The sequence below is a fragment of the Microtus oregoni genome, unplaced genomic scaffold (genome assembly GCF_018167655.1).
Source record: "Microtus oregoni isolate MIOR12 unplaced genomic scaffold, Mior012 000015F_ref0000493, whole genome shotgun sequence".
In the NCBI taxonomy this organism is placed as follows: domain Eukaryota; kingdom Metazoa; phylum Chordata; class Mammalia; order Rodentia; family Cricetidae; genus Microtus; species Microtus oregoni.
Genome location: NW_024543074.1, coordinates 15,611,682 through 15,682,935, shown reverse-complemented (window position 1 = coordinate 15,682,935; position 71,254 = coordinate 15,611,682). Strand labels below are relative to the sequence as shown.

Sequence of the window (71,254 nt, the reverse complement as noted above, 5' to 3'; positions counted from 1 at the left end):
TGAGGAGCACCCACAAGAGTGTACAGGTGTGGAAATTACCCTGACAAGACTCAGGAAGGCACACAGAGACTATTCCAGGGGAGGCTGTGATTCACACCCAAACCAAACTCATGAAGTCACAGGAAAGAACCAGATCCCTCAGTCTTTGTCTATCTGTATTTCTGTCTCTGTCTCTCTGTCTCTGTCTTTCTCCATCTCTCTCTCTCTCTCTCTCTCTCTCTCTCTCACTCTCCTTGTATGTGTGCATATGTGTTTGGTTAGTGACACCAGACTTCACACATACTAGATAAATCTACCTCTGAGCTCCATCCCTACCCTGAGCAGAAAGTTTTTGACAAGTTCTGTTGGGCCTCATGAGGCCCAGTGTAACTTCCTAAGCCTAACTTGAGTTTGGAGAGGAGTGACTCAGACAGCCTGATCTAGGCCCGCCTCTGCCCAGTCACCTCTGACGTGACAGGATATTATTGGCCCTTATTTCTCCCTCCACCTCACCCCATCCCAAGACTTCTATCTACTACCTCGGCCCTTTATAAGTTCCTGCCCTGATGCAATAAAGTGAGATCCTGCTTTGACAGTCTCCCAGCTCAGTGTGTGTTTTTCCTAAGTGGCCGGCGGGGGTGGAGGGTATGAGGGAGTTCAGGTCTGGGTCATTTGACCCTCACCATCCTGCTCATCCCCAGGGAGAGATCAGTGGGACTGGTTCTGTCTCAGCCCTGTCTTCTGGAGAACCCAGCAATGTTCCTTGCTGATTCCTTTGGACAATGATGAAGCTGAAAACTTGGGGAACTGAAATACTTACAAAGTAGTAAACCAAATCTGGCAAGTGTAGACATTAAACTGAAGTGTGTGTGAAGACAAAGATAAAATTACTTGAGAGATGGCGCTGCAAAGTACAGTGGTTGAATGCATGCTTAATATGAAATATACAAACACAAAGAGAGACACATGCATGTGCACATACACACACATGCATGCATGTGCACAAAAATACACACATTCACATAACACATCCACATACCCGTGCACGTACACACGCAGGCAAAAAGACACACAGAAAAGGGGAAGATAGGGTGAGGGAGAAGAGACTAACAAGAAGGGGAAAGAAACACATGGGTCTCTCATATATGAATGTAGATTGGCATGTATGATATGAAGGAAGAAGGAAGTTAATTAGGAGACTAGTGGGGGAAGAGACAGATGTGAGGGAGGGTAATGGGCAAGGAACAAATCTATCCATGTATGACGACTACAGAAGATTTCCTTTATTTTGAGCATTAACTAGCCAAAAAGCATTAATGATAAAAAAAATCTGAAATGAAAACCAGCCAGACCTGGAGACACATGGTGGGAGAGGATGGTGGAAGGAGCAGGAGTTCCATGCCCTTGCTAGGAACACAGCCAGTCCAAGGACAGCCAGGGCTACCTGAGACCCTGTCGGACCACAAGAGAAACCAATGGGCACAGTTTATTGTTGTGTGATATTTGGTTTGTGTTCTAACAAATGAAACTTGCTTGGAGTCAGAGGGCAGAGCTAGCCACTAGTTAACCACAGAGGTCGGGAGGTCTATACAGAGAGGAGTGCTGTGTGATAATGCTTTTGTACACTGTAAAGATTTGTCATTCATATTGGTGTTAATAGAACACTGATTGGCCAGTAGTCAGGAAGGAAGTATAGGCAAGGAAACCAGACGAAGAGAATTCGGAAAAGAGAAAAGGCAGAGACATAGTCACCACCCAGATGCAGTGGAGTCAAGATGAGAATACTTCACTGAGAAAAGGTACCAAGCCTAAACAAGATAAGACTTAAGGGTTAACCCTTAAATTAAGGGTTAATTTAAATTTTAAGAGCTAGCTATTAATAATTCTGAGCTAATAGGCCAAACCAGTTAAAATCAATATAATCCTCTGTGTGTTTAATTTGGCAGCTGGATCCACCCAATTCCTTAGCTTTTTGAGAGTCTAGCTTCATGGTGGAGGTACTGGTGGGAGCTACACTTATTGCCACAACTCCATGGAGTTCCTAGGTCCAAGCCAACACAAAGAAGCATGCTGCCACCTGCTCATAAACACCATTTAAGCCGGGCCGTGGTGGCGCACGCCTTTAATCCCTGCACTCGGGAGGCAGAGGCAGCCGGATCTCTGGGAGTTCGAGGCCAGCCTGGTCTACAAGAGCTAGTTCCGGGACAGGCACCAAACCAAAGCTACAGAGAAACCCTGTCTCGAAAACCCCCCCAAAAAAACCAAAACCAAACAAACAAACAAACAAAAAACACCATTTAAGTGTTTGGTGGTAGTGCCTCTTAAAAGATATTTTATTATAAGTGCTGCTGCATTAATCCAACTTATATATTTTAAAAATGCCGTTCCCCTCATTGTTTTGCAAGGAATTTGGTGTTTTCTAAGTCAGCTTCTTCAGTCTCAAGGCAGCTTGTAAAGTGATGAATATTGCCCAACAGGAAGTAGACTTTGCTTCCTGAGGTTAGTAGGGCGGAGGCAGAGGAGAACAGAGAACTGCACTTTCGTTTTCTAAGAAACAAAACCTTAGAAAGGTGGGGAAATTGAAAGGAAGCCAACCTCAGCCTTTTGCCTGGAATTGCATTACCTCACAGAGGCAAAATGGAGCTGTGTCCTTCTCAAGCCTTAGGTCTGCATCCGTCACTGTCTGACTCTTGAACTAATCAGGGCTTCTGGAGTCTTCTACTCTTTCAAAACCCCAACAATATGGATTTTTTTGAACTCCCCAGGCAAGTTGTTTGTTCAAATTCCCTTGGAGATGGGAAACAGATTAAAATGCAATTACGAAGAATTCAGCAAGTGAGGAGTTGGTGATTCTTTCCGCTCTGCCACAGCAGTGGCCTGGAGCACACTCCCTCAGTTTCTCACACAGGCAGCCCCCTACCTGTCCTGACAGTGAGAGTCTAGGCTGCACTTGAACCAGCAGGGAGTTGAGGCAGGACTGGGGCTTGGGTTGAGCTCCAGAGACCAAACAATGCACACCACAGAGTCCCTAGTGGTCTGGGCATTTTGCCCCTGTGTATTCAAACCTGAGGTCTCTGAGCACTGGAAATGACAGAGCTTAAAGGGGATGGGTAAGCCCAGTCTTTGTAAAATATGTATACACCACCCTCAAAACAAACAAACAAACAAACAAACAAACAAAATAAAGCAAAACCCCAAAAATAAAGAAACGGACATTGCTTGTGTTTTCCTGAGATTACTCATTGAAGTAAAGAGCTAAAAAAAAAAAAAAAAAAAAAAAAGCAGTAGGAGGCTATAAACACCTTAGAGTCACTGGCGTCTTTTCTTGCAGTGCTAAGGGGGATGCCCTCTGCCTGCACTGGTGCAGCAGCTGTTGCAGTTTAAAAAGTGGCATGCGAGAGAAGGTCGCCCTGTGACTGAGCTCACATGGGGGTTTTTACTGGAGCAAAGGTAAGGGGGAGGGGAGAAAGGGGGAGACTGGCAGAGGTAAAACTCAGATACAGATTGCCTTACTTTACAGTCTTCACTTTTCAGTTAAACTAGTGTTTGTACTTAGTCAATTGTCTTCCTTGGTACTTGCAGGTAGTGTTTACTGAAGCGCTGTGCTCTCCCCTTTGATGCTGCCAGTTTCACATAGCAGGGATAATGTGCAACCCAGAGGTCATGTGTATCTATCTCCTAAATGTTAACTCAGCTCATATCCCTTGTTAATCAAAGATGGATGGGGGTTTGGGGGTGGGGGGTGTTAGGCTCTCAGTTTGCAGAGAGATGCTTCGGCCTTGTATATAGAGCTATGGGATGTAAAGCACAGTAATCCACTGTTAACAGTTAATCCTTAAGCTGCTTAGAGAGCTGCTGACAGTCTGCTCTCAGTCTCCTAGGCTTTATATTTCTTATTTATACATTCTTATTTCTGGAATCTCAACTGCTTTTGTCTCCTACCTGGGGCACAAGCCCCTCTCCCCCTGGCCAGTTCACCCTGAGCACCTCTACTTGTATTGCAGGTGAGGGGCCTTCTGGGATTCTGTTTCTCTGCCAGGTCAAATATTAAAGTCAGGAAAACTATGGAGCACAGCAGGGAGGGTGGTGGAGTGAGATCTCAGACACAGCAGACCTCAGCAACAGAGTCAGCCTGTCGAAGGCTTTTATTAGGGGAGAGGAATCACAATACAGAGCAAGACAGACAGACAGGAAAGACCCTGAGCAGAGCAGAGGGGGCCTCAGGAAGCTGAGGTTCTGTCTCTCCTTGATGTCTGGGGGCTCTTAAGGTCTTCCACCCCCATTTTATGACTGTCCAGATTGAACGAAGACAGTGCAGCTGATAGATCCATAAGTCTGGGAAAAACACATTCTGGTCTGGCTTTGGTCTTGTTGGATTGGTCCATAGGTGGTGGTGGGGTCCTACTGTCAGGAGGAAAAGCCCATCAGACCTTTTTTGAAGCTGCCAGGCTTTTGTCTTAGGTCAGGAGGATGAGGAAGAAGTCACCATCTTGTAATTTCACAAACTTAATGATCTAGTCATGACCTCTCTACTTGTACCTTCTCCATGTGTAGGAAAAGCCCTTCCATCCTCTCTTTCCTCTTGAGCTCCTTTTTGGTCTCTGACCACTTCTTCCAGGAATCCTTGCCTGTGCTGTTTGCTCTTTCATTTTTTCCTCCCCATTTCTCATTTATCTCTTTCCCTTTAGCTGCTTTCCCTTTAGCCACACTGATTAGACAGTACACAGCCCTGTAGTCTGAGGGGAAAGAGAGGTGGGTGCTGGTGTGTCAGGTTTTGCAATAGGAAAGCCTTGGGTGAGGCCAGGGCAGCACCAGCCAACCAGAGACTGAAGACACCAGGGTCTGCTTCCATTGTCTCCCCAGCTCAGCTTGCTTCACCAGCCTCCTGTCTCCTGATTGGAAGTGCTCTTCCAACAAACGCACGATCAATACATGAATATTCTATCTGTGTGCTCACTTCGGTTTGAGTATCTTCATTGTTGCTTTTTATTGGAAGTAGATAGCATTGCAGGTGTTGTATGGAGAGTAAGAGTCCTTTCCACATTGCAGGTACCTCAGAAGTTTATTTTTCAATTTACATCAGACCTAGGAATCTAACCACAAGAAATAACCCTTGGTTTCTTTAAAAACACACACACACACACAACAGTCAGATTTAAGTAGATTTAAAATGTTATGTACCCATCAGTTGAAGGTCTTTCTTATAGTCAACTTAAAATGGATTTTTTTTAAAGAAATAGAATATCAGGGCTTCAGATAAATTTGTGATCAAAATCAATTTAGACAAATACCTTAAAAAGACCAAAGACATTTACTTATCTTGATATTATGTGTATGAGTGTTTGCTGCATGTATGCAGATGACCACACCCAGGCCTCAGGATCTCTCAGACAGAGAGTGCAATGGATCCCCTGGAACTGCAGTTACAGATGGTTGTGAGCTACCACATGGGTGCTGGGACTAGAACTCAGTTTCTCTGAAAGAGAAGCCAGTGCTTTTCACTGCTGAGACATCACTCCAGACCCTACAATGGACTCTTTAAAAAAATCAGAAGCACATACATGTATCTATTTGTGTAGATGTGGGATGGGTGACCATGCACCACAGCTCCATGTGGAGGTCAGAGGACAAGTTACAGGAGTCAGTCTTCTCTTTCAGCACTGATCCCTGGGATCAGGGCTCAGGTCCTCAGGCGACATAGCAGAAACCTTCGCCCACTGGGCCACCTCACCGTCCCCCACACTTCATTCATTTGTTGATGGCTTTCTAATTTGCCTGACATCCTGACCCTTCAGTCAAACATGTCAGCACAGCTACTCCACTGCACTTTCCCAGTCCACCTCTCCTCCCCACACCATGACAGCCTCCTCTACGCAGTTTCCTGTTTCCTGGTTTCCTAGATTAGCCAGCTCTATCCTGTCTCTCAGAGGCTGTCATTAAATAGATAGCTGCTTTCACTAAATTCTTTCTTAATGAACCTCCCATATGTTCCCACACCCTTGACAGTACATCAATTTCCAGGGTCAACCGTGTTGTCTCTTGACATACTCTCATGAATTCACCCTTGATCTTGCCTCCTTTTCCAGGTGTCTCTAATAGACCTCAGACCCATGGCAGTTTGTGGGTGGTGACAGAGTGGTAAGGCGCCCTCTAGACCAGTTACTTGAACAGGCTGTCTCAAGGGCAGTGTTCAGGCTGTGATGCTAGCATGTCCTCTTACTTTCTTGGTCTTCAAAGCTCTGAGCCACAATTCTGAAAACCACAACCCCAAGTAATCAAAACACCTAAAACATCAGGTTCGAAATGTTATTCTGGAAAAATAATAAGAATTATTAAAAAGGCATTGGTTATGTTTTCAAATGATTATTTATTTTAGAAACATAAAAAAATGGCAGAACATTTTGATGGCATCCAAATTTTGATAAGTATAATTTCCCAGATATAACAATGAAGATTCATCAAAGAAAGATGCATACAGAATTGTATTTAGAAAGACATAGATATAAGAAAATATTGGATTACAAATAAGTTAGATTTTAAAAATAAACTGCATTGATTAAGAAATACATGAAAACAGAAACATGACTTAGAATGACTGGCATCTCTGAGCGCCCAGCCCATAGCCCTGTCATACAAAGTCTCATCATGGTCAACCTGCCTTTTGATGAGCACCATCAAAAGTCACAACAGGTACGAGTGCATATATAATCACCCTGAGGGGCCAAATGTTGAGAAATTGCATCCTTCACAAATGAAGATGTACAACGAGGACATTACTTCCTTTATGAAGGATACACCAACATTTCAAATGCACAGTACTCGCATATAAAGTCAATGCTGTAAACACCTTCATAGGTGTTAGTGTACAGCACAGACAATACTACAATTCAAATATAAAACATATGTACTTCGAACCGTAAAAGAACAATATCAGTTTCTTAAAACCGTATCATCAAGACTTCAAAAGGGAACAATGTTTTAGAGAGAAACTGAGGCACATGCTATAGTCCCATAGAGAATACTAGCATGTCCTAATTCCTCACACTTGTTGGCCTTTTGAAGCCTTACATAAACAGATACACTGTTTTCTTAAGACGCAATGTACAATTGTATTTCTTTTCTACATATCTTTGAGCTTTCCGGAAACCTCCCGTAGTTACTATTTACTGCTGTGAGCAGTGTCCACTTACTTTCTGCAAACCCTGCGCCTTGCCTCTGTGATTTGGGACATGTGGAAAGTCCTTCCTGGGTTGTCACATACAAATCACAGATTTAACAGCAATGGCACACACAGCTGAGCAGCAACACTGTGACCAAATGTTGCCTTACACTGCCTTCTTCATCATTGCCTTCACTAACTTCTCTAGGGAGAGTGTCTTCCATCATTAGAGTCCCCATGCATTTCCTCAGCGAGAGGGATGGCTATGCAGATTGGGACAATTTTTGGCCTTTTAATTATTTTCCTGTGTATTTCTTTTGAGGCATGGTCTTTCTTCACACCCTGGCAGTCCTGGAACTCTCCTGTAGACTAAGATGACCAGCCTTATTCGAAGAACGGGAATGAACAGCATGAGTCACATCCCCGGCTTAGGGACACATTCTTAAAGCACTGTTTTGCCATTGTCTTCTTCAACGGCCAATCCCTTTCCCAGAATTTCATTATTATTTTTGTTAAGTTATATAAAGACATATTTTCCATTTTTTAACAGAATGAAAGAATATTATCACCTACAAAACGTGAACTATTATGGCAGCAAAGTCCATTTCCTATGACAGGTAGTCTCAAACATGAGTTAGGACAATCCTCGAAAAGTAAAGTATCTAATTCTATGTTTAAAATTTCAGAGGCAAACTGATCACTACAGTTTAACCTTGGTACACCGTCCCTAAGACTTCAGCAAGAGCCTTCTCTAAGTCCCTTACTGTCTTGGTTGTCAGATAATACTCTCTGGGGTATCTTGTTCTCGAGCTTGAATCATATAGAGACACTGCCCTATGACCCAAGTACGTTATCTTTATCGCAACACCTATTTTCCCAGTGAAGCCGCCAAGATTTACCAGCTTCTGCTTTAAAGTCAGTGCAGTTTGTTTACAATCATTCTTTAACTTAGTGCCCAGGTCCCTCAGAACGGAGCTGTCGCCTTCCAGCTCCTCCTCTCCCCGGACAAAGCTGTGCAGGGTCAGGAGACTGCCCTGGGAAATATGAAGCACATCCAAGATGACTTCCTGCTTCTTCTGTAAGCCCAGACTTAAAGCCAAGCTCTCAGAGATGATCAGCGTTCCTTGACGAAGTGAGCCCAGCTCTGTCTGAAGGAACTGCTTATATTGTTCATGTTCTGAGCACAGCTCCATGCGGAGGCCTTCTGGAGAGCATGGCACCTCTCTAGCCAGCACTAGAAAAATAAATAAACATACCAAATTATAAAACAAAAATGTCATGAATGTCCTGTATGAGCTATCACCAAGCAGCTGGTAAGTCCCACACTTTGCATCACAACCCAGAAGGTGAACACACAAGATACCAAACGATTATTCAAGAACAGAAGGGAGGCAGTGCAAGGGGGACTTAGAAACTCAGACTCTGCAAAGAGAGAGATTTGGAAGCAGCTGAACACTCACAATCCTGCCTTTTCCATTACATGGTGCATCAGGAGCCTGCTCTGGTACTCAATGAACGAGAAGAGTCAGGGGAGCAAAGGACAGACCTAGTGCTGAAGACAGGAAAGTCAGGCATCAGAAACACCAAAGAGGTGATGAGACAGGAGGAAAGCAAGGAGACACAGGACGGCTCCACAGAGCAAAGGAGGGAGCAGAGCACATTCCCAGAGTTCCACGGATGGGGAGAGGATGGATACCTCAGAGGAGAACATAAGGTAGGCTAGACTTCCCTGTGAGCACAGACTGGCAATCACGGCCTTAGGGTAAATCCAAGTCCTTGAAAACCAGTTTCCAGTACAGGAGTTTGAAGAGACACTGTCACCTTCCACCTGTCAGGTTGACATTGGAGAGGAAGTCCATTTTGTCTGTCCTTCTATGTCAGAATGTTACATGTAGCCAGATGCTGTCTAGAGAGAGAGAGAGAGAGAGAGAGAGAGAGAGAGAGAGAGAGAGAGAGTGTGTGTGTTCTGGTGCTGGCAGGGTGGTATGGGGTGGTTAATGTTTGAGACAAAGTTATTCTAGTGACCTGAAAGGGACCTGACAGCAAATATCAATCCCAGTGCAGGAAGCCTGGAGACAGATTTCAGCACAGAAACCTATTGAGGCAAGGAGGCCTGAACACAGTCACAGCAACCAACCTAGGAACCCACAGTGACACTACCTGGAAGGCGGGCATTATGTTGCTGGGCTTCTGGAATGTCAATAGCAAAGCAGCTACAGAGACATGGTGGTGGGCTGCTTGATTGAAGGGTCTGTTTGTATTTTTGCTTGAAGAAACCTGAGAAGACAGAAAAGGTAATTTTAAATTTCTCACAGGTCATACTATTCACTAACTAGTGCAATGTGTTTTAACAGTCCAGGTTGAACTGTGTTTTCCGAAGAGAAAATGGGGTTAGATATTGAGGTTAGATTTTTGAGGTCAAATGCAATTCGCAAAATTAAGCTTTGATGATAGTGAAGTTCTCAGCAGTACACTTACAGAAAACATAACTGCAAAAAGCACACTAATAGTTCCTGAATGTGTTAACAACTAAGTGGGTCTGTTTTACTTTGTTCTAAGTGAAATTTAGACAACATCCCATAGACCATGCTGGTGCAAACCCACTACGTGGACCTTGGGCCGCAAGTGCGCCACCACGCCCAGTTTATGAGTTTACAAACCAGAGCGATTGAAGCCAGGGCTTCTGGATGCTAGGCCAGCACTCTGTCACCTCAGAAATGTCCCCAGGTTTGCTTTCTTTTTAAAGCTGGTAAATCCAGAAGGAATGAAGGCTGGGAGAGGAGTGGGTTTGTGCAGAGGTGGGAAAGCTTGCACTGTGAGACTGCAGAAGTTTCCGGTGCTCATGTCAGCTGGACATCCCTAGTCTAAGGGAGTTAAAATGCAAGCACTTTTTCCTTCTGAGAAAAATTCAGGGTTCTATTTTGTATACAAATGTGAGAAAGAGGAAGTTTTAAGATAAAGGCACAAATGGCAATAAAGAGGCAAAAAACAAAAAAGCAAAGGAGCAGATTAGATAGTGGGGTTTCTGAACTGAACACAGGTTACCATAGGACCCGGGGTAATGGAGACAATCTATGGTGGGCGAGCGCATCACAATGTCCAAACAAAGGGACATTCTCATCACATTGCTTGGTTTTCTAATGCATTTGTCACTGTCAGTGATGGATGAGGGACACAGAAAGTTGACTCTGAGAAATGGAATCAGTGCAGTGGGAGCCTGGGGTGGGCTCCAGAAGCCTTCGCAGTAGGAGGGATTTAGACAGACAAGCTGGCTATAGGCTGAAAGAGGCAAGGAGAACTCGATAGGCAACTCTGGGTGGATGCGCAGAAATTCAGAAAGCAGATAGGATAGCGTCCCTGAGAGGCTCTGCTGATCAGCTTTCTGATGGAAACGGGCGTGACAGTGAGGCTAGGACTGGAGAAACTTTCAGGATTCTGTTGCAAGAAGTTGGGCTGTGTCTTGCCCATGGCCTGAGTCTTGGCAGGGATCTCGGCTTAACCTACTGTTGGAGGTGGCAAGACCCTTGAAGGGAATTATGGGGCCTGGCCCCCTCTCCTCTTCCTGCTTCAGTCCTGGCCACTGGAGAAGCAGGCTGTGTCACACTTGGTCATTGTGAAGGAAATAGCTCATAGCCTTACTGAAAGCAGCTAACATACTTTCCATAGGGCATCTAAGTGGACAGAAAAACAGGAGATTGTGAGCTCTGGATAGTATCTAGTAGAGATCAGTAAGTGAGGAGTTTGGTGTTGCCAGGGCCAAGAGAGCAATCTTTCAACCCCCTGAGCCAATTAGAAAGTGATTGCTAATCCCTCTTCCCCAACCTGGTGTGGCTTCCATCTGGAGCTTGACCCATTCCTCTGAGGTAAATCTCTTCACACAGCTGTCTTCCACGCGCCAGGATTCGGGCTCTTCAGCGAACACAGCACAGCAGAATCTTTCCACTCTGAGTGCACACACATATGAGCACACGGCTCCCTGTCTGAGGACTGGGATGAATTTGCATGTGTACTTTATCTTCTCCTGCTTCTCTTTACAGAAGTGACCCACAGGCAGCTCTCGTATGCATGCCTCTATTTCACTCTCTAGATCCTCAAGATCTGCTTTCTCTGCTTCAAAACCAATTATTTGTTCTTTTTCCAATTCTAAACCAATGAACAGATATCCCCCATCGGTGTTTGCAAATGCAGAAACAGTTTTAGGGAGAATCTCCAGAATTTTTTCTTTAGGGGACATTTTAACTTCTGCATGTTTGGATTTAGTGAAACAGAATGTCTCCTCCAGGGTCAACTTTTCTCTGTTAAAAAACGTGGCAAGGCATTTATCAGAGTCACATGATGCAGGCAAGCTCTCTTTTGAACATGATCTCCCTTCAGAGTCCTTCTTGGCTTTGAGGAACTGCACGGCATCAGGACCTTTCAGTTCATCTGAAGTTGACAAATTTCTCACATAGAAATTGGTTTTCAAGGTGAGGACTCGCTGACCAGAGATATCCAGGACCCACGGTTTTACAAAAATTAAAAATTCCCCTTTGTTCTGCATGTAGTCTCGGTATTTATGAGGAAATAGAACAATTTTAAGAAAAGAATCTTCCAAATCCAGTCCTACTCCATCTCTGCTGAAGCTGTAATCTGAATTCTTAATGCGAGCCTTGACCACACCCCCTCCAGAATTCAGCAGAGTGCACACAGCCTGTGAGATACTGTGGGCCTCTCTTGCTTTCAGCTCTTTATTTTTCATTTTCCTCCTAATCTCCTCTCCCTGTGTGATTTCTCCTACAGACAGAACCAGTTCGGCATAGTCCGTCTCCTGGTCAACGCTGATGCCCATTTTCCGAGCTCTTGCTCTCTTTCCCGGATGAAATCCTTTCCTGTCAAACAGAGGGAGCCATTAGAGCAGGAGCCAACCAGTGAGAGCCGGCTCTGCTTTACAGAGCACAGCACAGCCGCCTGAGCTGCTCTGGGTGAAGGTCGGACCCCATGTTTTGTTTATGGGTTGTTTGACAAATTTTGAACAGACTACAATAACTTGTGAAGTTGTTAAATTTTCGCATTGGTTGTCGTGATTACATATGATCCTCTTCTAGTCGTTTTAAACTAATAAACTTCTTTGTGTATATTCATCATTTGTGGTCCTGTGTTATTAGGGACATTTAGAAATTTTAGTCTATTTATTTTACTACTTTCTGTGTATGTGTTTTTTGCCTGCATGTATGTATGTGCCCCACAGGTGTGCCTGGTGCCCATGGAGGTCAGAAAAGTGTGTTGGATTCCTCAGGATTGAAGTTGGTGGTTGTGAGCCCCCATATATCTGCCCCGTGTCCTCTGTAAGAACAAGTGCTCTTAAGCACCGAGCCAGCTCTCCAGACCCTAGAGGACATGTAACCTAGGTGAATGCTGCACACTGAGTATATTCTCCTGTCTGACCTTTTTTGATGTCCCCTATAGCCCCTTAAATAATTTCACCTCTTCTTTCTTGTCTTATACACACTCATGATTTTATGGGTGTGTAATCTATAAACTCTAGGAAGCACAACCGAGAGGAAATGTCTGAGATTTGTCTCTCTCGGACTGGCTTGATTCACTGAGTGTGAGTATGTCCCATGGTCTCCACTCCCCACAGTGGTTGGGATGACACTCAGGGCTTTGCATTTGTGAGGTGAGCATTCTCCATGGGGACACACCACAGCGTTCCTTTAATGCAGGGGTTCCCCACTCTCCAGCTCCCTCCTGGTGTGATTTCTAGGCTCTGGGGTCTTGATTTTCTCTTTTCATTTTTTCGGGACTTTTGTTTCTAATCCTGTGAAGTCTTCTTTGTGCCGTTGCTTAGGAGTGCTCTGCTCTGTCCTAGGACTCTGAGCTTCTGACTTTCCTTCTGGGCTGCTTCCTAGTTTCTTCCCACCATGACAAACCAGTTAATACACATACCTTGAGTTTTTCAAACGTCCTGATCTGGCAGGCAGTCTTCTCTGGAGAACATTTCCCGAGAGTTGACCAGAGGACTCTGTGAGTGTCTGTGGATTCACATCTTTCACCGACATTAGGCTCTTTGCTGGCATTGTTTCTTTCAATAACTTCTCAACCGCTTTTTGACACTTTCTGCTTTCTGGGGACAAAAACTGTGTCAGTCTTCGTGATAGCAATCCACATAATACTGGGCTCTGGGTTTTTTGTTTGTTTATTTGTCTGTTTTCAGTGCCTCATGTAGGTTATTTGATCACATTGTGAACCCCGAAATTGCATTACTTACTGGAAAAACCTGTTTCTCGTTGTGACATGACTCAGCCCTAGCACACACTTTTAATCCAAGAGTTTTCTGCTTGAATCTTGTAAACAGAAATAAGTAAAATCAACCATAGTTCAAGAGGTGGAGCAAGCAACCCGTTGATAAGGGGAAAAAAATCCATAGATAGTAAGAGGGAGTCCAGAGGATGAAGGAAGAGAGAGACGCACAGGAAGTAGCAGGGAGGGACATTCATTTGGAGGAGTTTTAATTGACAGTGTAGAAAACTCCTTTTTTGAGATGCTGCTAGAGGAGGAAGCAGTTGGGTGCTTCCTCTGCCTCTCTAAGCTGGTAGACTTTCACCCCAGCATCTGACTCCCAAGTCTGTATCGGTAAAATTGAATGATTAGTTTAAAACAGCAGTGCTTTTGATGCTCCCTGGGTTATTGGTTTCATTGTTTTTTTTTCTTCAGTTTACAGGTTTGTTTTCTTGTCTGTTCAGTCTACTATTGGGCATTTCCAAATATTTTCAAAAATTCAATTAGTGTAGTCTTGAAAACTGTTTGGTTCCGTCATGATTCATTTAATTAGTAGATTTATATTTTAAAGTGACATACTGGTCTCCGTCTTTCCTTAGAGTAGTTCTCAGAATCCCGGCCAGGGCAACTCCACTGTACAATGGAGCTTCTCTTCCCTGCTCTACGTGACAGACGACAGGGGCACACAATTACACAATATCCTTCCACACCAGAACAGTACTCCTGATGTCAGCAGATTCCAACAGGGCTAGACACATGGCTTAGTGGTTTGGAGCACTGACTGATCTTCTAGAGGACCAATGTTCAATTCCCACTATGCACAGATGATGTGGGATTCCCCTCTGTATGCTGTGAAGATGTTTTTTTATTACCATTGGTTAATAATAAAAAAAAAAACTGCTTTGGGTCTATGGCAGGGCAGGAGGGAGCAAGGCTGGAATTCCAAGCAGAGAGAGAGGAGAAAAGAAGGCAAAGTCAGGGAGATGCCATGTAGCTATCAAAGGAGACAGATGTCAGAGCTTTATCTGGTAAGCCACAGCTTTGTGCCAATACACAGAATAATAGAAATGGGTTACTTTAAGATGTAAGAGTTAGTTAATAAGAAGCCCAAGCAAACAGGCCAAGCAGCGTTTAAATTAATATAGTTTCTGTGTGATTATTTTGGGTTGGAGCGGCTGGGAAATGAACTGAGCAGCCTCAGCCTACACATGTGGTACCTAATACATGTGGTGCAAACAAATGCATACAGGCAAAACACCAATACATACAAAAATAGTTTAAAAGTTGTTTTAAACACAACTTTCCCTTGATGATTATATACTTGAATTGCTACTACACTCAACCTTGGCCTGAAGAGCTTCCCTCTACAGTGGTCAGTGGTTAATACAGAGACTCAACACTGCTCAAATGTTGGGAAGAATTGGCTACTGAGTTCCCTTCCTTAAATGGAACAAACATATGGCCCGCCCTGTCAAGCTCGGGGACCAGTGTGGAAGATGACACACGAAGAATGTCGGGGCTGAGAGCTGGAGGCTGGAGAAACGGGTCGTGTTGAAGAGAACTTGCTGTTCTTCTAGAGGACTCAGATTTGCTTCACTGCCCTGAGTGGCAGCGCACAACCATCTGCAGCCCCAGGACCAGGGATAAGGATCCTCTCCTGACCTCTGTGTACACACACACACACACACACACATACACACACACACACATACACGAACATAACGATAAATAAATCCATTAAGATATTGTAAAAGCAAGAGGGTGAGGTGGAATATGAAGAAATGCTGTCTTCAGGACATGACGAGGACTCTGTACTCATGAACTCCCCATACTGTCAGTACAGGCACCAGACCAAGCCAACAAAGTCACACCGTGTCCAACAGGCAGCACTCACTGGACTCAGGGGGTCACAGATGATTAATTAATTAATAAGAGAGAGAACATAAGGCAGGAAAGTGTTAGGAATGGAGTAGGGGAGGAAGGATGCATATGATCAGGATACATTGTTACACACATGAAATTATCCAAGAATAAAGAAAAGATGTTCTATTAAAAACAACAAAATAAAAAACCACAGCAGTTACTCTCCTGGGTATATAACCTAAAGAATCTACGTCTCTAAGTCATGCAGTTAAACACACACACACACACACACATACACACACACGTGCATCATCTTCCTCTGCACAGCAGCCGACCTGCTGAATCAATGACGCAGGTGCGTGCATGGGGAACATAAGGCTGGCGATGCACAATCCAGCCAGCCACATCCTTACTCTGTACTGAGGGTTTATTCAGCCATAGCGATGAATACAATGCATCGTTGCAGGAAAATGGATGGAGCTGAGGAGTGTGATAAGTGAAGTGATACAGAAAGACAGACATCACGTGTTTACTCCCACATGCAGAATAAAGCCTCTAAAAGATATTAAAGTACTAGGGAGGAAAGAGGAGCAGGAGGGGAGGGGGAGAAGGGAGAGTAAAGAGGGGTTCCCATGACCAAAGGACATCTCATGGGTGACAGTGTCAGAGTGAAGCCCCCTTATTCAGTAAAACGAATACCAATCAATAAGAAAGAGGCTCCCGTGAAGGAAAAACATCACCACCCCCAACAAATCAATTTTCTCATCCTAACTTTCAGCCTGAGGTGTTTTGAACTGCAGCTGCTTTGCTGTACTGACGCTAGGGGGCACTCTCACACAAAATGACAGCGAAGACAGCCTTGGACAAGAGGAGCTGCAGAGCTGTGGGAGGATAAGGTGGGGCACTTCAGTGTCTTGGCCAATGGCCTGTCCCTGTTGTGAGCTAACCCCACTGAGCTCATCTGACTTCAGGGAACCGAGCTTGCAGGAGTCACTTGTGCTGTTCTTGCCAGCTCGGTGTGGATGCTCAGGATTCTTTTATGGGCTGTATGTTTTTAGCTCTCTGAACATGTTTAAGTGGGGGCTGGAGAGATTGCTCAGTGGTTAAGAGTACTGACTGTTGCTCCTAAAGGACCAGGGTTCAATTCCCAGCACCCACATGGCAGCTCACTACTGTCTGTAACTCCAATTTTAGGAAATCTCACATACATACATGTAGGCAAAGCCCCAATGTACATAATAATAAAATAAATCTTTAAAAAAACATGTTTAAGAATGCTGCATGTATAATAAGTTTAAATTTTTTTAATAGTTTTTTTCCCGTTGGGTATGTCTGTGAATCACTAATGTCCCTGGTATCTTTGGCAGTCAGAAGATGACATAAGGACATCTGACTTGGAGTTACAAATGGTTGTGAGCTGCCCTGTGGGTGCTAGGAACAGGTCTTCTAGAAGAGCAGCCAGTGCTCTGGATTGCTGAGCCATCCATCCTTGTCAGTCTTTCTCCATCCTTCCTTTCTTCTTTACTAACATAAATGCCGTGTATTCAGAGTGCAGAATACCCATATGAAATATGTACATATTATGAGATGGTTAAACTAAGTTAATTAACTTATAAATTATTTGATACAAATAGGACGAAACTGTCATTTTTGTTTGAACAACACTAACCACCTACTTCTAGAGTAGGTCTGGTGGTGCATCCTATAATCCCAGTACCCAGGAGGCTGAGGCAGAAACTGCACAACTTCAAAGTCAAGCTTGGAATGCAGAGTGAGTTCAACGTCAGCCTGAGTAACTTTAGCGAAACTCCTTCTCCAAATAAAAAGTGATCAGACCACTGGAGATAGAGCTCAAAAGCAGAGCATTTGCCCAGCATGTCCTCGGCCCTGCCTTCAGCCCTCTGTACCACAATACGATGTCTAGTTTTGGTAGCTTTCCAGGTAGAACACACTACCGTTTGCTGTAGGCGCCCTGTTCTGCAATGCTCCTCTTACATAACACACAATTGCTAGCCTTTCAGCATGCGAGCCCATTCCCTGCTCATTGCCACCCTAACTTCTCCTGTCATCTCAGTTTCTTTAGATTCTTTATGTAAGTGAATTCATACAGGATTCCCCCTTCTGTGCCTGGCTTATTATACAGAACATATTCAGGTTCTTCCATGTGTTCACAAGGGACTATATTTCCCTCCTTTTTAAGGCTCCATACCAGTCCGCTGTATGTGTACTACATATTCTGTGCTTCTCATCCATCCATGATTTCATATTTTGACTTTTTCAAAAATGCAGCAACAGCCAGGGACAGGCAACCCTCTGCCGTAACGATCTTACTTCCCTGGACAAGCCTAGTGGTGTCCCTCACTAGCTGAGCTGCCACTGTGTTCTCCAAGTTATCCGCTCTAAGTCATACGCTTACCCACGCTGTCCTGGGATCTCTTGACTCCACATCTCTGACAACATTTCTCTTTCATCTTTCTGATAACAGGCACTGCAGATTCAGGAGCTGAAGAGACAGGCTCCATAGGTAAGAGCACCTGCTGCTCTTGCAGAAGACTCAAGTTTCCTACATGCACGTAAAATAAATTAGTCTTATAAAAAGTCAGGATGCTGAAGGATAGCTCAGCAGTTAAAGCACTGGCTGCTCCCCCAGAGGACCTGATTCAGTTCCTAGCACCCATGTGATGACTCACAGCCTTCTATAACTCTGGTTCCAGGGAATCTGTCACCCTCTTTATCTCTACAGAGCAACAGGCACACACATGGTGTACATACATACATGAACACAATAAAAATACTAATAAAATAATTATAAAAGAAAACAATTATAATTATAATATAAATATAATAATTAAAATAATAAATTACCCAGTCATTGTGACAAGAATAAATCATATTTCACTGTTCCTCTTGTACCTCCTCAAAGATTATGACTTTAAATTTTTGTCAAGTGTCTCTTTGGCATTTGTGAATCTGCGTTGAATGTTTCCCCTAATCTCTATCCAGCTGTGGATTCCTGAACGGATGGGGTCCTGGGGTTTCTCCTCTTTCAGCACCCCAACTGTGGGGTCTGAAAATTATCTTTTTAGCCCATTTTTAGCTGAAGTGTATCTTTAATGTGAGTTCCAATTTCATTCTTCTCTGTGTAGAGATCTTTCATCAGTTTTTGGTTGTAGAGTTAGTTCTCTAAGAGGATGGGGCATCATTAAGGGACTCTGAGGATCTACACAGACCCCTCCTCCCTGCCTCACCAGCCAGACTTGGACCAAGCATAATCCAGCACCTTAATCTTTCCCTATCCCTAAATAGAGAAAAGCATTTGCTCTCACCAAACTCCTGCAGCATCCAGGTCCCCAGAAGTCTGTGCTTTGGGAGAAGAGGCTGTAGAGATGCTAAGGATCCAAAGATTCTAGAAGAGACAGAATTTCTCCAGGATTTACAGGAAACAGTGGGTTGAACCATCAACTCTCATTCATCCCAGAATAGACAGGACCTGCTCTTGGGGTGAGGACAGAAAGAGAAATACAATGAGTCTGCAGGACGCTGGTGTGAACCTGCCTCACCCTACCTTGTGCTGGAATCTAGTTGCTTGAAGTTCTTTTTGTTCAAAAGAGGGAATTTCACGTTGTGCAGCCTCCACCAGAGCAGGAGCCCTGCAAGGATGAGAGTTCCTTCAGTGCCGAATGTGGCTTCTCCTGGATAGATACTTAACCTTCATGAGTTCTGGTTTTGTTTCATTGTTGTTGTTATTGTTTGTTTAATGCTTCCTGAGGGAATAAAGCAGTTTTGTTCCTTTGTCTTCCTCCTCTCTCTGCCCAGAGTTACCCAAATTCTGGCCTCCAACCTTGTTCCCACCTCAGCTTCCCAAGTACCCATAATTATGGGCATACCCATCACTCTGTTGTTATTTCTAGGGCAGAATTCAATCTATTAGCATTTGACTTAAGCTTCTGCATCTATGATGTTCTTCTTAGCATCACTGTCGAAAAATGCTGGTGTTAATTTTTCAGCAACTTCACGAAAGGAGGGGGAAGTGCTGGGTCGCAGCTCAATGGCAGAGATCTGCCCTGATGTGGGAACCATTCTGGATAGAACACTGTGCAGCACATCCATTACCCTACAGCTGAAGGAAGTACCATTTCACCGACATGATGAGCTTTCTTTCCCTTATGGGCGAGTTCATCATGGTTTGCCATCCTGGCAAAAATCAAAGTAGAAAGTTTGGAATTTTGTTTTGCCTTGCAGTCATGTTTCACTTACAATTAGTTTGTAAAATAATGATTAATAGCTTCCGTCAAAACCCTGAAAACTGTAGCTTTTTTATAACTAGTGTGTTGATTCACATATGTATGGGTACCACACATGGGACTGGTGCTCATGGAGTTCTGAAGAGGGATCCCCGAAACTGAAGTTTGGGCTGTTGGTGAGCCACCATGCTAGGAACTAAACCCAGGTCGTCTGCAAGAGCAGCAAGCGCTCTGAACCTCAACACCATCCCAGTGCCTGTAAACTGCTCCTAATTTCATATTCATAATAATGCACCAGTACTTCTTAATATCATGACAGCTGAGATTGGACATGGCTTCCGGATGTTTAGAGTAACATATGTGAGGATTGGGTGTAATCAGAACTGAGGCAGGAGAATACTAATCATCATATCACTAATTATTTATTTATTTATATTTCATTTTTATTTATGTATTTTGAGATGGGATCTTTCTATGTCCACTTGGCTGGCCTCGACCCATCAGAATGACCTCTAACTCACAGAGATCCACCTGCCTGTGCAGCCTGAGTACTGGAATTAAAGGCATGAGTCAACCCTCCTGGCCACAGCTATTGAATTTCTATAGGCCCAAGGGTTCTCTCATAAATATCCTGAAATCTACATGTAGATGTGATGCAGGGGTATAAAAATTATACTGGAAGGTGGGAATCCTGAGAAGATACACAAAATAATTAAATCACAGAAAAGAAAAATAGAATCCTGAAGTCAAACAACCTTGTGGGAAAGAAATTTGTTTTGACTCCAGGAATCCAATTTAACTAAACCATGAGGATGCATCTGAATTTGTGACTCATTTTACAAGAAGGTAATGTTATCTAAAACTGTAAAACAATAGGAACACTAGGGAAGTTTCTGGAAGCTGAATTACTAGGTCAAGTGATAAAACTACTTATATATTTTATATTCACCATTGGGTTTTCCCCAACAATTTTCTATTGGGCGGGTCTGTGCAGGCACGCTCAGCACCTGATAGGACACAGGCCTAGGGTTCCATATCTATTATAAACCAGCACATTCCTCTATGTTCCCCAAGTACCCCGAGCAAGGAGGAAAACACTGTCCCAAGATGAGTTCAGACTGGCCATGCATTCAGATAGGTCCCAGGTAAAGAAAGCATTGAACACTCTGCTGAAAGTTCACAGTCAGGCTAAAGAAAGAAGTCTGGTCTCCCAGGAGATGAACAGTGAGAAAACCAGAGGTGTGTGATCACTCAAATGTAGACTGAATGCCTAATCATGATGTTCATGTGATGTAACTGAGCTAGAAACACACAGGAAGTTGTGTGTTCTCACTGTGATGAGCATTCTGGTTCACGGGAGAGCTAATGAGTGTGTGTTAGTGTGTGTTAGTGCCAGTCAGTAACTATTTCTACACAGGAGGGCAGCCCCAGATGTCAGTCACTTTCCCTAATGCCCTGACTGAGATCTTCATCTCCATCTGAAGAGCTGTCAGGAGCCAAGCATGGTGTAGGCCTTGGGAGCCTGCTGTGGGCATCCTGAGCTTGAGGCAGGCAGAACACACACTGTGAATCACAGGCCAGCCTGGGGTACACACCAAGACCCTGTCTGCCTCCCTCCCTTCTAAAATACTAAAACAAAACCACAACCAAACTACACTGGGTCTAAAGCGACTGTACCGCCGAGGAAGAAGCAGTTTCCTTTCTGCTCTCCACCCTGTTCTCTGCACTCCTGAGCAGTCTCAGTTCCTCATTCCTTACCAGCCCCTCCTGTCCCGCACCCTCCTTACCAGGTCCTGTCCTAAGCCAGCACCCCTGTATGAAAAGGGAACAGAAGTCATATTTCACACCGAAGTGCAAAATGACAATGCCCCTGAGATTATTAAAACCCGAGGGTGCTACCATGCAGTCACATTGAGAGGAGCTGTGGGCTAGCCTGGGACAATGACTATCTCAGTTCAAGGGCCCGTTTATGAAAACTGACTATGGTTCATATCCACTACCTTCAGGCACATGGCTGTGACACTGTCCTTAAAAACCAAGGCAGACACCAGAGCTCACCAATTTCCAAGACTGATGTAGAGCTCACTCAAGTCCTGGAGCCCTGGGTCTAATTTACCAGGTTCCTTCTTAAATTGTAGCACTGAGTTTTGGGACATTCTCTCAGAAGGGAACTGGGGTTCAGGGTGTCCAGTCAGCTATCTTTGGAAGTAAAGAGGATGACATTCAGATGTCCTTACTTTCCCCCAAATGCAGGTTGGTAGGAAAGCAGAGAAAAAGTGGCCAGGAGAGGAAGGACCTGCTTTCTGTGGAACAGAAGTAAACACCCAAGCATAGACCATGCTGTCTCTTTCTCTCCTGGGTTGGCACTGTGCATTTCCCTTCGAAAAGCAAAGTTCCCATCTTCTAAATTACAAAGTTCCATTGGGGCTGATTTCTTTCTGGCTCTAAAGTGCTGCTCCCCTTCCGGGAACCATGTTTTCTTACCTTGCAACAGAGTCAGGTCTCCAGGAGAATAGGGAACCCTCAAGAGACTCTAGAGAGTCACACAAGCCTGCCATACAAGCCCCTCGTTACCTCCCTATTCCTGCCTCACTAGTCAGTCACAGAATGAGCATAGTAGCTTCTCTCCCTGCAACTTAAAGCCCCCCCCCCCCAAGAGAGGAAGACATTTGCTCTCACCTCAGCTCCGGTGACTCCCAAGTCCTCAGCAGTCTGTGCTTTGACAGAAGAGTCTATGAAGATGCCAAGGAGTGGAGATTCCTACAAGGAAACCAGGTTGGGTTTACCTGAGAGGGATGGGTTGTGCTGGCAACTCCCCCACTCCACTTCCCCCAGGGGTCAGTCAGTTGACAGGCCCAGACATTGGGTGGGAAAAGGAAGAGAAAGACAGCGGGGGTCATGGATGCTGCAATGGACCTGGCTCATTTACTCAGTGTCCTGGGAGTTGAGTTCATTGAAGCCAGAGCACTGGTAGTCTTCCAGGTGTTTTTCTTATCCAGAGAGGCAGAAGGTGTGACCTTGGGTGACTAAAAACCTCCCCTGATAAACTCTTAGACAGCAACTGGCTAATATATAGCCAAGGTGTGGTTGCTTGATGCCCTGAAGTGGACGAGTTTTATGAATTAACCTGTGCTGTTCTCTGGGACTTTGAGCATTGCGTTACTCCAGGAAGTATGATGGGGAACTGTCACGCTCTGTGTAATTCTCACTCAAATGGACGAAGACAAGAACAAGAACAAACTAAATGCAAACAAACGTGAAAGTGTGCGGAGAACACAGGGACCATATGGAAGGAGAAGGGCAAAGGGAGGGTAGAGGTCCAGGGGAATTTGTTCCTATTATAGTAAATACTGACATGAAAAAAAGTTCTAATTTAATTTAGGAAAGAAATGAACTGTTTGTGGTCTCTTAGGAGGAGCGCCAGCCTTCCATCTTTAGCAGCCATCCTAGAGCAGCCCAAGCCCCAGAGCCCCAGGTGCACGAGGGCTGGGAGGAGGAGAGCAGTGAGTGTCCTGAGGAGAAAGAAGGGGCCTGCAGAGGGCTTCTGTTAGCCCTGGGTACCTGGCAGGAGCCTTCAGACAGAAACCTGGCCAGCCCAGGGTCCTATGACCACCATGTCACTACATAGTCTGTCTGCATGCCCTATGTGCCCTTCCCCATCTAAGAGAAAAACTCCAGCAATTCCCTCTCCCTCCTTCCTGTTGCTCCTCTAAAGAGGCAGCCAGGCCTTTGAGCCTGTTTCTATCTCTACTTCTCTCTCATCTGTCTCTCTGCCTCTCTCTCTCTGCCCCCCAACCCCAGTGCCTCTCTCTTTCCTTCCTTTGTACCTGTTCCTGGCCAGAGGTCGATCCCTCCCCTCTGCTCCTGCCTTCCCCCGTTGCCTTTCCCCCAATAAAAACTCCTCCAGGTAAGCTCTGTTACATGGTGTCTTTCTTTCTCATGCCACTTTTTAAATTATAACATTGGCATCGTGTGAAACTAGGCAGACTACCCTGGCATTTCCTCCTGTCTGCTGGCAATCTGAGTCATGGCCAGAACTTGCTTTAAAAGTGGCAACCCCAGTCACCCAGCAAAAGTTGCCGTTCACCTCAACTACTGCCGAGACCCTCTTCAGACCGTGGACAACAGGACCCTGGGGAGTAGCTGTCTAGGTAGCCAGCAAGTAAGCGCCTCTCATTTTCAATCGCTCCACTCAGGTAAACATTACACTTCTCAGAACACTGATGCCCTTTGACGACTGGTAGCTGTGTCAGTTTAACAGCAGCAACCACGGCTTCAGCTGCTTCCTCGGGTCTCTGTGTGAAATTCAGGTCACAGGCCTCACTTTCCCAGAGTTAATACTAAATCCGGACACAGTTCCCCTTGCTCCGAGACTCAAGAAAAGAGAAATCTCAAAACATGTTTCAACGTAACCTTTACCATTCCTTTATTCAAAGGAGCTCACTTTGCACTGACTGCCCGCAGTGGTCAGCCCCGTGTCTCGTCGTGAATTAGATAGAAAGACGGTGTTTGAGGTGTGAAGTTTCTGTGAGGGTAAGACAGCATAAGATGTGAGGATCTCAGAGTGTTTTAAGGTCTAAGGAAGTGATTCAAGGTGTGTGAATGCGTGTTATGAAAGTCTGAGGATGAAAGGCTTAAGTGCCAGTGAAGAGAAAGCGATTTGAGACGTTTGAAAGAATGAACACGTTTCTCTCTCTCCTTATGCTACTGTGATATTAAGACTGCAAAAGTTGACAGTCTTCACAGTAATGGATGGGATTCTGGTAAGCTAGTATCCTAGCGCTGGTGAAGAACTACACACCATACTACCACCATGTCACCATAGCCACAAGCTCAGGACTTTAAATTCCCTTAGTTGGTTTCTAGCTATAGACTTAAAAGGTCCTTTGCATTGTGCTACAGACATCTGTCGCAGTTTCCTGGACAGAAGAAAGGGCGTTAATGCTTTCAGTGAAAATCATCTCTGGTGTGAGTGTGCTGCCGTTCCTAACGTGTGTAAAACTTATCTTTTCCCAAACTCACAGAATTCTAGTAGGTTCCAGGGAGTCAACTGGGATCCACCCAAACATGTCAGATTCACTCCAGATAAGTGCGATCCCCCCCCCCCCCATGGTCTTGTGATGTCCCCTCCCTCAATTACAAGGACCTAAGGAAGTTTTTTTTCTCTAAACTTAACTTTTATCTTCTGTCCTGCCAACATCTTCCCCGGTCCAAGCAGTGCCAGATGTTTCCACAGAGCGTGGACAGAAGTGAAACAGCCATATACACGAGGATGTCGTGGCCGGCACCCCAGCTTTCTTAGGTCCCCAAGATTTTGATACAAATCATCAGGAAGCAGTCTTTTTTTTTCATAGATGAATGCATGCTATTTCTAAATTTATTACTTTGTACTACAAACATACAATTTTGAGAAAACCAGCATTACACCTAGAACTAAAAATTTTCAACATATTTTTTTTGGTTTTGTTTATTATTTTTTTAGTGGTTGAAAAAAAATTCTGCCTTCTCCCCTTTCCCATTTCCCTCCCCCTCCTCCCACACATGGCCCCCTGCCCCCACTCCCTTCCCCCTCTCCCCCTCTACCCCACTCCATTGCCCCTCCCTCTCAAGAATGAAGAGCAGTCCAGGTTCCCTGCCCTGGGGGAAGCCCAAGGTCCTCCCACTTCTATCCAGGTCCAGGAAGGTGAGCATCCAAAGAGGCTAGGCTCCCACAAAGCCAGTTCATGTATTAGGATCGAAACCTAGTGCCATCATTGTCCTTGGCTCCTCATCAGCCTTCATTGTCCGCCATGTTCAGAAAGTCCGGTTTCATCCCATGCTTATTCAGTCCCAGTCCTGCTGGCCTTGGTGAGCTCCCAATAGATCAGTTCCACCGTCACAGTGGGTGGGTGCACCCCTCGTGGTCCTGACTTCCTTACTCATGTTCTCCCTCCTTCTTCTCCTCATTTGGATCTTAAGAGCTCAGTCGGGTACTCCAATTTGGGTCTAGGAAGCAGTCTTGAGAACTTGGTGCCCTTACTTCCTGTCCCCACTTACCATCCCTAACTCACTTTTTATAATAAACAGAGGTAGGAATGTTAGCATTCAGGCACCTGTACTGTCCTTCTGAGGACCTGGCAGGATGCACTCAGGCAGTACCCTGGCCAGCCGAGGGTCCTATGGTTGCTATGCCACTACATAGTCTGTGTGCGTGAGCTATGTGCACAAGCTATGTGCTCCCCTTTAAGAGACAAGCTCCACTCGTTCCCCCTCTCTCCCTTTCCTGCTGCTCCTCTGAAGGTGCAGGCAGACCTTTGCCCTTCTCTCTCACTCTCTCTCTAACTCTCCCTGCCTCTGTCTGTCTCTCCCTCTCCCTCTTTCTCTCTCTCTGCCTTTCTCCTCTCTTCCACCACTCCTGTCTCCAGAGTCCAGTCTCCCCTCTCCTCTTTTCCACTCTTTCGCCATACTTTGCCCCAGTTAAAAAAAAAAAAAAACAAAAAACAAAAAACCCATGTGAGCTCTGTCACATGACGCCTTTCTCTCATGTTCCACTTTTTAAATGACAACAGCTGCTGCACCAGTGCAGGCAGAGGGCATCCCCCCCGCCCCCCTTAGCCCTGCAAGAAAAGACTCCAGTGGCCCTAAGGAGTTTACAGCCTCCTACTGCTTTGCTTTCATTGGGGCTCTTTTAAAACACATCCATTCTTGTTTTTTTTCTAGCTCTTTCCCTTAGTGAGTAATCTCAGGAAAATACAAGCTTTTCGGTTTCTTTGATTTAAGTTTTTTTTTTTTAATTTAGGGTGGGGTATGTTTTAGTAAATAGATAAATTAAACAAAGACTGGGCATACCCATCCCCTTTAAGCTCTGTCATTTCCAGTGCTCAGAGACCTCAGGTTTGAATACATAGGGGACAAAATGCCCTGACCACTAGGGACTCTGTGGGGGTGCATTGTTTGGTCTCTGGAGCTCAACCCAAGCCCCAGTCCTGCCTCAACTCCCTGCTGGTTCAAGTGCAGCCTAGACTCTCACTGTCAGGACAGGTTAGGGGGCTGCCTGTGTGAGAAACTGAGGGAGTGTGCTCCAGGCCACTGCTGTGGCAGAGCGGAAAGAGTCACCAACTCCTCACTTGCTGAATTCTTCGTAATTGTATTTTAATCTGTTTCCCATCTCCAAGGGAATTTGAGCAAGAAACTTGTCTGAGAATTAAAAAAAAAATCCATGGTATTGGGCTGTTGAAAGAGAAGAAGATTCCAGAAGCCCTGATTAGTGCAAGCGTCAGATACTGGCGGATGCAGGCCTAAGGCTTGAGAAGGACACAGCTCTATTTTGCCTCTGTGAGATAGTGCAGTTCTAGGCAAAAGGCTGAGGTTGGCTTCCTTTCAATTGTTCCACTTTTCCAAAGTTCTGTTTCTTAGAAAACGAAAGCACAGTTCTCTGCCCCTCTCGGCCTCCACCCTTCTAATCTCAAGAAGCAAAGGCGTCTCTTCCTGTTGGGCAATATTCATCACATTTCAGTAAGTATGATATCATGAGTTCCGGCTTGAGACTGAAGAAACTGTATTAAAAAACACTAAATCCCTTGCAGAGCAAAGGGGCGAAAGCTTTAGATGAACTCTAAACTGAAGCATAAATCTAATCAATCTCATCAATAAAAACCAGGAGTCAGATATTGGGGTAAAAACATGAGAGATCAGAGAAGCAGGGGAACAGCGAGCAGTGACTTCCTACCTCTTCCGTTCCTACGATGAAAAAGGCCTAGATCCCCTCTCCACCCTGCCTTATCACTTCCTGTATCAATTTCTGCAGACAGAAATTTCTGTCCTGCCCAGTCCCATAGCCATTCAGTCCCAATTAAACACATTAATTATAACTGGTTTGGCTTATTCAGGTTTATTAATAACTAGCTCTTACAACTTAAATTAACCCAAAATTCTTATCTATGTTTAGCCACTTGGCTTGGTACCTGTTCTCAATGAGGCATTCTCATCTTGCTTCATCTGCGTCTGGGTGATGACTGTGTCTGGGTGGTGACTGCATCTCTGACTTTTCTCTTTTCAGAATTCTCCTAGTCTGGCTGCCCCGCCTATACTTCCTGCCTGGCTATTGGTCAATCATTGCTTCACTAAGCCAAAATGCTGCAGGAAGGTTTACCCGCCTACTGGGGAATGTGTAGTAATAAGAGTGGCAGGGCTGCTTCCCTGGCACCCAGCCGCCCGCATGACTAGCTTATGCCCCGAAATAATTACACAGAAACTGTATTCTTTTAAACACTGCCTGGCCCATTAGTTCCAGCCTCTTATTGGCTAGCTCTTAGATATTGATCTAACCCATTTCTAATAATCTGTGTAGCCCACGAGGTGGCTTACCAGGGAAGATCTTAACCTGTGTCTGTCTGGAGTGGGAGAATCATGGCGACTCACTGACTCGGCTTCTTTCTCCCAGCATTCTGTTCTGTTTACTCCACCCACCTAAGGGTTGGCCTATCAAATGGGCCAAGGCAGTTTCTTTATTAATTAACCAATGAAAGCAACAGATTAGAAAGAAATAACTCCCACATCAGGCATGGCCTCATAGACTATTTACCCCGATGCTCGAGTGCATCCAGCCTCCTCTTCTTCTCTCTGCCCCCCCTTTGTTCCCGATTGTTCCTTCAGCTTGTTTTGAATCCGATTTCCATCTACCCTTCAAGCAGATTATCCTGATTTGTAAGTTTTTCCCCTAAATCAATAGCTATCTATCTCTCAGTTCTGAGCCAGTGTGAGATTTCCTTTAAGCACCCAATATCTCTGCCCACACCAAAATGAATGACAAATCATTACAGTGTACAGAAGCATTGTCCCACAGCATTTACCCCTTATTTTCTTTTCGAAACAAGACCCGGAATCCAATCTCCTTTGTTTAGCTTTTTTTCTGACCATTATCTATAACAACTTGTCACCAACACAACACAAAGACAAGGATCCATAATCCATTTTTTTTGGGAATGTGGGCATAGTTGTCTTGGTTACTTCCTGATGATTAGAGGCACTGATAATCTTATGGGGACCCCAAAAAATTTAGGGTTATAGTCAAATTCTGACTGGAGCATTTTCTGAGTCTGGATCATCTCAGCCAGCAGTCTTGAGGCTGTTCTGAATGTAGAACTCAGAGGAGACTGCAAAGAAGGTCCTCTGAAATGTTGGATCATCCATTCCCATTGGAGATTTTTAAGGGTGTCTTCCTTGATCAAACATTACTTTTCTTAACCAAGAATGAATCTACAGCTTCTCATTTCCTGTGGAAAAAAAAACAAAACATCTTCTCCATAGTAACATATCTTTGAGTTAAATTTCGAAGCCAAGGCATTTTCAAAATATATAGGTTGGATTAATCTAGCAGCATTTATAATCAAATGTCTTTTAGCAGCTGTTGCTCCTTCCTCAGCAAACAATTCAAATAACATACAATGTCCAGATTCTCTTTGTATTTTCGATCATTATGTGGCTTCTTTTTCAACTCTTTTTCTTTTATTTTTATTTTTTAATTTTTGATTTTTTTGAGACAGAGTTTCTCTTTGGTTATCCTGGAACTCACTCTACAGACCAGGCTGACTTCAAACTCACAGAGATCCTCCTGCCTCTGCCTCCCAAGTGCTGGGATTAAGGGCATTGGACTACTCTATTCCTTCTTAAGGACTTTATCCTTTTTCTTTTCTCTCCCAAGCCTACATATATTTTTACAGACACTGTAAACAATTTAGAAGTTTTTCCTTTTCATCTGAATCTGTCTTTATTGTATATCTCTATCTTTTTCTGATCACATGGGTCTTTAATCTGCTAAGTGATATGGCTAGGATTAAAGCTTTGGTTTTGATGACTGGTTCTGGCCCATTCCTCAGCTTTTTGAGAGTCTAGCTTCATAGCAGAGGTACTGGCAGGAACCACCCTTATTGACACAATTCTGTGAAGTTTCTAGGTCCATGCTATCATCAAGATGCAAGCAACCAGCTGCTCATAAACACCATTTAAGTATTTGGTGGTAGAGACTCTTAACAAAACTGCCTTACAGTTTTTGCTGCTAACACTGAGTCAGGAAGCTTATCTTCAAGGAGCCACCTCTGTTTGGTGCCAGCAAACTGAGTCTATTGAAAAAAAAAGATGTTTACCAAGAAGCTGTGCTTGACTCTTTTCTAGCATCATTTTTCTTTTTTTCTTTTTCTTTCTTTTAAAAATTTTCTCAGGCTTTATGTGGAATTTCTTGCCAAATGTTGTGGCGCCTTTTATAGATAGAAGTTTCTGTGCCGGAACTGCAGCATTCAGTCCCAATGAAACACACAGAGGCTTATATGAATTATAAACTGTTTGGCCTATTAGCTCAGACTTATTATTAACCAGTTCTTACAACTTAAATTAAACCATAATTCTTGTCTGTATTTAGCCACGTGGCTTGGAACCTTGTTGTGGGAGCTCCTTCTGCTCCTTCAGCCAAGCTCTGGTTCTTGACCTCTTTGGGGGTGAGCAATCCTTTCAAAGAGTTCACTTAAGACCATCGTAGAACACAGAAGTTTACATAATGATTCATAGCAGTAGAAAACTACACTTATGAAATAGCAAGGAATATAATTTTATGGTTGGGGGTCACCACAACGTGAGGAACTGTATTAAAGGGTCATGATGTTAGGAAGGTTGAGAATCACTACATTAGACGATTTCTGTATGCACACTATCCTGATAACTGATGATAATGGTCTTTATTCTCAGGGTCTGACTGTCTGTTTGTTAGACTTTCTGTCTTTCTGTGTCTCACTTCACCTCCTCTGTTTAAAAAATTCCTTATTATTCTTTGCACTAGCAGGCTTCCAGTTCACAGCAATTCTCCTGCCTCATGTTTCTGAGTGTTGGGATTCAAGCATGAAGCAGCTTGCAGTGCAGAGTCTCAATTTTTGTTCACTAATTCTGGGAGAGAACTTCCCGAGTCTTGTCAGGACTGCATCTTCCGTACCTGTACAGCCTTGTGAATGCTCTTCACATCTGTGGTTAAACTTTAAAAACTGGTTTTGTGGGCTGGAGAGATGGCTCAGCAGTCAGAAGGACTGACTACTCTTCCAGAGGACCTGGGTTCAATTCCCAGCTTGCACAGCACTTAGCTGTCTGTAACTCAATTTCCAGGGGACCTGACATCCTCAAGAGATATACATGCAAACCAAACACCAATGAGTGTAAAATAAAAATAAATAAAACATTGAAAATTTTATTTAAAAAGAACTAGTTTTATTGTGTGTTGGGTTTGTTGTCTTTCTTTCCTTGCTTCCCTCTCTTTCCCTTCTTCTGTCCCTTCCTCCTTCTTTTGTTCCTTCCTTCCTTTCTTCCATCCTATCTTTCCTTATTTTTTTGTTTTCTAAGATAAGTTTTTTCTTTCCTTTGTAGCCCTGAGTGTCCTGGAACTCACCACTGTAGACCAGTGTAGTTGGAGGCTGCTTATTCTTTCCTGACTGCCCAGACTCAAAATAACCACACAAAAACAATATTATTTAAATCACTGCTTGGCCTATCAGCTTATGCGTATTTATAGCTCACTTTTATCTCTTAAATTAACCCACTTCTATTATTTTATATTTTACCATTAGGTTTGTGGCCTATCAGCAAAGTTCCAGGTGGTAGCTTGCATTTTTTTCTCCTCTGGTGGCTCCATGGCATCTCATTGACTCTGCATTCTTTCTCCCAGCATTCAATTTAGTTTTCCCCACCTAGCTTTGATCTGTGCTGCTATAGGCTCAAAGCAGTTTCATTATTTATTAACCAATAAAAGCAACACATATACATGTAGTAGTATAGGAGGTGGGGCTGCGTCCCCAGCACCCGGCTGCCCACATGGGTAGCTTAAGCTTATGCCCTGAAATAATTATACGGAAACTGTATTCTTTTAAACACTGCTTGGCCCATTTCTATCTAGCCTCTTCTAGGCTAACTCTTGCACCTGGACTAGCCCATTTCTAATAATCTGCTGTAGCCCACGAGGTGGCTTATCAGAGAAGATCTTAACCTGCGTCTGTCTGGAGTGGGAGAATCATGGCGACTCCTTGACTCAGCTTCTTTCTCCCAGCATTCTGTTCTGCTTACTCCTCCCACCTATGTTTTAACCTATGAGGGCCAAGCAGTTTCTTTATTGCTTAACCAATGAAATCAACAGATTGATATATGACACTCCCACATCATATACAGAAGGATTTCCCACATCATCTCCCCTTTTCTGTTTAAATAAAAAGAAAGTTTTAATTTTAACATAGTAAAAATAGATATAACAAAACAGGTATAAAGCAAAAATTACAGTTACAATATTTATATATACTTTATCTTTTATCATAACTATGGAAACTATGACTATAACTATTTATTCTTTAAATACACCAAAGACCCAAGAGGATGTAATATTACCTAAGTAACCAGAAAGTAAATTGTAAGCAACTTCCAAAACTCTAGAATTGACAGAGACATCTTGCATCTGGACAGTTACCCACAGTTCTTCTGTGACACTGGAGCATCCATCTTCAGCCTGTAGGCCCATAGTATCCAGCAGACTTTTCCATGAAACAGGAAATTTCAAAGACAGTTCTGCCTATACTGGCAATATGTCAGTCACAATTTTCTGTGTCCTGTAGAATGTCTAGCAGACTCTTTCATGAAGCAGGATCCCCAAAGAATTGTATTTAAGCAACTTCAGCAGTCATTTTTCTGTGGTTCCTGCATGGCCAGTTCATATCGCATAGCATCAAGCATTTTATGAAAGAGTAGTTTCTTGCCCAAATGGCTAGCAAACTCCTTAAGGAGCCTCTTTGATGCCCATCTTCCTCTCAAAGTAGATTGGTGCTGCCAGGAGCAGATATGTCTTATTGTCATGAAAAGTCCTAAGTTTTTAAAAAATTTTAAATATCATATTCTGTAGTCTTTGAAAGATCTGAAGACTATCTATCCATCTGAAATACATCTCTGTATATCTAGAAAATCTAACTACCATGCCTACAAGCTTGACTATTATTGATGACTATCTATTAATCTGTATTTCTTAATTATAGATTACATTTTGAAATGAGCTTCAAAAGCACAATACCTTAGTCAAGAGCAAAAACATACAAATAACAAAATTGACCTAAAATTTGTACCAATAGACCAAGATCCATACCAATACAAAGTATCCATCTCTATATCATATCCACCTTTAAATGTAAACAAACATTTATAAACAATATTTGGGAATTTGGGTGTAGTTCTCTTCAAACTGCTTCCTGGTTTTTGTTGGATGAAGTATTTCTAGGAGTGTTTACAGTGACCTTTTAGGGGTCTTGGTCATCAAACCACATTAGTCTGGAATAAATCCACAGGTTCTCATCTTCTGTGGAAACAAAAGAAGAACCTTTTTTCCAAAGCAACAAATTCTTAGACCCAAATTTTGAAATCAAGATACCTTTAAAGTCTATGAGCTGGTTTAGCTTAGCAGCCCATACAATGTCTCTCTGTACTTAGCTCCTTTAGAGTCAAAAATTAAAAGAAAACACAATAATGTACATAATCCAGACTCTCTGTGTATATTCCATCTTTATGTGGCTTATTTGTTTTTACTCTATTACTTTAAAAAAAAATCTTTGCTTCTTCTGTCCCACAGGTTTTTTAATATTTATTTGTTTATTTATTATTTATTTATTTATTATATATACAATACTCTGTCTGTGTGTATGTCCGCAGGCCAGAAGAGGGCACCTCATTACAGATGGTTGTAAGCCACCATTGAACTCAGGACCTTTGGGAGAGCAGGCAACACTCTTAACCACCGAGCCATCTCTCCAGGCCCCTTACTCTATTACTTTTTAATATTTATTTTATTATCTTTACTCCTTTAACCTATGACTGTACTCTGTCTCTTTAAAGACTTTGTTTTATGTTTTTTATAAGCCATTTCCTTTCTTTTATAACTCTATACCCTTTTTCTTCTCCCTTGCAAGCCTACGTACATTTTTTAAACATTGTGCCACATTTAGGGGTCTTGTATGTCTGAATCTGTGCTACTGTGCAACTGAAATCTTTTTCTGTGCAGGAATAATTCTTTTTTGTTTTTTTTTTCTATATGGCCGCAGCTAGGGCCAACACAACCCTGCCTGCTTGCTCCACCAAGTCCAACATGTCTGAAGCATGATCACTGCCTCTGTGAGCCGCTTACACTGCTCCAGTTCTAAGTATGCAGTGGGTCTATATTGAGCCATTAAGGAGTTTGTAACACACTGCTCACAAATCCCACTTAAATACTTGGCATCCGGAAAGAGCCAGAGTTCAAGCTGGCAGCACAGCCCAGGAATCTGCTGTTTTGAAACCTCATAGGGTTTTTTGGTTCTGTTTTGTTTTCTTCTACCACTGAGTCAGGAAGACTTCTCTTAAAGGAGGTGCAGCCTGCCGCCAGCAAGCAGAGCCCATCTGAAAGGAAAATGTGGCTAAACTTTGTTTTTTAGTGTCTATAATTTCTTTTCAAGGCCTCTCAGGTTTTATGTGGATTTAGCTAGCACATATTGGAGCCCAAATTTGTAGTTGGAGGTTGCTTGTTCTTTCCTGACTGCCTAGACTCAAAATAACCACTCGGAAACTGTATTATTTAAATCACTGATTGGCCTATTAACTTATGCATATTTATAGCTCACTCTTAACTCTTAAATTAACCTGACTGCTATTTACCCCTCTGCAATCACACTATGCCACTCACAAACCAATCAGGATATTTGGTCCCAGCAAATAATACGTGGTGGGCATGTTCCTCTGGCCTAACACCCTGCACCCATGTGACTGTGCTGAATCCAACCAGGGGTTTGTGTCCTTGTACCTCTGGTTCCCAAGGTAACCTACCATGCCACTGAGGAGTTGTTAAGCCTTAGTGAGCTACCCAATCTGCTCTTACACAAAAGAGAGAGCCAGTCACAGCTCTTACCATCCTGGCCATCCTGATGAGAACCAGCTTAGCAGGACTGGGAACAGGGCAGCCTCCCTAGTCACCCAACAGCATTATTATGCAGATCTCTGCATATCAATAGATGAGGACATTCAGAGAATAGAAATATCCATCTCCCACCTGCAAGAATCTCTGTCTTCACTAGCAGAGATGGTACTACAGAACAGAAGGGGCTAGATTTACTATTCCTAAAAGAAAAGGGGCTATGTGCAGCTTTGGGAGAAGAATGCTGCTTCGATACAGACTACTCAGGAATTGTAAAAGATTCCATGGCAAAAGTCCATGAAGGACTAGCCAAAGAGAGAGAGAGAGAGAGAGAGAGAGAGAGAGAGAGAGAACATGAAGCCAACCAAAGTTGTTTTGAGGCCTGGTATTCCAAATCCTCTTGGTTCACCACCCTCATCTCATCCCTGATAGGACCTCTGTTACTCTTCCTTTGGGCCCTATATTATTAATAGAATACTCAAATATGTAGAACAAAAATTGGGATCTATACAACTTATGGTGCAACGGGGTCTACTCCAATCAGGCCTTATATAAGTGAGATGTATGATGACATCAGTAGGGCCAACGAAGAGCTATAGCAAACAGGCTCATTATTGAGCATCTTTAGGACCAAAAGGAGTGGGGAATGTGGGACCCTCGCCCCTATTCTCAAAGGGACGAGAAGAAATTTCCTAGCAGAATGTTTTAAAATTAGAAACCCAGACTAGCCTCATGTTCCCAGAAAGATAGTGACCTTTCCTTCCCCCCTCCCACCCAAGAAATTCCAAAGCACAAGGACATCCAGCCACCTGGTGATAAAGATGGCAGGGTAGCCTTGCTGTGGAAACAAAGAACAAGCTGACATAGCAGGATGGGAAAGAGCAAAGACCTTGCACCTGGGCCAAAGCAGCCCTGAAAGGCTTGCTTGTAGCTTTACCTTTAAAAACTAACCCTGCAGAGGAACTCTCAATCTCTCTCTACCTCGCTGTGATGGGTATTGGAGACAGAAATTCCAGGCTAGCTTGTACTTGCAATAAAAAGAAACCTTGCTTTTTGCAGTCTGATCTCCTCTGGTTCCTGGAGGTTTCTCTGAGGGTCCTTATCTGGGCACAACAGTTGTCGATATGGTACTGACACAGCAAGCCTTTGTGTGCTTGCAGTGGGGTTAGCAACATATTTACTTTCAGATTTTCTACTCCAAGGCAGCTGAGAGGGTTTATATATCTAGAATTATTATTTTTCCTTCAAATGATATAAGGGAGGTAATATTATTATTTTTTTTACTTTTATCTAGAAAGGTGTTTTTAACCAAAAAAAAATTCAGACAATTTTTGTAGCATGATTTTCCATGGTGTGGAAATCTTAAACAGACCCTAACACAACCCAACAATGTGCAACATGCTGACGGGAATTCTAGAGTCTGTTTTGAAGGAAAGCCACACATATGCACATACACATTCTTTCACACACAAATACAAACATTTAATTTAAGAATCTTAATAATTTCTGGTTTTTTTATTTTGTTTTTGTTTTTTTTTAGTTGTAGAGGTTACTAAACTTGGGGCTAGCACATGCTAACATGCTTTTTGCATCTGATATATACCTTGAACCTAGATTGACATAGCAAAGTGTCTGTCAGTGTTTAGTTAGAAGAATACTCCTAGTGTTGTATCCTGTGTTAGGGTACATGCGTGGCAGGAGGGAGATACCACAGACTGAGTGGCTTAACAGAAATTCATTTCCCACAGTTCTTGTGGTTTTGGAGTCCAAGACCAAGACTGAGGCAGAGCAGGGTTCATGGGGGGGGGGGGGGGCACTCTACTCAGCTGCCAGTCAATCTATGCTCCCATGGCCACAGGGACATAAGGAATAGGAAGAAAGCACCCTGCCATGTCACCTCCTAAGGACATGGTCCATGTGCTATCTCACCCTGAGGACTTTGTTTAGCCTTGCTCACCTCCTTAGTGGCACCACGTCCACTTTAGGGTGGGTGAAGACGACACACTCAGATTATAACACTGTCCCCGAGACTATAACCAAAGGAAGGGAATTCCAGTTCAAGTGGAACTTAACTTGAAATTGATATGCTGATGACTAATCTCCAGTGTCAACCTGAGCACACTTAGACGTTTCTGTGAAACTTGTCTCTGCTCTGTTGGTGGGAAACTCTCTACAGAGGTTTAGCTAGGAGGGAAGATGTACCCGACATGGGGTCCGTAGCCCATGACCTGGTGTCCTGGGCTAAATAAACCCGGGAAGACACCAGGAAACCAGCATTCACTCCTCTCTGCTGCCTCAGTTTGCACACAGTGGACCTGTTACCTCACACTCCATCCCTCATAGCTAGAGGCCCTCCAGCCACCCCTCCATCCCTGCTGCCATGATGGACTCTGCCCTCAGGATGCTGTCATGGCAACCAGCAATGTAAACAGTGCACACTTCAGAGGGAAGCAGCAGAACTAAGCTGTAGACACATCATAGACGTCATAGATGCTGATTGGCTTTGGTGGGGCTGGAGTGATTCATGGGTTCACAGGAATAAACCTAGGTCATCTAAGTTACACCCTCAGCAAACACTTCTATACTACGTTTAATTATTTAAGACGAAGTGTTGGATGTATCTTAGCCTGACTTGGGCACCTTATATAGCTTCTTATCAAGCTCTTAATTCTACTGCCTTGTCCTCATAGTGTTATACCCACATGCTACCCAACCATGCTGAACTAGATTTAAGAATATTTTTATGTGTCTGAGTGTTTTCCTTGCTTGCATGGCTGTTTGCTGCTTGTGTGGATGGTGCCTGCAGAGATCAGAAGAGGACAGCATATCCCAAGTAACTGAAATTACAGATAGTTATGAAACCCCACAAGAGGCTTGGACCTGACCTAGAATTTCAGTAAAAACAAAGTACTCTTAACCACTGAACCATCTCCCTAGCCCCACAAGACTCACTGATATCTAGACTTACCTCCCCATTTCTGTGCCTCTTGGAGTTTGTATACACTGTTAGTGTCTGACTTTGTTCTCTATGAAAGCCTACATAGTAATTTTAAGATTGCCTTGTTATTTCTTTCTTTGGAAAATATTAGATTTTATTATCGCAAAGCTAAGCCTCATGGCACACAACTGTAATCTCAACACTTGTAAAGTTGAGGCAAAATGATCTCGAGTTCCATCTCATCCTCTGTGACCTACTGATTTAAGACCAGCCTGGACCACACAAACAAAACACCATGGCTTTTTTTCTTCCACCACAATGAAGGCATAGCCTGAGTCATTCTAATTCAAACTTTGAGGATAAGTTTTGTTTTTCCCACCTCTTTTGTGCTGTGCTCCCAAAGCCTTGGGGCAGGTTGCTCTGAGCCTGCTCAGTGTCTGCAGGGTTTGCCTGAGCACCGGCCTCTGAGCTGTCACAGTGTCACTTATCCTCAGGACATGAGCAGGTGTGCGTCTCTGCAGTGCCCACCGCCCACTGTAAGGGCAGACCACGTCCTTATGAGGCTGACAGGAGCGGCCATCCGTGAAGACCAATATTTACAAGGCCGTGTGAGAGGCAAGGCACATCTGTTTCACAACTGGCATAGGTGCTTTGCCATTGGTCCCTGGGACTTCTGCAGCCATGGCCTTTGCCTTGACTTTCAGTATCAGACATAAGTTCCCTGCAGAGGTGCGTGTGTGTGTGTGTGTGTGTGTGTGTGTGTGTGGCAGGGGGTGATAGGACCTTAAATCCAATTGGAAAATGATTGAACCCATTCTACTCATGCTATTATCACACCATAGGGCACACGATCATTTCTATGGTAACTGGAAATACATAGGTGGCATCGATTTTTAATTCCATATATGATTTGACATTTAATGTTGATTCAGCTATTCTGAGTGATAGGGGGATTGACCCCATGAAGTGTTCTCACTAAGAAGACCCACAGATACAATAGGGATAAAATATGCCTTCCTTAGGCCAGTGGTGGCGGTTCACACCTTCAATCCCTGCACTCAAGTGGCAGAGGCAGGCAGATCTCTGAGTCTGAGGCCAGCCTGGACTATAAGTGAGTTCCAGGACAAACAGGACTACACAGAGAAACCCTGTCTTAACGAACAAACAAGAAACCTGCTCTTGCCAGTCTGTCCCACACCCCCACACATGTGGACTCACCAACCCTATATTACCACCTTCCTCACCCCCAACACTGAGAGCACAGCCAGTGGCTACAGGAAGAATTTCTCACAGACTTTACACTAAGCAGGTGTCTTAGTTAGGGTTGCTATTTCTGCACTGACACCATGACCATAAAGCAGGAGTTGGAGGGAACAGTTTATTTAGCTTACACTTCCACAGTGTCATCGGCCTTGAAGGAAGCCTGAACAAGAACTCAAACAGAGCAGGAACCTGGAGGCAGGAGCCTATGCAGAGGTTGGGCTGTCCCACATTAATCACTAGTTTAGAAAATGTCCTATACAGCTCTCCTGGGCAGTAGAGTCTAAAAGCTAGCCCTGCCCCTTACTAGCTGTGGCACTCAGGTGAGCTGGCCCTACCACTCACAGGGGCAATGTGAAGAGCAGATCCAGGTGGCACAGGTGCAGAAGAGTGGGCAGATAGACCAACAAGGCCAAGACCCAGGGTTTTGAATTGGCTCACCCCAGCATCTAACCTATTCATGAACAGCTAGAACATGGGAAGGGGCTGGTTCTGTAGAAGCATAGCTGCAGGATCTCCATGACATTGACAACAACAGTATATCTGAACGGGGTCCAGGGGAAGGTCCAGTACTGATAGGGTAGCAAAACCAGAATCCTGGACCAGACAAATAACTCATTGCAAAAAAAATTTTTTTTTTCAAGTAAAGATGTTTGAGAAAAAGGGTACACTGTGTGATACACTGTGACACACCACACCTTCCATGGTGAGCTTGTTGTTTTAAATCTTTATTTAGTTTTTGCTTTTCTTCTGCAAGTGAGGTTGAAACACCAGATGGTGGTTATGGAGGGAAAAAAGAGGTGAGTGGAATTGGGGTGCAATTCACAAAGAATCAACAAAAAGTTAAACAAAAGATGAAAGAATGAAAGAAAAGAAGAAGGAAAGGAAAGAAAGAAGGAAGGAAGGGAGTTAGAAAAAGAGGAAGGAAGACAGGGAGGGAAGGAGGGAGGGAAAGAGAGGGAAGGAGGGAAGGGAGAGAGGGAGAGAGGGAGGGAGGGAGGAAACAAGGGAGGAAAGGAGGGAGGGAAGGAGGGAGAAAAATGTCTGCACTGCAGGCTTGGCTGAAGCCTGATCTTATGAAGAAGGCATTCCCTTTGGTCTACTGAAGTCCATCCACAGCTAGCAGGGAATAGTTGGTTGGCAGCAGACCTCTGCTGAGAAATCCTCTCCAGTTACATAGCTTCAGGGATTTGCAGGCTTGGCCCTCTTGTAGCCATGAAGTCCTTCAGCTGTGACAGGCCTAAAGGTTATCATTGTCACAGGCTCTAGGTGTTCCTTGAGAGCCTCAGGTAACACATAACCAGTGGGCATGCGTGAAGTCACCAGTGGTGTCAGAGGCTTACTTGCCATCCATCAGGCTCTTGACCCATTGCTCAGTGGTAAACTTCTTCACACAGCTGTCTTCCACGCGCCAGGACTCGGGCTCTGCAGCGAACACAGCACAGCAGAATCTCTCCACTCTGAGCGCACACACATATGAGCACACGGCTCCCTGTCTGAGGACTGGGATGAATTTGCATGTGTACTTTACCTTCTCCTGCTCCTCACAGAAGTGAGTGACAGGCAGCTGTCGAATGCACTTCTCTATTTCACTCTCTAGATGCACAAGATCGGTCTTCTCTGCTTCATAACCAATTATTTGCTGTTTTTTTCCATCCAAACCAATGAACAAATATCCCCCGTCAGTGTTTGCAAACGCAGATACAGTTCGAGGGATGAGTTCTTGGATGCATTTTCGCAGCTGTTTCACAGAAAGCAATGTAACTTCAACATGGGTGGATCTGGTGAAGGGGAAGTCTTCCTGGTGCTGAAATTGTGTCTTATTAAAAACCGCAGCAGCCAGGTCCTCCAGGTCGCTCTCTTCTTCTACTCCAGGGCAGGCTCTGCTTGCAGGCAGCTCTGGTCTGACACAGGATCTCCCTCCCACTTCCTCCAGGTCTTGGAGGAACTCGAGAGCAGCAGCGGCATTCATTTCACTTGAAGATGAAAAGCTTCTAAAATACAAATTGGTTCTCAGGGTGCAGATCGGCAGACCGAAGACATCAAGACTCCATGGTTTCACAAAGATATTCAAGTAGCCTCCACGCGTCATGAAGTCCAGATGCCTCCCCACAAACGGCAGACATTTACAAAGAGAGGCTTCCAAATCCAGTCCCAATCCATCCCTGGGAAGGCTAAAATTTTCATTTTCAATTTTAGCCTTAATCACCCCACCTCCAGAGTTCAGGAGGGCACACACAGCTCGAGAGATGTTTTCATTCTCCCGTTTTCTGAGGGGTTGGTTCTTCAACTTCTTTCTATTCTTCTCCCCAAGTGTGATTGCTTCCACCTTTAGAACCAGCTTAGCATAGTCTGTTTCCAGATCCTCGGTGATGGCCATGTCCCCAGCAGCGTTTTCATTTTCAACCTGAATTTCCTTCCTGTAAAACAGACAGAGCCTTTAGAATGAGACCTAACAGGAGAAAGCAAATTCTGTACTGTGAAGCCAACAGCACAATCCCTGGGTACGTATTTTCCAAGATCAGGTCACTTACAGGAGGAGAAATGGTTATTTTTCACAGCTTTTGCATTCATTGGCCAAGCTTATTTGCCTACTAAGTTTTCAGATGTGATGTTCCAAGTATAGTTAAGTCCTTTGAATTTTCAATTCTAGTTTAATTTTCACTATCTCTTTTCCAGTCATTAATACTGTCTTCAGTCTCCTCCAAGCAAACCCCCATTGGAATCTGTGTGGTTTTTGTCTTTTATGTAGCAAAGGCTTTAGTTGCACAATTTTTTTAGACTTTTTTTATGGCTGCTGGTATTTTGACTGCATGCTTGTCTTACGTGCCATGTGCATGGAGACCAGAATAGAGTATCAGATCTCTTGGAACTGGAGTTACAGGTGGTTGTAAGCCCAATGTCGGTGCTGGGTATTGAATTCTGGTGTTCTGGAAGAGCAGCCAGTGCTCCTAACCACACAGCCATCTCTGTAACCCGGCTTTCAAATTATTTATGATTAGTATCCATTCTGTCCATTTTGCAATTAGGCTATTTCTTTACCTTTGGTCAAGTGCATAATCTCCCTGGATATTAAACCTTTATCAGACTGTGTGTTACAAACCTTTTCTCCCTCTATGGATTGCCTGCTTGTTCATTGCTCCTTTTCCTGTGCAGTGACATTCCAGTTTGATGGAATCACAGGTCTACTTTGGGAATTTTTTTATTGTGCTTTAGGAAACATCTGCATTGATTTTCTCTCTGTTCCTGTGACAATTATCCGGACAAAAAAGCAACTTTGGGATAGAACAGGTTCACTTGCAAATAATTCCACATCACCACCCACCACTGAGGGAAGCAGAGCAGGAACTTGAAGGAGACCTGCTTGCTGTTCCACACAACATTACCTTGACCAAAGAACCCACTTCACAGTCTAGGAAATATACCAGGCACCATGGGGGATGGAGTTGGCTGGCTAGCTTTCTTATGCTGTTGTAGTCTCCCTGGCTAGGGAATGGGGCTGCCCAAAGTGGTCTGGACCCTCCTACATCAATTATCAACACAATCTTACACACATGCCCACAGCCAATCAGATAGTGGCGATCCCTTGATTAATAAACTCTTCCCAGATAATTCTAGGTTCTGTCCAGTTGACAGTAGAGCCAATCAAGGCAACATCCAAATGACCTTTGCCAAAACCAATGTCATAGAACTTTTCTTCTGTGTCTTCTTCTAGTAGTTTTCCTATTTCTTACCTTTCTTTTCTGATCTTACATTGGTATGTTTAATTCATTTTGTATTCGGCTTTGTAACATGGTGTGAGAAAAGTTCTAATCTCATTCGCTACAACTCGACATCACCTCAAGTCTCTGAACGACTTTGTCTACACTCTAGGGTCTTGCCTCTCTCAGAAGGCAATTCTGCCCATTAACTTCCTGCTTTTGCATTAGCCATAATTTCCTGTTTTTCACAAACCTTGTGAGCTTTGACTGAAAATGGGTCAGTTAGGAAAGCAGCTAGCGCTGCTAATCTTCCAGGGCACCTCCATATGTGTCTACTGATTAGCTGGGCAGGCCCTCATCCTCTGTCTCAGTATGAAGTCACATTAAGGTCTCCGTGGCTGGGCAGGTGACTCTGTAGGTAAAGTGCTTGTTTTACAAGCTTGAGGACCTGAGTTTGGATTGCCAGCACCCACATGGAAAGCTGAGAGAGACTGCATGTGCCTAGAATCCCAGTGTTGGCAGACAAAGAGGGGACCCCTGGGTCTAATTAACCAGGTAGTTCCTTCTCAAATTATAACACTGACTCCGGAGGAAATTCTCTCAGAAGGGAACTTGGGGTTCAGGGTGTCTAGTCAGCTACCTTTGGAAGCAAAGAGAATGACATTCAGATACCTTACTCTGTCACAATTGCAGGTTGGTAATAAAATCACAGAAAGATGGGACAGGTGTGACTTAGCTGGCCAAATGTGAGCACATTTTCCCTAACACCTTGTAAAAGTTCTTCATCTCCACCCAAAAGGCTGCAAGGAGCCTAGCATGGTGCTGACCCTGTGAGGTTGATGTGGGCACTGCGAGCTTGAGACATGGAAAAAATGAACAGTGAATCACAGGCCAGCCTGGGCTACACACCCAGACCCCGTGGGCCTCCCTCCCCTCTAAAATACTAAAGCAAAACAACAACCATCATAAACAGGAACTAAAGCAGCCTGTACTGCTGAGAAGTGAACAATTTCATTTCTGAGAAGGGAACACTTTCGTTTTCTGAAAAGGGAGAAGTTTCGTTTCTGCCCAGTCGGTAGTTGGGACTCCACCCTGTTCTTTGCACTGCTGAGCAGTCAGTTCCTCATTCCTTCCCAGCCCCTCCTGTTCAGCTTCACCTTTTCAGGCCCAGTCCTAAGCCAGCACCCATGATTCACTCTCCATATGGAAAGGAGACAGAGTCTCATCTCACTCCCAAATCCCAAAGCACAATACTCATGTCCCCAGGAGTTTTGAACCTCAAGGGGGATACAATACAATCATATTTAAAGGTGCTGTGGGCTAGCCTGGGACACAGACCATCTCATTCCTAAACCTGTGACTATGGTAAATTTTCAATGGTTCAAAATTCACTTTTTTTCTACATGTATCTGGGACTCAATCCTTCAGAAAGAAACAGGACAGATGAACCACAAATCCAGGCATGTAAATTCATTAACCTCCCACGAGCTTTAGCTGTGGTTTACAAATCAGATTCTCCAACCCTAAATCCACTCCCAAATTGTGTTGTGCCCTGGAGGAAATTCCCTGAGACTTTGACATGGGATTTAAGGCGTCTTTGTTAACTGTCTCCAGCGGGGAAGAACATGGCATTCCGATGTCAGCACTGCAGACTGGCAGGAAAACCCCCTAGGACAGGAGCAGGAGCTGCCTCTGGAGAACAGTGAGACCTGGGGCCCTCTTTGGGCTCCTCTAAGGTGCTCTGCTTTGGTTTAGGAGCGCAGTGTCAGCTTCTCTGGACTCTAGTGTACTTCTTTCTTCATCTAGACTGCAGTTCCTGCCTGCCTGCTGGACATAGTTACCCAACTTCCCACTGGGTCAGATCTCCAAGAGAACAGGGAAGGCTGCAGAGGCGCTGGAGACCAGCAGGAGCCTGATCCACCCACACCCTCTGCTGCCTGCCTCACTAGTTCTGGCTCAGACAAGGCAGAGCCTGAGCTTAAACCCTCCCTCCACCCTAAGCAGACAAAGGCATTTGACTCACCCACAGCTCGCCCAAGTCCTCCACAGCCTGTACTTAGTCAAAATGAGCTACGAAGACTCCAAAAGCCAATGGTCCAAGTAGGAACAGAAACAAGCAAGGGTCCCCTGATAGAAAATAATTGTATTGATGACCCCCTATATGATCCCAGAGCCACTAGACTGTACCGGGACTGGAAGGGAGAAACCGAAAGGGCAAAACCCCTTTAGGGTTTGGGGCTTGAGCAGGCTCTAACGAAGTGATCACTTACCCCTGAGTTCTGCGGTTGCCTAGCTGAGTTGTTTGAAGTCTGGGGCTCATATCTTCTCCCAGTCAGCCCCCTGGGGTGATGAGGCAGTCTACAGTCACCTGAGGAATACCCTCCCCACTGCGAGGTCTTCCAGGGTGGGCTATGTCACTTGTCCAGTCCTAGCTACAGCTCCTGTTGGGTTGTGTCCCCTCCTCCAAGCCTAACCTAGTCCTTTGTTCTTTGCTCCCCTGATCTTTGCAGAGCTTGCTGCCTCCTCAGCACTGGTGACTGGTGTCTGATTGGAAACTTACAACTGCGAGTACTTATCCGCACATCAGCACGTAGTTCCACCCTCTTCGTCTGGGGCGACGCTGGCTAAAAGCCAGCTGGCAGGCGCCCAAGACGTTTTTTCTATTGGTCAGAACGTAACAGGCCGAGTAAACCGACTATTTTGTAATCAACTGCACCTGGATTCCCCAGATCATCAGGGCTGTCCCTTTGTTCAAAAGGGCAAGTGTCCCTGTTAATACCCCTGAAGCCACTTCAGCCCAGGGCTTAAGACTTTCAATACACTGCTCCACCAGAAATGCAAATGGGTGAGACCCGTCTTCTTTCCCTGGGATCCTAGAGCCCTCTGGGGAGATGAGTTTTTTGGGATTCCCAGGACTACCCTAAAGTGATCACCCCTCCTGTCACTTTGGTATAATAAAACTTCCCAAAGTTGTTGCATGGAAAACTGGCCCAAGGAAATTGATTCTGGTTTTGAGCGCATATGAACTGTGCAGAATATTCGGGATCCTGGACATTTTCATAACGTGCATTGCCCATGCTCTGTCCACTGTCATCCTCGCTCACCTGCTTTTCCCTAAGAAACAGCAATCTTAGAAAGACTGGGGCCCTGGAAATGTTCAGTTCATGGGGGGGGGGCGGGGGACTGGGTCTCTGCTTGAATTGCTTTGTCTGGGGAGCGCCACCCAAACCCCATTCCTGACTCTACTGCCAGTTAGAAGCTGTGCAGTCCAGAATCCCACTGTCCCTCCACCCTAGTGGTCCAGAACCAGGGATCATCCATGTGGACTAAGCTTCATCTCCTGTCATCACCAGGCCAGATCTGAGGAAACCGCTTCACAGACTTAAGAATCTTTTCTTTAATCTTTAATTTAAGAAATAACAGGATGCTGGGGGTTTCCCAGGCTGGCAGGAAGCAATGAAGAAGAAACCATATACTAAGTGTGAGGAAGGAGTGGGCAGAGACTGAAACCCCCTCTGTGCTGGGGGTGTCAGGAGGTGGGGGAGGAAGTAGCTAAGGAGAACTAGTTAGTGAATTCAGTCCAGTGAGCCACCCTCCTCCTCCACACCAAGTCAGAGCCCCGAGAGCACACATCCACCCTCCCGCTTCCTAGGGAAGTCCTACAGCATGAGTGTGGGGCAAGTCAAAGGTCAGGTGCTTTAGGGGGGCACTGAGAGGAAGGGAAGAGGGGGTAAAAACTGGCAGCCCAGGCAGAAGCAGCATCTAGAGGAGGCAGCTGGTAAAAGGGATGCCAGTGCCTGTGGTCCCTGCGCCTGCAGACTCTCCAATGAAGCCTTCTCCTTCTCTCCTTTCCTCTACTCTCTCCTCCTTCCTTCTAGCTTCTTCTCCAGGAGCCCAGGTTCAGTTCCAAAGTCAGCAAAAAGAAATTCAACTCCAAAGTTCAGGGCGTGAAAGACTTCAGATTAGGACGGCAGCAAACTGAAGAATACAGAATGTCCTGATGAAGACCATGTCTGGGTTCGTGGTCCTACCATAGCCAGGGTCTGTGTTAATGTCACAGGTCCATGATGCCACCAAAGGCCACACAGCTGTCCAGAGTCTAGGGTGAGAGAGCTAGCCCTGCCCCTCACCAGCTACAGCACACAGGAGACTGGGCCCTGCAGCCTGCCTGGATGGCACACTAGAGCCAACCCTGTTGTGGGGGCGGGGTCCAGGCTAGTTGGCACTGAGGGCATGAGAGTAGGAGAGCTGACTCTGCCCCCACCTCATATGCCCCTACAGCAACCAGGATACTGAAGCCTGCTTCTCTCCTGGGAGAAACAATAGGGCTGTTGCTGATGGTGTGAGTGTGGGTGACCCAGGTCCGAGGTCCTGGGAAAAGGTGAGCTGGCTCCACCCCTGCTGCAGGCTGAGTGAGCCTGCCAAGACACTAGAGACCATACTGGAAAGCTGGCAGGCTGGCCCACCCAGCTACCACCCAGGCCCATATCCAGGGATATGAGTTGACCCAGCCCAACATCTGTTGGGCCTGGGATCACACAATGGTGGCGGGACCAATCTCCAAATTCCATTAAACCACATGCAAGCTTCATCCCAGAAACAGAAAAAAAAAATCACCATGGGACATAGAAAGCTTGTCAGCTATAGCTGTGACCACAGCCAGAGATCAGGCTTCTGGAACTGTGGCAATGGGGGCTGGTTTTGGCCTCCTCTTAAGGTAAAATCAAGCACCAGGTGTGGATCAAAGAACTTTTACAGCCTTGAGGTCAGGCTTAAAGTCACATTACCTATTAAGTTTTACAACTTTTGGTTAAAGGACATTAGAATGTTAGCTTGGGATGGTTGCGAAAGCCTATGGCTGTCACAGCTGCTTTTCACTGTCCCTGAAAGAATGCAAGGCAGAGAGTAGAGTCGCATAGGGGAGTGTTAAAAATTAAGGGAACACATCAGAGGGTCCCATAGAGGCATGAGGTAGAAGCTAAACTTTGTCCTCAGTACCTGCCTAGCTGGGAAGCTGGGAGGCAGGAGACAATTGTTAAAGTTTACCTCTGTGCACAGTGGCTGCCAGGATGTCTGCCCTTAAAAGAGGAAGTGTTTGCTAAAGGTTAACAGTGGCTGCCATCTTTATTGTTTTTATTATATAGGAATTATTTTATTATAGGAAATTATTTTATTATATAGGAATTATATTATTATAGGAAAACCTTCCAAAATGTGTTTGGGCTTCCAACTTTATATGTCTATATTCCTGGACCCTTTGTTTCTATATTCTATTACTGGACTCTTCACATCCCCCTCATCTAGGAAGTGTTGGAGCATGTGAAGGAATGAGCCTACAGATCAACACAGCAGGATCTCCATGACACAGGGTAGTAACAGGATATCCAAGAGGAGGCCCAGTGAGAGTCCTTTACCATTGGGGTAGCACAAGCCAGAGGCCTTGAGCCAGATTCATGGTAATGAACTCTTAAATGTAAAGACGAATGGAGTAATGGGTAAACTGTGGGACCCAATGGGCCACACTACAACTTCCATTACAAGAGTCTCAGTCTCTCTCTCTCTCTCTCTCTCTGTCTCTCTCTCTCTGTCTCTCTCTCTCTGTCTCTCTCTCTCTGTCTCTCTCTCTCTGTCTCTCTCTCTGTCTCTCTCTCTCTCTCTCTCTCTCTCTCTCTCTCTCTCTCTCTCTCTCATTGGTTATTTTGTGTTAAGTTGGAGCATAACCCCAACCCCTGGCATCCATCCCAGCCCCCTGGCCTGGGAGTTGCATTGGTCTGGACTCCAAATGCCAGCATTCCAGGTCCTGACTTCTCCCCGGGGGAGGGTCAGGACCACTCCCACAGGGTATTTAAGCTCCCAGCGGTCCCAGGCTTGCCTGTGCTTCTCACTTTTCTGTCACCTCTGCCGTGCTCTTGGCCATCCGAGAGCGCTGCACTTAATAAAACATGGGCGCTTTAAGTTGGTTTAATCTGTTTTAATTGGATTTTTGTGTGCGGGCGGAGCACAAAAATCTTAGGATATTTTTTCGTAACAGTTCGGTTTATGTTTTACATTTGGTTTGGTTTGGGCGGAAGTTGCAACAGCAGAGGGAGGATGCAATAGAATGAAGAGATAAGTGGGATCAGATTGCGTGACGAAAAATCCACGAAGAATCAATAAAAGAAAAAAAAACATTGCTGTCTTTAAGGTATCAGCGCAGACACAGAAAGTGTCGCAGCTGCTTTGCTAAAAGGAATCTGTGCACAGAAGAAAACATTTCCTCCCTTTCTCTTCTCCCTTCCGCCTTCCCCCTTCTCCCTTCTCCTCCCTCCCCCTCTCTGCCGGCACCTGGGGACCTTGACCCAGTGTGTAAGAAGTGAGGGGGCAGGGCAGAGACAGCTACAGCAGAGGTGAGGGGCAGAGGAGAGCAGAGACAGCTATAGCAGAGCTCCAGAGAGAAGAGACTGAGAGAGCAGAGGCTGGAGAGGAAGGGAGGAAGGGAGGGAGGGAGGGAGGGGCCCTCAGGACCCGGATGTAGGTCTCTCTCCACCACCAACTTCAGGAAGAAAGTCATATCACAGAGCTTTGGGTTCTGCCTCATTTGCCTCACTCCTGGATTCACTGAAGCGATGCCCCATACATCCTGCTGTCTTCTAGTGTTTTCCATCACTGCTGTGCTCCTGAGCTGCTCAGTCCTCAGTAGGAGATGGTGCCTGAGGTGTTGAACCTTGCTTGATCCAGCAAACCCAAACTTGTGTCCGGGTGCACAGGTCCACAGGTGCACCTGCTGACTCATTTCACAACGCTGCACATTTTCAGCTTTTTAAGTTTTTAAAAAACATTTAAGGCTAGGTTTACATTGAAAGACCCCCACTCACTAAGCAGCAGTAACGCCATTTTGCAAGGCTTAAACTTTGCAGCAACGCAAGTAATTAGAGCAGGGAAGTTCGACTTGAAAATGAGGGCGGAGAAGCCAGGCAAGATATCCGCGGTCAGCCGGTCAGCCATCTGGCCTCAAGCGATAAGGAACCCGCAGCTGGCCTGCTCTAATGAGAACATCCCGGTTGCTTAGGGAAACAGGATGCCTATAGTCAGTATACGTGCCCAATTTAGAATATCAGTAATTCACAGAAGAGACAACTCCCCCTATGAAAGATCCCAGCTTATCTGCTGTAACGTCATTTCACAAAGCTTTTGACGTACGACTGTAAGTGCAGAGTAAGGTCAGGGTCCCTGGCTGCAAAACAGGATCTTTATATCCATAGATTAGGACAGGACATCAATTAACAGGATGTCTGTTCCCATACATCTGTGCTGGGAAAGGAAAAACCCCCTGTGCCCCTTGCCCCATTCCAACTGACCACTAACGATGCATTTGCTTCTGTAATCTGCTTCTGCTGCCCTCTTTCCTATAAAAAGACCTTCCCCCAGTCTGCAGGCGCGCTTGTCTTCCGAGAGACTAAGCCGCCCCAGGTACCTGTGTATTAAATAAAGCCTCTTGCTATTTGCATCCGAAGAGTGACTCGCTGTTCCTTGGGAGGGTCTCCTCAGCCTGAAAGACTGCCCAGCACTGGGGTCTTTCATTTGGAGGTCCCACCGAGATCTGGAGACCCCTGCCCAGGGATCACCGACCCACCACCGGGAGGTAAGCTGGCCAGCGATTGTTTTCCGTGAATGTCTGTGTTTCGGTGTTTCTGTGTTTGCGCTTGCGACTGACTCTGTACTAGTTGGCTGACTAGATCTGTATCGGGCGGACCGCGGAGGAGCCGACGGGCTCTCACTCCCGACCGCAGCCCTGGGAGACGTCTCAGAGGCATCTGGGGGCCGGATGTGGTGCCTGGCCCATCGGTAACTCTGTGAATCCTTACCGAATAGGATTGTTCGGGGCACCCCCACAGTCCGAAGGGTACGTGATTCTTCTGGGAGACGAGGAATCCGGATCCTCAGAGTCTCCGTCTGAAATTTTGCTTTCGGCATTATGCCGAAACCGCGCCCGCGCATCTGTATTGTCTGTGTATTTTTGTGCTTAATATGTTCTTTGTTTTGTATATCTGTTTGTACTCGAGTCTAAATCTGGTACCATGGGGCAGTAAGTAACCATCTCTTTGACCCTAACTCTAGGAAAATCCAAAAGAAATGCAGACAGTCTGCCCTTCCTTTACTTCTCTAGGCTCTGCTGCTGAACTGCCCTGCTTGCTGTCGCGAGGGGGGAGGGAGCAGGACTGTGATCTCCTGAGGCACAGCCTGGAGCCAGGCCTAGGCGGGGCAACTGGCTCCAGCTCTGAGCAAACCTCTCAGCAGGACGCAGGGCGGGGCATGGCAGCAACCCTGGCCCGAGTCAGAGAAGGGGGCAGCCGTGGCCCCCCTGAAATCCCTGTGCTGAAAATGACGTCCTCCCTTGCTGACCTGAAGTCCACCAGCACCGCACGGGAGGACTGGGGGAGGAGGGCTGCCTTAGACAGTCCAAGGTGTTCCCTCCCCCTACAGCCAATGCAAAGGCCTTCCCAGCTGCTACTGGCAGTGTGAGGGCTAAGAGGAACTGAGTGGACCAATCCTGACCTCACAAGTTCCCTGGAGGGAATGCCTCCTGGGGCCTCTGGAATCCCATTCAGAGAAAAGCTGCTAGATTGCTGTGAGTATAGAGATGGGATGTGGGAAGCTTGTGCTATACAACTAGGAGCTCACTGTGGACAGAGCTGAGGCTGAAGCCAGGTCCTGGGAGGATCCCCAGTGGGGTTCCCTGTGGAGAAGGCTTGTTTTCCTTAGAAAATAAGGTGCTAGAGACTGAATGGCAGCCCCCATCTGCAAATGCCATGTAAAACCTTGTACTAAAGATCTGTGGCCCTTGCCCAGGGGAAATAGCTGGTGCTAGCGCCAGGGTCACAGAACTAAGCCTGGGAACCTGCAGTAGGCTATTTCTCTGGGGTCGGATACCCTATTAAAAAGCAAAGGTCCCCTAAAGAACCTGGACCTTTCCATTTTGGCAGTAGGGCAAGAGATTGCAAGTAAATTTCCCTGTGGCTGTTGATAAATGATAAGTGTGGATTCAGGAGTAGTAGCTAATGGAATAAGCTGACATTAAAAGGGCCTGCCAGCCCTAATAACATCTGTCTTCTGGGGATGCTCTATACCAGTCATCATGTGCTGCATCCAGGTAAAAGCCTCTGGTTTAAAAATTGGGAAAATTAAATTAAGTCACTTTAAAATAATATGCTATTTGAAAAAAAAAAAAACTACTATGCAGTGTGTCTAGAAGAAAAGTAAATTCCCAGTTCTGTTTAGATGGATGCAGGACTACACTGTCTTCAAGAACTATTGCTGTAGAAGGCCTGGCACAGGGCCGGGGCCATATGAACAGCCCAGCTGAGCTTCTAAGCCAGCCCATGTTTAGATCTGAATTTAACACTTGTCTGCTCACAATGCTTGTGATAAGGTGGGGGCCCTGAGTTGCCCCACAAGACAAAGATCTGCTAAAGCCTCTCACCCCACTACAATGGCAAAGGGGGTGTTACTAAATGATGAGGTTGAGTTAAAATGGTCCTTTTGACTCTTTATAATGTTTATGGCTATTAAAAAAAAAACATGGCGAAGATTCTCATTTATTATTAATATAAAAAAGGTGCATTTTGAGTTGTTTTCAGATTCTGTCAATGATAATATAAAGGATGTCGCTAAGTTTTTAAGGTAATATGTTATCTAATTTTGAAAGTCCACCATGCTAATGTTCAAAGTAGCTGTAAGCATAAATTGTCAAATGATATTTTTAATCTTGGTCAGTTTTACAAGAATAAGATAAAACCTCAAAATTGTTTAATTTGCATTTCCCTGATGATTAAGGATGTTGTATTTAAACAAATTTTAAATATCTTTCAGTCACTTCAAGTTCATTTGTTGAGAATTTACAGTTTTGGTCTGTGACGTAATTGTACTAATGAGGATTAAGTTCCTAAGTTCCTTATATGTCTCATGATACCTCCCCATTCTACAGGTTGATATTACGTTCTGTTGATTATATCCCTTGCTAAAATAAATTTTAAACTTTTTTCCTTCTATAAAAGGTTCAATATTGTTGGTTTTATGTTAAGGTCTTTAATTTGTTTGGATTTCAGTTTTGTGCATAGAAAAAATATGGATCTATCTTCATTCTTCTAAAGGGAGAAACTGACAGTCAAAATGCTGGGCTCATGGCAAATCTCAGGCGGGGGCTGCAAGGCACCCCACTAATTCGGCCGAGATAAGAGAGGTTCTCCAGGGGCCAGTTAAAATCTGTGTTCCTTAAATGATTAATGAAAGTTTACAGGCATTTTACCCAACCTCTAAAGGTCAGCAGACAGCAGTAGCCACAAAAGAGAGAAAGAGAAAGAGAAAAAGAAAAAGAGAGAAAGAGAGAGAGAGAGAAAAAGAGAGAGAGAAAGAGAGAAAAAAAGAGAGAGAGAGAGAGAGAGAGGCGGGAAGCAAAAGAAAGATAGGACTCAGACAGATTAGGAGCCTGGGCAACAGAAGATCAAAGACAGATAAAGAGGGACACTGGAACTGAGTAAAGAATACAAACTGGACACCTTACGAACTATAAATTTGGAAAAAAGACAAATAAATGACTCGTTCCTCCCTGGTCACTTCTGAATGTATGACCAAAGCCTTTTGTTGACCAAACGAGGGACTTTTGCTTTCGCTGCTGTTTTCAGTTCTGCAGGAGACACAGGCTGCTTGTCTGCCTCTGCCTCTACCACGCCCTCCTCACCAGGATGACCACCTCTCCCTGCCTTCACTGCTGAAGAAATCCTCACCTCCTAGCAACTGCCTTGATGCTGTGCTTGCTCTAAAGCCTGCATGAGCCCTGACTGCTCACTCTACAGTCTTGCTCCCCTCACCCATGTCAGACTGCGATACAGCAGTCACCATGCTACCACAGGTGCCCTCCTGTGCCAGACTACTGCTCCTGTGCTGGGCTGACGTCGATGGACTATGGATCCTACCAGCATCTGCCTAAAGGACAGGCGAATGGCAAAATGGCAGGCTAAGCTGTGCCAGGCAGAACCGAAAATGAGGGTGAAGCTTGCCAGGGGTACAAGGCTGGCGGTCCGAGCTAAGCAGGTACAGAAGACCGAAGGTAAGCGGAAGGCGGGGGCAACATTGGTGGACAGGAAGCAAATGATCTGGGCCAGTAGCCTCCCTTCAGGGATGGTGGCCCGACCAGAACGCTGAACTTGTGGCTTTGATACAAGCTCTACAGATGGCAGAGGAAACGTCTATACTAACAGCAGGTATGCTTTTGCCCTCACCTATATATATATATATATATATAAAGCAATATACAGACAAAAAGGACTGTTGACATCTGCGGAAATTTTGAGCCTCCAGGAGGCCACGCATTTGCCAAAGAAGATAGCCATCATACATTGACCAAGATTGAGACACCCAATGTAATGGCTAAGAAGATCAAAAAAAAAAAAAAATCATCCTAAGGTTTGGGATGGCCAAGATAATCATGTCCCATAATAGGCCTGCCTTTGTTGCCCAGGCAAGTTAGGGTGTGGCCAAGACATTGGGGATCAATTGGAACTTAAGCTTACCAACCTCAAAGCTCAGGTCAGATAGATAGGATAAGTAAGATTCTAAAAAAACAAATTGATATAATTGGCCCTGGAGACCAGCAAAAATGACTGGACAGACCTCCCTCCCTCCTGTCCTGTTCTGGGTTCAAAACACCCTGGCATCGTTGCCACTAGCTCTGTTGCCTGGCTAGTTAGCTGCTGCTCATGTATCTGCTGACAATGGTTGACCTTGATGATGGAATCCTGAGCTCAAGGCTTGCACAGGGCAGGCACATCTGCTGTAAGATGGGCTTACATCACCTTTAAGGCTCTTCTTTCCTAAAGTCAGAAACCCACAGGGCTCTGCTCATTTTTAATGTCTTTTGAAGCATAATATCAGACAGCAGAAGCAAAAGACAATTCTGTTCTGTTCCTCCTTTGTGTGTCTGGGACCTATTGACAGGAATTATTTAGTACAGTTTGAGACTTTTCCAGATCAGACCGTTTTGTGCAGATAACTGCAGAGAGAAGCAAACACACCTAAAGCCTCCTTACCTCTTGACAGGTTTTGTTTTTCTACAGGAAAATCTTGTTTTAATCTATGGGGTTATAAAATGATATGACTTTCAAAAGGTAAACAGATGTAATTTAATATATATAATAAAATAGATATCAATGGGATGTTAAAACTTTTTGATGCTGTACTTACAAATGTGAAGCCTGGGTAAGGTCAGTCTCAAAAAGATATTTATGTCCTCATTGGCTGTCCTCTGGCTTTAGGGCTTTCTGTTTTGTTTTAAACATTTGTCATCCTGTATTGCATTTTCTCTCATTGTTTGTTAAAGTTCTCACAATGGACACAACCCTGTACATTTGGATAATGCTGATGCTACGGGATGCAATGGAAACTCGTAAATGCCATGTGGTGCCAGCTGGACCGAAACTGACTTCTCCGGCACATTCTCTGGAGCTGAGGAACAACACTCCCGGTGTCTACAGCAAAAGAGATTTGTCTTCATAATACTAAACTTGCCTCTTAGGAGAAGGCATCCATGTGTTTCTTAGGGCTGAGTTAAGCTCTTTGTAGTCAATAGACTATTATTGCCACAATGTTGGGTGCTATTCTCGGGTCTACAGTGGTTCACAATGTCTACCATGTAGTTACTTTCAAGCCTCATTCAGATAGTTTTGCTAAGAGCTATTCTGCAAACCCTAGAGATGTTCTACTATCTTCTCAACAAGGATATTTTAAAGGATGGTTTAATAAATCACCATGGTTAAAAGCCTTAATTTCCATTATAGCTGGGCCCCTACTTATTTTACTTCTTATCTTTACAATCGGCCCTTACATTTTAAATCGCCTGGTGCAATTTATAAAAGACAGACTTTCAGTTATCCAAACCATGGTACTCTCCCAGCAATATCAGATATTAAAGCAGAATGACGTAGAGGTCTTTAAACACATAAATTTATGATTAAATCCATGATAAAAAAAAAGGGGGGGGGGAATGAAAGACCCCCACTCACTAAGCAGCAGTAACGCCATTTTGCAAGGCTTAAACTTTGCAGCAACGCAAGTAATTAGAGCAGGGAAGTTCGACTTGAAAATGAGGGCGGAGAAGCCAGGCAAGATATCCGCGGTCAGCCGGTCAGCCATCTGGCCTCAAGCGATAAGGAACCCGCAGCTGGCCTGCTCTAATGAGAACATCCCGGTTGCTTAGGGAAACAAGATGCCTATAGTCAGTATACGTGCCCAATTTAGAATATCAGTAATTCACAGAAGAGACAACTCCCCCTATGAAAGATCCCAGCTTATCTGCTGTAACGTCATTTCACAAAGCTTTTGACGTACGACTGTAAGTGCAGAGTAAGGTCAGGGTCCCTGGCTGCAAAACAGGATCTTTATATCCATAGATTAGGACAGGACATCAATTAACAGGATGTCTGTTCCCATACATCTGTGCTGGGAAAGGAAAAACCCCCTGTGCCCCTTGCCCCATTCCAACTGACCACTAACGATGCATTTGCTTCTGTAATCTGCTTCTGCTGCCCTCTTTCCTATAAAAAGACCTTCCCCCAGTCTGCAGGCGCGCTTGTCTTCCGAGAGACTAAGCCGCCCCAGGTACCTGTGTATTAAATAAAGCCTCTTGCTATTTGCATCCGAAGAGTGACTCGCTGTTCCTTGGGAGGGTCTCCTCAGCCTGAAAGACTGCCCAGCACTGGGGTCTTTCAACATCTCCTGGATTGCTAATCATTTCTTGGAGTTTCCGCAATTATGTTGCAAATACATGTATATTTACCCAAAGCAAACTGATCTCTTGATGAGTTTTTCCAGTGAACATAATGTAACACTATACATTATCACTTTCTACTGTCTACAATAAAGTTCCATATGGAAAGAGGGTGGTGGGTTAGCACTTTACTTCACGAAGGCCTTAAAAGCCTGTCTCGAAAAACAAAAACAAACAAACAAAAAAAAAAGCCATAGGCAAGGAAGAGGACTCAGCCACAGAACAACACAACACAGGAAGGGAGGGAGGGAGGGAGGGAGGGAGGGAGGGAGGGAGGGAGGGAATGGAAGGACAGAAGGAAAGAAAAAAGGGAAAGAGGAAAATAAAGAATTAAAACAGGTTTCCACTATGCTGAATATCTTGGCCAACCTCATTGGAGAGAAGTCTACAGTTAAGTCTTTTTATATGAATTTTGCTTCTTTTAACTTTAAAGTTTGATTTTAAACGTAGCCTGGTTTTGGAGGAATGGAGAACCACTCAAGTGATATAGCAAGAACTCACGTGAGCATTTTGTCAGACTAGTAAACCACATGGTGGCCTCCTTTTCTTTCCCAACAGCCTGCAGGAAGGGTTACTAAGTACAGGAGGGGATGTAGGAAGGATGTGGTGAAGATCACACACATCCCAGGACCAGGACATTGCACAGCCCTCATGGTTATTTTCTGTTTTCCTTCCTCTTGCTTGCACGGACGCCTGGTATGTTTTTCTTCTCCCACTGGTCAGTTCCTTCCACCTAAATAGGTCCCCTTCTGGTATCAGTTTGAAGAGTTTCTCTTTGCAGTTTAGAGCAAGATCATTTGTACTGATTGAACTCAGTTAGTAATCACCAGTGAACTCAAACAAGAATTTGTGACCTTTTGTCTTCTCCCCACTCAGAAGATGCCACATAGCAAGGATGTGAGCTCCTCACAATAACCTGTGTGTGATCTTCAGCGCTCTGACACGGTGGCAAGTCTCTGAGATTGTAAATGTTGGGTCCACACAGGTGCACAAAGATGGAGAAAGACCACCAAAGTCTAATAATCCAGAAGCAAACTTGATTCCAGGAAAAAGAATAAAAATTAAAATAAAAACCTCCATGGGGCACAAAAAGTTTATCAGCCAGCTGAGACCATGCCAGAGATGGATTTTGTAAGGCTGTGCCAAAGGCTGTTCTGAATCTACCTTCTTATAGTAGGGGCATCAAGCACTAGGTCTGAACAAAGGAATTTTTACAATCTCAAGGTAAAACTCAGATACAGATTGCCTTACTTTACAGTCTTCACTTTTCAGTTAAACTAGTGTTTGTACTTAGTCTATTATCTTCCTTGGTACTTCCAGGTAGTGTTTACTGAAGCCCTGTGATCTCCCCCTTTGATGCTGCCAGTTTCACATAGCAGGGATAATGTGCAATGCAGAGGTCATGTGTATCTGTCAGGAGCCATTTTCCCAAAGAGTATAGCAGGGACCATTGTCCTGGGGATGTTTGTGGAGAGCCCCACACCCCAACTGTATTGAGAACTGTTTGTTGGCAGAGCCCACCCCACACCCAACTATCTTGAGAGCTATCTGTTAGTAGAACCTGCCCCACATTCCAACTATCTAGAGAACTGTTTGTGGTTGGAATCACAAAAGGAACGATTCTGCTTGCATAGAGAACTAGGTGTGTCGACTCATGATCTCCTGACTGATGATGACTCATGACCTTGTGACCAATGACTCGTGACCTCGTGACCTACTCGTGACCAAGTGTCCACTAGTGACCATTGCTGCCCCAGCAAGATCCCATGCCCCTGTCCCCTGCCCCCATCCCAAGCCAAATTCCTCATCCAAGGGCTATATAAGCTGCTGCCATTACGCTAATAAACGGAGGCTTTGACAACAGATCTTGCTTGGCCTCATTCCTCTTTTCCGCCCATGTCTTTTCAGATAGTGCCTCTTCAGGACCCTGGAATAACTGACCTGCCAGGCGGGTTACAACCCTAGACTAACTGACCTGCTGGGCAGTTACATGTATCTATCTCCTAAAAGTTAACTCAGCTCATATCCCTTGTTAATCAAAGATGGATGGGGGTTTGGGGGTGGGGGGTGTTAGGCTCTCAGTTTGCAGAGAGATGCTTCGGCCTTGTATATAGAGCTATGGGATGTAAAGCACAGTAATCCACTGTTAACAGTTAATCCTTAAGCTGCTTAGAGAGCTGCTGACAGTCTGCTCTCAATCTCCTAGGCTTTATATTTCTTATTTATACATTCTTATTTCTGGAATCTCAACTGCTTTTGTCTCCTACCTGGGGCACAAGCCCCTCTCCCCCTGGCCAGTTCACCCTGAGCACCTCTACTTGTATTGCAGGTGAGGGGCCTTCTGGGATTCTGTTTCTCTGCCAGGTCAAATATTAAAGTCAGGAAAACTATGGAGCACAGCAGGGAGGGTGGTGGAGTGAGATCTCAGACACAGCAGACCTCAGCAACAGAGTCAGCCTGTCGAAGGCTTTTATTAGGGGAGAGGAATCACAATACAGAGCAAGACAGACAGACAGGAAAGACCCTGAGCAGAGCAGAGGGGGCCTCAGGAAGCTGAGGTTCTGTCTCTCCTTGATGTCTGGGGGCTCTTAAGGTCTTCCACCCCCATTTTATGACTGTCCAGATTGAACGAAGACAGTGCAGCTGATAGATCCATAAGTCTGGGAAAAACACATTCTGGTCTGGCTTTGGTCTTGTTGGATTGGTCCATAGGTGGTGGTGGGGTCCTACTGTCAGGAGGAAAAGCCCATCAGACCTTTTTTGAAGCTGCCAGGCTTTTGTCTTAGGTCAGGAGGATGAGGAAGAAGTCACCATCTTGTAATTTCACAAACTTAATGATCTAGTCATGACCTCTCTACTTGTACCTTCTCCATGTGTAGGAAAAGCCCTTCCATCCTCTTTCCTCTTGAGCTCCTTTTTGGCCTCTGATCATTTCTTCCAGGGTCCTTGCCTGTGATGTTTGCTCTTTCATTTTTTTTTCTCCCCTTTTCCCATTTATCTCTTTCCCTTTAGCTGCCTTCCCTTTAGCCACACTGATTAGACAGTACACAGCCCTGTAGTCTGAGGGGAAAGAGAGGTGGGTGCTGGTGTGTCAGGTTTTGCAATAGGAAAGCCTCGGGTGAGGCCAGGGCAGCACCAGCCAACCAGAGACTGAAGACACCAGGGTCTGCTTCCATTGTCTCCCCAGCTCAGCTTGCTTCACCAGCCTCCTGTCTCCTGATTGGAAGTGCTCTTCCAACAAACGCACGATCAATACATGAATATTCTATCAGTGTGCTTACTGCTATTTGTTTGCTTTCATTGTAAGTATAGAGCATTGCAGGCAACTCAAAAGTTAATTTTATCATTTGTGTTAGACTTAGGCATCTAACAACAATAATTAACCCCTGATTTCTTTTAGGAAAACAGATTTAAGAAGATTTTATACATTATGTACCAGTTATTTAGAGGTGTTCCTTATAATCAACTGAAAATGGATGTTTTTTGTTTGTTTGTTTGATAGATTGATTTTTTTTAAAGAAACAATATTGCAGGACTGGAGATATAAATTTAAAATCAAGTCAAATTTAGATTATACCCTTTTTTAACAGGTCCAGGAGCAGCCTGCTCCTCTGGCGGCCTGGGTAGGCTATAAGGCCATGGCGGTGTCACTCGGGGTCCTCAGTAGGATTATCCTGCTACCATATGTCTTGGTTTGCTGTTCTTGCTGGAAGGGCAGAAGATCTTTTAAACTGAGTTGATCAAGGGGCTGCAACAGCTCTCAGAAAGGAAAATACCAGCTGTTATGCCCAAATCCACGAAGTCCCCGCAAAAGCCAACAAGGAAACCGAGTACCATATGTAAAAGCAAAGAGCCTTTATTTTAATCAAGTTTGCAAGCTCAGTCTCTCTGCATGTCCAGTGTATTGGAATAACTAGAGCACCCTGAGCTCAATTAGAACAGTGTTTTATAGTAGTAAAGGTGGGGGTGAGGGGTTTCTGAGGTTTTAAGACACCTGACTGGCTGACATTTGTCTAGGGTGTCCTGGTGAAAGAACACTGGCAGGTGATCCATCTACATGCTTGGAATGCCAGGCATTTCCTTTGAATGATCTGTTCTTGGGTAAGAGACAGGTAACTCAGCTTGTGGTTCCTCTTGCAGCCAGGCATTGCTTCAGGGTAAACTACTGAGACTCGGGCCTCTTATTAAATTTATCGAGGGCCGACTACTCTGGCAGGTGATAATGGTTGGAAATAAAGAACTTCCTTTGGGTGACCTGTCCATACATAGCTTATCATGGCTGGCCCCCACACCAGTAACATCTTTTATAGCAAAAATACTGACTATCCGGAACTTTGCCAGCAAAACACAGATTCAACATACCAGACTGGACCTAAAGCTGACGATATTTCCCCAGCTGCTGGGAAGATCCAGCATCAAAAAGCCACCGTCACAGCTGTCACAGCAAATGTGAAAGAAGGATCCAGGCCATCCGGAGAGGTCTCCCATCCCACTGAACATGCATCTGTCCCTAGGCCTTCATCACAGTTTGTTCGAAGGAAAATGTCAGAGCCTGATGAGGAGCTGCTGTTTGATTTTCTTAACAGTTCCCAGAAGGAGCCGACTGGGAGAGTGGAGATTAAGAAAGAGAAGGGCAAAGTGCCCGTCTTTCTAAGCTCTCAGTCCTCAAGCGTCGGTTCTGTGGACACAAGTGTAACCACCACCAAGGCCACTGAAGAGAATCCTGGGAGCCAAAGTCCTGAAGGGAACAGTTCTGATTCTGTGCCTGCAGGCCACCAGGGATCCTCGAAGGAAAGCAAGGAACACAGCCCGGCACCTACCGATGGGAACAGATTGCATGAATTGTCTCATCTCCACCTGGAGAATCAGTTGCTCAGGAATGAAGTCCAGCCTTTAAACCAGGAAATGGCCTCGCTATTTCATTGATCCAAAGAAACTCAAGAAGAATTAAATAAGATAAGGGCAAGAGTTGAAAAATGGAATGTTGACCATTCAAAAAGTGATCAAATATCTCGGGAACTAGGAGCCCAAGTTGATGACCTTACTGAAGCAGTGGCTGCAAAGGACTCCAGCTGGCTGTGCTCAAGGTGCTGCTGCAGAAGGCTGGCAGGTGCTGAGTTCCCGCAGGGTAGCACTGGAAACCTTGCAGAGTGAAAAGCCACCAATAATGGAGGATCACAATGAAGGCAGTAGCCTACAGAACCACGCTCTGCAAACTCTTCAGGAGAGGCTGCATGAAGCCGATGCCACTCTGAAGAAAGCAGGAGAGCTACAACCAGATGCAGAGTGAATTCACTGCATGCCTTAATAAAATGGAAGCAGAACGTCAGAATTTGGCAGAAGCCGTTACTCTGGCAGGAAGAAAGTACTCTGAGGAGAAGAAGAAGGTTGATGAGCTCCAGCAGCAAGTCAGGCTACATAGGTCGGGCTTGGAGTCTTCTAGGCAGGAATTAGTTGACTACAAGCAGAAAGCTACGCAAATACTGCAGATTAAAGAAAAATTGATAACGAGTTTAAAGGAAGGCTCCAGTTTTGAAGGCCTGGATAGCAGTACTGCTGGCAGCATGGAGCTAGAACTTGGACGTGAGAAGGAGATGCAAAAGGAGGAGACCCAGAAGCAGATGGGCCAGATACATCAGTTGAGATCTGAGTTGCAGGATATGGAGGCTCAGCAAGTGAAGATCTACAAGACCAGATAGCTAGGCAGAAAGCCTCTAAACAAGAGTTGGAGACCGAGCTGGACCGGATGAAACAGGGATTCCATTAGGTGGAAGAAGATCTGCATAGAACAAAGAACACCATACAACGCAGAATTAAAGACCGAGAGGAAGAAATTCAAAAACTAAGGAACCAGCTTACCATTCATTTACAATGTAATAAAGGTTACAGGTAAAAAGCTACACTTGGAGCAGAAAAGGCCCTATTACACAGATGTACAAATCTGTACAAAGCTCATACAATGGTTCCTACCTTGTCTCCTGTTAGCCAGGTCTAGCCTGGAGCTCTGAATTACCAGACAGCACTACTGGGTGGTGGTGGGGGTATATGGGGGTAGGGGGAGCCTCCAAACCGACAGCTTGGCAATGTCCTCCTGATACGAACCTGGTCCTTGCAAAGTAGAGTCTTTTCCTGTTCAACGTGAGCCACCCTAACTGGTCATATTTTTAAGAAACTGCCTCGTGGCACACACAAAAGTTGATGCCACAAGAGGGCAGCACAAGATTCTATAGCTCTGGATTCCTCCTGAATGTGTGTGACTTCACATGAAAACAGCCCTAGGCAATGGAGGCAGAGAGAGAGAGAGAGAGAGAGAGAGAGAGAGAGAGAGAGAGAGAGAACGAACGAACCAGGGCAGTCTGCTTAGGGCCTGGGGAGCCTTTCTCCACACTTAGGGGTTCTAACTCAGGTCTCTAGCTGGTACTTTAGCCCCACCCCTAGTCTCAATATTAGGGGCCCAGGAGACTTTCTGAAAGACGATACTGCACACACAGAAAGTTTCTTCCCTAGTTAATTAGCCCCTTTGCCAGCCTCCACCCATCCCACTCACTCCATAGCCAAAAATATCAAATCAATAAGGAAGCTGTGGGCTTCTTGCCTGGCCAAGCCTCCTTTGCGTATTTCTTCTTCCTGGGTTCATTGACAGCTTCAGGGCTATAGACTGCAGGGTTTGGTGTGGGGTTTATGGTCATTGCCGACGGCACAACAGGAGTCAAGTCCATATCAGGGGCAAGGTTCGGGCATGGCATGGGCAAGCCACCGCTGAGTGCTGTCCCATGGATGCCATGCGGTTGGGAGCCTGTTTCACTATGTGTGGGGGGCAAGTCCCCCCCCCCCCAGTCCTCCACTGAAGGCAAAGTTCTGTATGCGCCTGCTTCCTGTCTCCTTCAGGAAGACAGAGCCAGAGCCCTCCATCCGTTTCTTCTTGACTGGAACCACTGCAGTCTGCACCATGTTCTGGAAGCCTCCGACAGAGGGATCCACATCTTCTGAGTTGATAATTTCATCGTCCTCACTGAAAGTCACCTGTGAGTTCTTCCTCTTCCTCTTTGGTCTCTGAATGTCCAGATTTCCCTCCTCAGTAGTGAGAGCTGAAATCCGTTTGCTGTGGGCAGTGTTGAACTCTGTCAGGTTATCAAGCTCAGTCTCCTTTTCTGGGAATTCCCGCAAGCCCTTGAGTTCATCATCCCCTCCACCCATCTTCTCGTCTCCCTTAACAGCTGATGGAAATGTCTGAGGCTTCTCTCGCAGAGTGTATGCCTTGTGGATGTGTCGAATGAGACCGCGGAATCAATGGAATCTCTTGAGGCTTGTGAGGTTCCACCCGAATGTGACCCAAGAAAGTGCCACGAGTGCTACTGAGATCTACCAAGAAAATTCTCGTCATGTGCCCCGTGGACTCCAGAGTGAGACTGGTGATCGATGGTGAATTCAGACAAATCAGGGTTTCTCCCAAATAAGTAATACTTTTCATCAATAATCAGTTTCTCAATTAGCTTGTCTCCTTTCACTACATCCAGATGCAAGCCAGGCGGGGGCTTGCCTGCCAAGTCGGGCCATCGGACAGAGATCCGAGCCGGAGTTCGCTGCTGCCTCCATCTTGCATCTCCCTTTCCCGTTTGGCCGCCCAAAGCACGCCCGGAAACTGGGAGGCCGGGAGGGAAGAGGCGGCCTCCCAGCAGCCTGTGCGCGCGCACGCAGACGCGCACGCACAAAGCAAGAACCTTACCAACAAAACTTTAAGCAACCGCAGTCCGTCAGAGCTAGAAAGATGACTCCATCAGCTGACAGAGACACTCATCCAGAAGCCGACCATAGAAGCCTCAGCACTGAAGAGAGCTCCTTAGTCTTCCAGCTAGAGCGCCTGGAGCCGCAGGTTCACTCTGCCTTCCCCGGGCCCAGCAGCGGATCCTCCATTAACGTGTCTGGAATTGACAGTGGTGAAGGGATACGCCTGCAAAATGATCCTGTTCTTTTTAATGACACAGAAACTAATCTGGCAGGAATGTATGGAAAGGTACGCAAAGGTACCAGTTTAGTATCCGCCTGGGAATTTTTCTCCGAAGATGCCCCATTGCACGAGAGTTTGTAATTACCTATATGGCTTTGCTTCACCTCTGGGTCATGATGGTCCTGTTGACTTAATCACTGGAAATGCACCATGTCCAACCTTATGGCAAGTGAACGGAGCCATTGGTTCCCAAGGGTGCCTGCCATTGTCCAGAGCTGGGATCTGCAGAAAGACCAACACCTAAGACTGCTCGGAATAGTGCACAAGATGGTTTCATCGTTGAATGCTTTTAATTTTAAGTTATTACTCTGGTTTCTGACTCTCCCTTATTTCCATGAGAGTCTCTAAATGCAGGCAGTAATTTGACAAATTCAGCTCTGCTTTTTCTGAGTACAATTGCCCTAGATATGCAGAGAGAGAGAGAGAGAAAGAGCGAGAGAGAGAGAGAGAGAGAGAGAGAGAGAGAGAGAGAGAGGAGAGACCTGGAGTGGTTGTTCTGTAGAGACCTTTCTATATTTTAGGTGACACTGATTATGGGTTGTAATCAGGGAAACTAATTGTATTTAAGAATAAAAATAAAAAAGATTTCTTTTAATAAAAAATCCTTAATAACACAAAAAATTGTTTACTTATTTTAATACTATGTGTTTGAGTGTTTGCTGCATGTATGCAGATGACCACACCCAGGCCTTAGGCTCTCTCAGACAGAGAATGCAATGGATCCCCTGGAACTGGAGTTACCGATGGTTGTGAGCTACCACGTGGGTGCTGGGACTAGAACTCAGTTTCTCTGAAAGAGAAGCCAGTGCTTTTAACTGCTAAGACATCACTTCAGACCCTACATTGGACCCTTTAAAAATTAACAGTGCATAAATGTATTTGTGTGTAGATGTGGGGTGGGTGACCATGCACCACAGCCCATGTGGGGATCAGACAACAGCTTACAGGAGGCAGTCTTCTCTTTCCAGCACTGATCCCTGGGATTGGAGCTCAGGTCCTCAGGCGACATAGCAGAAACCTTCGCCCACTGGGCCATCTCACCGTCCCCCACACTTCATTCATTTGTTGATGGTTTTCTAATTTGCCTGACATCCTGACCCTTCAGTCAAGCATGTCAGCACAGCTACTCCACTGCCCTTTCCAGTACACCTCTCCTCCCCACACCATGACAGCCTCCTCTATGCGGTTTCCTGCTTCCTGGTTTCCTAGATTAACCAGCTCCCATCCAGTCTCTCAAAGAGGCTGTCATTAAATAGATAGCTGATTCTCTCCTAATGAACCTCCCGTAAGTTCCCACAACCTTGACTACTGTACATCAGTTTCCAGGGTCAACCATGTTGTCTCGTGATCTACTCTAATGAACTGACCCTTGGTTTTGGCTCCATCTCCAATGTCTTTAATGTACGTTAGACCCATGGCAGTTTGTGGGTGGTGGCTGAGTGGAAGGGTGTCATCTAGACCAGTTACTTGAACAGGCTGTCTCAAGGGCAGTCAGTGCTCAGGCTGTTGTGCTAGCATGTCCTCTTAATTCCTTGGTCTTCAATAGCTCAGCCACAATTCTGAGAACCGCAGCCCCAAGTAATCAAAACATCTAAAACATCGGGTTAGAAATATTATTCTGGAAAAAACATAAATTATTAAAAAGGCATTGGTGATGTTTTGAAATGATGGCTTACTTAAGAAACATAAAAATGGGAGAACATTTTCCTGGCATCCAAATTTTGGTAAATATAGATCCCTAGATATACCAATGAAGTGCCCTCAAAGAAAGATGTATCAAGGAAAGATGCACACAAAAGAACTGTATTCAGAAAGACACAGATCTAAAAAAAAAATTAGATGAAAAATGAAGTGGATTTTAAAAATAAATTAAATTGATTAAGAAATAGATGAAAACAGAAAACGTGGCTTAGGATGACTGGCATTTGTGTATTGTGGAATATTAGCTAAAGGCGTGTTACATTTGTTTATGCTGTGGAACATTTTTTAATGATGCAAAGATGTTGTATTTGTTTAACTCTGTGGAACTATGTTGCTTTGCCTATGTAAGACACCGGATTGTAGAGCAATGAGCTGAAAGGCCAATAGCCAGGCAGGAGAGAGGATGGGAGGGAGGCTGGCAGGCAGGGAGAATAACCAGGAGGGGAAATCTCTGAGAGAAGATCTAGGAGCAAGAGAAAGAGAAGGGGGAGACTCCGGGTGCCAGTCACCCAGGTATACCAACACCACAGAGTAAGAGGCAAAGAAAGATAATACAAAAATAGAAAAAGAAAAGATCTCCAAAGCAAAAGATAGATGGAATAAGTTAAAAATTTGCTAGAAATAAGCCAAGTTAAGTCTGGGCATTTGAAAGAAAGAATAAAACTCTGTGTTATTTATTTAGGACTGGGTGGAGCCCCCCCCCCTGCAAAGAGCCCTATGGAGTCCGAAGGGTCAAAGAGTAAAGACAAACAAAGAAACACACCTATATAATATGTGAGCACCCAACCCATAGCTCTGTCATAGGAGTTCTCAAGGTGGTCAACCTATTTTTTGATGAGTTTCTTCTCCATCAAAAGTCACAACAGGTTACCACTGCACCCCTAGGGTCCAAATGTTGAGAAATTTTATCCTTCACAAATGAAAATGTACAATGAGGACATCACTTCTTTTATGAAGGAAACACCAACCTTCCAAATTAATGCGTAATACTCCCATGTAATCTCAATGCTGTAACACTTTTACAGGTGTTAATTTATAGCACAAACAACACGACAACAGGAATGGAAAACATACAACACATCACCCAGTAAAGAGCAATACTGACTTCTAAACCATACTATCAAGACTTCAAAAGGGAACAATGACACAAAGAGAAACTGAGGCACATGCTATAGTCCTATAGGGAGTACTAGCATGTCCTAATTCTGACACCTGTTGACCTTTTGAAGTCTTTTTTTTTAATTTTTAATTTTTTAATGATTTAATGATTTATTTAACTTTATTTTATGTGCATTGGTGTGAAGGTGTCAGATCTCATGGAACTGCATTTTCAGACAGCTGTGAGCTGCTAGGTGGGTGCTGGGAATTGAACCCAGGTCCTCTGGAAGAGCAATCTGTGCTCTTAACCACTGAGCCATCTCTCCAGCCCCCGACCTTTTGAAGTCTTACATCAACAGATCCATTGTTTTTCTTTAAGACACAATGAACAAATGTATTCCTTTCCTATGGGTATTATGGGTCTTGGACCTTTTTGGAAACCTGCCATATATTACTATATGCTACTATGTGCTGTCTCCATTTATTTTATGTATATCCCTGTAACCACCCAGCGGGTCAGTTAGTCTAGGGTTGTAACCTGCCTGGCAGGTCAGTTATTCCAGGCTCCCGAAGAGGCACTATCTGAAAAGACATGGGCGGGAAAGAGGAACGAAGCCAAGCAAGATTTGTTGTCAAAGCCTCCGTTTATTAGCGTAATGGCAGCAGCTTATATAGTCCTTGGATGAGGAATTTGGCTTGGGATGGGGGCAGGGGGCAGGGGCATGGGATCTTGCCGGGCAGCAATGGTCACTAGTGGACACTTGGTCACGAGTAGGTCACGAGGTCATGAGTCGACACACCTAGTGTTCTCTATGCAAGCAGAATCGTTCCTTTTGTGATTCCAACCACAAACAGTTCTCTAGATAGTTGGAATGTGGGGCAGGTTCTGCTAACAGATAGCTCTCAAGATAGTTGGGTGTGGGGTGGGCTCTGCCAACAAACAGTTCTCAATACAGTTGGGGTGTGGGGCTCTCCACAAACATCCCCAGGACAATGGCCCCCACTATACTCTTTGGGAAAATGGCTCCTGACATATCCCATGCCTTGCCTCTGTGATTTGGGATGTGGAAAGTCCTTCCTGGGTTGTCACATACAATCACAGATTTAACAGCAATAGCACACACAGCTGAGCAGCAACACTGTGACCAAATGTTGCTTTCTACTACATCCATCATTATTGTCTTCACTAACTTCTCTAGGGAGAGTGTCTTCCATGATTAGAGTCCCCATGCATTTCCTCAGCAAGAAGGATGGCTATGCAGATTGGGACAGGCTTTTGGTTCTTTATTATTTACCTATTTGTGTTGCTGCATGATCTCTCTTCAAAGCCCTGGCTGTCCTGAAATTCTCTATGTATATTAAGATGATGTGCCATCCTCCAAACTCTGAAATTAAAGGCACAGGCCTCATCCCCGACCCAGGGAGGCATTTTTAAAGCACTGGTTTATTGTTGCATTCTTTATCAGACAATCTCTTTCCCAGAATTTGGTCACTACTCTGTGAGGTTATTCAAAGATGCATTTTCCATATTTTTATAGAATCAGAGAACACTATCACCTGTATACTGTGAAATATCTTTGCACCATAGTTCACTTTCCATGTCAGGCCAGTCTCGAACATCATTTAAGACATTCCACAAAAGTAAAGTATCTAATTCTATGTGTTTAAAATTTTAGAGGCACTATTACAGAACTACAATATGGAAAACAGCCTGGCATTTGGCATAAAAAATAGACAGGAGGATGAATGGAACAGATATTAGTTAATAATAATAACAGATATAATTAATATCAAAGACCCAGATATTAATCCATATACCTTGAACACCTGATTTTTGACAGAGAAGCAAAAAATATCAAATGGAAATAAGAAAGCATATTTGACAAATGGTGATGGCATAACTGGATCAACATGTAGAAGAATGAAAATAGACCCACATCTATCACCATGCACAAAACTCAAGTCCAATTGGATCAAAGACTTCAACATAAAGCCAGCCACATTGAACCTTATAGAAGAGAAAGTGGGAAGTAAACTTGAACACATTGGCACAGGAGACCACTTCCTAAATATAACCCCAGCAGCACAGACATTGAGAGAAACAATTAATAAATGGGACCTCCTGAAACTGAAAAGCTTCTGTAAGCAAAGGACATGGTCAACAAGACAAAATGACAGCCTACAGAATGGGAAAAGATCTTTACTAACCCCACATCAGACAGAGGTCTGATCTCCAATATATACAAAGAACTCAAGAAATTGGTCATCAAAAGAACCAATAATCAAATCATCTCTGCAGGACCCATAGACATATTCTGTGTGGGCAGTGCTGGCAGGAGAGACTGCATATTTTGATTAGAGTCTGCTATTGTAGCAAGGTATACCAGGTTGTATGCAAGATCTACTGATACTAAGAACACTCTGACGCCTTCCCTTTAATCTGATAGTCCATTTTACACTGAATAAGAGAGTTATTTTCATCCAGCATCTTCTGGATGGTGGCGGGCATGATCTCCCCCTTGTCCCGCTGCTTTGGGGCTGCGAACGCCACAGACATGTTGCCACCAAGCCCGCCATCGGCGAGTCCTGGTATAGATTCTTGTATATTGATACAAATTCCAATTATATTGAATATGCTTCTATTTCTGTTTGCAATATTTGTATACCTATGCAAAGATATTTTGTCATCTTGTATGCATGTATGTTTCTACCTCTGTTTAAGACATTTCATATACTAATAAAATTTTAGGATATATTTATCATATTGCACTATACATTTCTACCTCTAATCAAGATACTTATACATTGTTTCCATTTTGAGGTCATTGTCCTCATTTTCTGCACAATTGTCTAAAGATTGTATAATAATCTAATATGAAGTCTTAGTCTTTAAGTTATATAGGTATTAAGAATTATAGGTCTATAGTCATTTGTGTTTGTCATACTTATAGTTAGACTAATCAGGTTCTTTAGATATGTAGAGATTGTATTCCACATAGATAGGTAATCTTCAACCATTTTAAAGAACTGTAGGATATAGCATTTAAATAACTTAGGGTTCTGTTGATATGAGATGCAATTGCTCCTGGCAGCACCAATCTATCCCCAAGAGAGTGTTGAGCACCAAAGACACTCCACTTGGAGCTTGTTTTCTTTCTCCACTTGGCAAAACTGGCCTTTGAACAAGGAACTGTCCATGCCTCTACCACTGACAAAATGCATGGTGACCGGACAGGACAAACAGGATACAAGAACAAAGACTGTCAAACATGGTAAGACATATCAAACATTGCCAAGACATGGTAAGATAGTCATGAAAATTTTCTTGCCTCTAAAAATGGTCTGTCAATTACTCTAGGCCTTAGCCAAAGTTGGTTGCTCCACCATTGCAAATGAGACTTTGGGTGATTGCCCAGGTAGCCAGTTGTCTCTGTCATTTATTGCACATTTCAGAAGGTGCTTGATTGCACTCAAGTAATATTTTCTCCCTTCTCAGGTCTTCGATAGGGTTGAAGACTAGATAGCCATAACTACTTTTCTCTTATGACTTAGCCAAGCCATTTTTAATACAAGACTTAGACTCCTTAGGATAGAATAATTTTGAAACATTTAGCATATGTTTCTTGCTTGATATTGTTTATGCTGGTTGTAATTCTAATTTTTATACCTGATGTTTGTTCTTATTGTATATAGTTTTGGCTTAGGCTTAAAACCGTTTTATTTAAACAAAAGGGGAAAGTACTGTAGGAACTCTTTCTGTCAGCAGCCTTCAAGCTACCAGCCTGCTTGGGTGTGGCCTCTCATACCATAAATGCCCTTGTAAAGAGCTCACTTGCTCACTCGGTCCCGGCTGCTGCATTCGGTTCCTGTTCTCGTTTGTGGAGAGGACTGTGATCTGTGAGTCTACCCCTAAATAAATAACCCTTTATTATACTCGATTCTGAGCTAGTATTAGCATTATTTTATAGTGTCCATCTTCAGAGTGAGAGCAAATGCTTTCCTCTCTTTGTGATGGAGGGAGGGCTTTAAATTGCTGGGAGAGAACCCATTATGCTTGTTCTGAGGCCGGCTAGTGAGGCGAGAAGACGGAGGTCATGAGGGCTATGTATGGCAGACTTGTGTGACTCTCCAGAATCTCTTGAGGGTTCCCTATCCTCTTAGAGACCAGAGGGGAGGAGCTGCACTCTAGAGCCAGAAAGAAATCAGCCCCTATGGAACTTTGTAATTTAGAAGATGGGAACTTTGCTTTTCGACGGGAAATGCACAGTGCCAACCCAGAAGTGAAAGAGAAAGTGTGGTCTAGTCTTGGGGT

The 71,254-nt window shown here is 44.7% G+C and overlaps 3 protein-coding genes and 2 pseudogenes across 3 annotated transcripts in view; 2 read left to right on the top strand and 3 right to left on the bottom strand.

The window, feature by feature from the left end:
* Positions 1–7,734: 7,734 nt before the first annotated feature.
* Positions 7,735–13,148, bottom strand: LOC121457022 (schlafen family member 12-like). The gene is made up of 4 exons (XM_041665647.1): positions 13,064–13,148; positions 10,961–12,006; positions 9,299–9,415; positions 7,735–8,372 (listed from the first exon to the last, which is right to left on the bottom strand). The coding sequence occupies exons 2-4, from the start codon at positions 11,964–11,966 to the stop codon at positions 7,846–7,848; spliced, it is 1,650 nt and encodes a 549-aa protein (XP_041521581.1). The 5' UTR covers positions 11,967–12,006; positions 13,064–13,148; the 3' UTR covers positions 7,735–7,845.
* A 26,197-nt stretch (positions 13,149–39,345) lies between these two features.
* LOC121456061 (schlafen family member 12-like) lies at positions 39,346–44,794 on the bottom strand. The gene is made up of 2 exons (XM_041663867.1): positions 44,605–44,794; positions 39,346–41,053 (listed from the first exon to the last, which is right to left on the bottom strand). Exons 1-2 carry the CDS (start codon positions 44,652–44,654, stop codon positions 39,973–39,975), a joined length of 1,131 nt encoding a protein of 376 aa, XP_041519801.1. The 5' UTR covers positions 44,655–44,794; the 3' UTR covers positions 39,346–39,972.
* A 15,025-nt stretch (positions 44,795–59,819) lies between these two features.
* On the top strand, positions 59,820–64,316 carry LOC121456954 (annotated as a pseudogene).
* LOC121456955 lies at positions 62,699–63,731 on the bottom strand (annotated as a pseudogene).
* Positions 64,317–70,801: 6,485 nt separating the features above from the next.
* The window catches only part of LOC121456812 (schlafen family member 12-like), a 6,051-nt gene continuing 5,598 nt past the window's right edge, over positions 70,802–71,254 (top strand). The window contains exon 1 of the mRNA XM_041665282.1: positions 70,802–70,839. The gene's annotated coding sequence lies outside the window, so the exon portion shown is untranslated. The remainder of the gene's footprint in view (positions 70,840–71,254) is intronic.

Excerpts from the sequence above, each read along its gene's own strand:
- LOC121457022 (XM_041665647.1), bottom strand. The coding sequence starts at position 11,966 with ATGGGCATCAGCGTTGACCAGGAGACGGACTATGCCGAACTGGTTCTG. Across the intron at positions 9,416-10,960 it reads CCAGATGGAAGCCACACCAG|GTTTCTTCAAGCAAAAATAC; the intron begins GTTGGGGAAGAG and ends CTGTCTTCTCAG. Across the intron at positions 8,373-9,298 it reads ACATAATGCCCGCCTTCCAG|TGCTGGCTAGAGAGGTGCCA; the intron begins GTAGTGTCACTG and ends TTATTTTTCTAG.
- LOC121456061 (XM_041663867.1), bottom strand. The coding sequence starts at position 44,654 with ATGAGCCCCAGACTTCAAACAACTCAGCTAGGCAACCGCAGAACTCAG. Across the intron at positions 41,054-44,604 it reads GGCAACCGCAGAACTCAGGG|GAAGGAAATTCAGGTTGAAA; the intron begins GTAAGTGATCAC and ends TCTGTTTTACAG.